Consider the following 71130-nt stretch of genomic DNA (forward strand, 5'->3'; position numbering starts at 1 on the left):
GGTTGGACTACAGATGGGTTGGGGATAGAGATCTATTTGTAAGGGCTGTCGATTTGGTGCAATTGATTTCACTTCACTTTTCCCCCTTATGATTAAAAAGTGTCATTTTTGCTCAGTGGTACCTATTATTTTCCCCGAAAGGGGAAAAAAAGATTTACGAAAATACTAAGCCAAATGGGCTCCAGGTGTGAGGGAGAGAAAGTGAGAGTAATACATTGAAAGCACAAGATCACCAACATTCAGGTATCAAGCAATTTAAAGGGGTGTTGCCCAAAGGGAAAAGGGCCAGTCGACTATTCCGTAGCAAAATATCCTGAACACAAAGCCCATGAGCTCAGAAATGCTCGAACAGAATTTTCCGTGTGGGCTGCGGCATGAAGCGTTCAGCAAAAGGCACCACAATAGTTTTAATGATTTGCAAGTAGTCAAACATCGGCCCGTCTCTCTTTTTTAATTTTTTATTTTGTCGATTTCCTCTTTTCTCAGAAGCTGTAAATCAAGGTGTTACATATAAATAGATTCCTTATAAAAAGGTCTTTGCCATTAGCTATTAGAAGACATCATTGCGAAAATGAAAATAAAACATTTCATTTGTTATATTTCCCCTTTTTATAGAAAATAAAAATTTGTCTGTTCAGTGGCTGCGGCGCGTTCCCGGAGGGGCGCAAGGAAGAGCCCACCGGGCCCTAGGGCGGCGCGGAGTCCTGGCTGGAGCTGCTGCACCCCAGCCGCCCGCCACCGCCCGCGCCACGCCGGCTGAAGGAACAGCACGTCCTGCTCTCGGCCGGGCGACGCAGGAGGGGCGGATCCGTGTGCAGGGCCTCGGCGTCCCGGAGGCCGAGGAAGGGGGTGCTCTCGGCCACCAGCTCCTCGTCCGACTCGCTGTGTGAGGCGCTGCTCATGGAAAAGGAGTCCCGGAGCATCTTGCCCCTGCGCGCCAGCTGCCCGTTCAGCTTCGACTTCCTCCACCGCCGGCTGCCGCCTCCCGTCCGCCGCGGCGGGTCCAGCACGCCGGAGTACTCGTGCGTGGTCTCGTAGTCGTCGTCCTCGGCGATGCGGAAGGGGCTGGAGGGCAGGCTGCCCGTGCTCTCGTCCAGGTAGCTGCGCCTCTGGTAGCAGCCGCCGTACCTCTGCGCCTCCGGGAGGGGCCTGCGGGGCAGAGTCGGGGGCTGCTCCTCCACACGGAAGCCGCTGCAGGCGGCCGGGGGCAGTGAGGCCGCGTGCGCCGCGTTGGGAGAGGTGATCTCGAAGGTGGGCGTGTGGGCCGCGGCCGGGCCGTGGAAGTCGACGGGGGACAGGCGGGCTGGCGTGGTCAAGGCGGACACGTACCTGGAGAAGCGGGGCACGGGTGTCAAGGCGCGCTCGGAGGCGGGAGGGTAGGGCCAGCGCCCGCTCCCCGGGGTGCACGGGGGTCCCGGGCCCACCCCCACACCTGGGCACGGCAGTGGCAGACCCACGATCGCAGGCATCGGCCCCACGGAGCCCCCAGCGCTTGTGGATGGGGCCACAGGTGTGCGTGACAACGGGGGACCCTGCCCCCCAAGCCACCCCAAGGGGCCGCCCCGCAGCGTGTGGGCTGCTCAGCCTGCCGCAGCCCCTTCACGGCAGTCACGGCATTCTTTTTGGCACCAGGTGAAAACATCATATTTCCCCAATGTTTTAGGTCTGACTGTTTTTGTTGATTGAGACTAGGATGCTGTGCTTTGTTTTGTTTTGTCTTATTGTTAAACCGTCCCGAAGCCACGGTAAGCCTAAAAAAGTCTTAGATAGTAATAATAAATGACACCACCCCCCCGCATGGGGGCAGCTCTCGCCCCTGCCAGTTATGGCGGCAGCCCTCCAAGTCATATGATGGGGCTTTTTAAAGGGGATGCGACAGCCCTGAAGGCATGACGGGGGTCACAGAAACAGGCACATGCAAGTGGTGGGCGGGGAGGCTCAGACCGAAGGCGAACCAGAATAATACTTAGGAGAGGTCAGAGCCCTCGGCGTCCTCCGGCGTGGGATCTCGCCACAGCCACGGGGCGCATGCGGAACGATTCAGGGCTGCCGCCCCCACGCGGCAGACAGGGGAGCCGAGGCGGGTTAGCCGGGCCAGCTTGAAGCAGGGGCTAGCTCAGGCCATCCGCCTTCTGCTCATCACTCGCTTCATGTATCCCCCTTGGAGAATCGCCCAGGATCCCTCTCTCAGCTTTTTTTAAAAATCCCGGTCCCCATCTTGTCTCTCTCTGTCTCACTCTGTATTAGACGACTGACTTTGTGTGTGCATAAACAGAGAGACAGGGAGGTGAGTTCCCCATCCGTAGGACGGAGGGTGGGCGGGAATAAGGAGAGAAATGAGACCTCTCGCTGTGGGGCGAATCTCGGAGGGAGTCCACAGAGTCTCTGTACTGAACCGTCGGCCTCCTCTGCTCCTCGGCGGAGTAAGCCGCTTCCCGGCGGGCGCGAGCTTCCACGCAGGCGGGGCTGTTGCATTTGCTGGTTCCCACCGAAGACAGGAGGATCCCGGACTGACAATCGGACGTCAGGCTTTCTGTCCGCTCCAAGCTCCACGTGTGGCTTTCATGTCTGTGGACCGAGCCAAGCAAGAAACAGGAGTTGGCCCCTGCCAGCTCTTCCACAGGACTCCAATGCACATCACTCACGCGCTGACTGGCGACCTGGCAAAGGCAGTGCCACCTCCGCGGGCCTTGAAAAGCGACCTGGGGTGAGCGGGATTTTGTTTCGCAACCCCAGAAGCACGAGCTCGCGTTCTGCCCACAGGGGACCGAACACCCACTTGTGTGCAAAAAGCACACGCACTCTAAGAGCCACAGCTGCACAGCTTTGCCATGTGCCACTTCATGCTTCAGCTTTAGCTCGATCGCATTCGTTTTGCCATTCGGACAAAACCGAGAAATAGTCCCGATTCAGGCAAAACAAACGAGCTGAAAGTAAAAATGGAGACGCCTGGTGCCACAAGCCAGAATCTGGAGAACGTGGCTGAAAACAAACAATGCACATTTGCGCATCGCTGCTGAGCGGAACCTTAATACATGTAGACAGGCGGTTAAGTTACAACGAACGGCACGTTTCTGGAGAATCCTGGCTTACTGTGATGCAGCAAACACTGGTCCTCCACCACTGGGCATAATTCGCTGTGGGCTTAACGTTCGGACTTCTTGGGGCAAGTACGAGACAGAATCCTTGGTCTGGGCAGCGCAATCAATACATGACCCACAGGAGGAGGGCCTGCGGCTTGCTTAGCTGCTCCTGCTGGAGGGAGAGCCATGCCGAAGCCACTGAGGAGAGGGGGCCAGTGGGGTCCCGGGCCCAGCAGGTCAGGGCTCTGGGGGATGCAACAGGTTAGCCAGGTCTAAACCCGAAGCCCCTTCAGTGAGGGTGTCCAAGGATAGGCTGGACAGGCACATGGTGGGCACGTCATGAGCGGAGCCGGCTGGACAGACTAGATGGCCCAGGAGGCCCTTCTGACTCGCCCTGTTTCTATGTTTCTGTGGCTGACAAATCCCAGATGATGCCACGAAGGCCCGGAAGCGGTCCTCTATTTCCAGACGTGTTCAGCTTGGGAGCCCCCCATTAGGCTTTTATAAAAAGGGGCAAAAACGGGACTTCCTCCCGGCCCCCTCACGCTCAAGACCTGCTTAAGGCCAAGCAGCATATGAGGCGGCTGCACACCATCGCTCATGGCGCGGATATTTGCTTTCTAAGAGTTAGCAGCACCCACAGAGCCCTCAGCCGGGGCCGGGGCGGTGCCAGCAGGGGGCACTTGAACCCTCCGTGGGATGCAGGGAATGGCTATTTGCAGTGGGAGGGAAGCTTCAAGCGTTCTGATGGTTCAATGGAAGGTTTGGGAGGGGAAAGCCGGGCTGCCTGCCCTTCTCAAATGGCCCCTAAGACTCTCGCTAGCATGAGAAAGGTGGGACCTGAGGACCAAGAAACCCCGGGATGGGAGTGAAAGGACGTCTTTGTGTAAACATGGCCCTACACCTTAACCCACCGCAAGGACCGCAGGCCTGCGAGGGCCAAATGATGCCGGAAGCCCCCAGTGCTGTCGCTCACGGTGCTTGCCCAGGAGAACAGGTGCGGCAAAGGAACGTGGGTGCTCGGTACCTTTGGCTCGAAGCAGGTGTTCCCGTGGAGGAGGGATGTGACGGCGAGCAGGAACGGCTCCCCGAAAAGGTGGTCCCCGTTTCTCTGCGTATCACATGCTCAGTGGCAGGGCCGTTTTTGGACATGTACTGGGAAAGAGTCAGAAATTGCTGGCCATGAATCTCAAGGTTGCAATATTGATTTAATATTTAAATCAATTTAATTTATATCATATATTAAATATAAGAACTATCTTCTCCTCCTCCTCCTTATTTAATACTTTAAAATATCACTTCATGTGGGACTTCCATTCTTCGCCTACAGCTGATAAATGCTGCTTATACAATGCTCAATGCAGGGCCCGATCCACCCCGTTCGGGGGCTGGCAGCAAAATGCTCAGCGCCGAACGCGCGTTCCCAGGAAGCTCCTCAGAGGAGGCAGCAGGCAGAGAGGTCTGGGTGGGGCTGCCCAGGCTCGGACGTGGCCCCTAAGGCTTGCCAAAGGTGAAGGGTGCCGTGGGGGGGGGGGTGGCCTCCTTTCAACGGACCAGGGAGATCACCTGCATGAAGTTAGAAGCAGGTGCCTGTCAGATAATGGGGGTTCCAGTTCCCATGGGTGCCACCATGGCCAACAGTCCGGGATAATGGTCACTGGAGTCCAACAACACTGAAGGTACCAATTAAGCTCGTGCTGACCAAGATATTCAATTTCTTGTTCTGGCCGAGCTCCCAAAACAGTTTATGGATGAAGGAGCATTCTGTAGACCCTCTGAGGTAGAAGACCCTCTAAAAATACACTTAGCTCTCCAATCAAAGCGGAAGGTGAGAAGCAGGACGGTTCTGTGCCTTCATCCTTCCATGGCGGGAGGGCAGCAAATTCCTTAACAAGCCCTTTTGAGGGAACACCATCCAGGAGAACGGCCCTGCTCCCCTGAGCCATTCCAGGAAACCCATCCAGCGACTATCAAAGGTGTGCCTTCTAGCCAGCGTGTGCCTTCTGAGGTCTTCCATACGGAAGAATTCCCAGACCCTTCTCCATGCCAAGGCACAGGCTCACTCGACAAGCAGGAGGCTTTGGGGAAGGTGGGCGAGACCTCCGTGGCCACAGTGGTGCCCTGTCTGGGGTCTTGGCAAGTGGACCCCAAGGGAGCAGCACTGGGGAACAGAAGGCCTTCAGCCATGGGAGACAAGGACTGCATGGCCCGGGATGCCTCGGCCGTCCAGCACATGGCCTGGGCCCACCAGAAGCGGCTGGTTCCGGGTTGACTCCAGAAGCGTTTCCAGGAGAACTGCAGTCCCAGGCGAGGTTCTGGTTGGGCAGCGCTGAGCCCCATCCCAACCAAAGCGGTTGTGAGGGAAAGGAGGGGCCAATGAAGGGAAAGGGGACCGACAGGGTGCGCAACGGCCCACAGAGGGTGACCAGCCTCTGCCGTTCCTGGGAATGGCCTTACAGAAGGCGCTGGAGGGCAACGGACATGGCGGGGACCACGGCGCAGCACTGGGATTGCAGGCTGTGGCCCGAGCGGGCAGGAGGGCTTCAGCTTCCCAGGTGTGGCTTGCCCTCTCAGCAGCTGCACTTGCGGGGTGCTGCAGCTGCACCCCAGGGGGGCACTCGGTCTCCTCCCCAACACAGTGGCACGGGGCACGCCCTGGAGACCACTGCATGGGCCACAGCTGGCCAAGGGGAGGAAGGGGCTCAGAAAAGGAGAGGGAAGGAGGGAGTGGAGAGCCGGGGGGGGTCCCTTCCCCGCCTCACCTGCCCCAGCCTCCCGGCCCCCTGCCACTCGGGGGCCCTGCAGGGGGAAGGGGGAAGGGTACTCACGTCGGCCATCTGGAGCTCCTCCGGGTCCAGGCGGGGATGGCTTGGGCCATTTGCGAGGCTCCTGTTCTGATGCGCTGCACACATATTTTGCCGCAAATGATTGTGCATTTGATTTCTCTGTTTTCTAAAGAACAAGCACATCAACACAGTTCACTCACAAGCGGCTGCATTTGGAAAAGACATCCAGACAGGAGCAGGAAACAGTTTCAGTGCGATGGGTCTTTCTGCTGCCGCCTCCTACCGAGGCAAACAGGGTGCCTACATCCCCTCGGGCTGGGAAGTCGCCTCGTCATGGAGTTGGTTCGCTCCGGACTCCCGTCTCGGCAATTTATGTCTTTTTCTCCTCTGGCTTTGCAGCTCAGCCCAAGTGGGCATGACACTTGTGAAGTGTGATCAAAACACTTCCACAGTGACAGCAGGTTAAAGGCAGTGATGGGGCAAAGTACCTGAAAGGCAAGGCTGCAAAGAGGTTTTCGGCTGGGGAGCTTCTTGTCTAAACACCTCACTTGGCACTCCTGCGCTTTTATAATTCAGCATGTTTCAATTTATAGTGAATCGCCTTTCCATCTATATAAATATGTATGTATGTATTTTAAAGTATGATCAACGTATTTGTGGCAGGGTTAAGTTTTTAAAAAATGCTAATATATTTCTGGTTGATGCCATTTTGGAAGTGCAATTTGCCCACTCCCACCTGTGGTTTAAACTGATGCTAAAGCCCTCTTTCGAAAATGCTGAAATCTTTGTGTACCCGCACATACATAAAGAAGAGATTTGGCGCAGGGTTTGAGAAGCGAATGAAGAACTGGTTTAAAAGCGGGGGGTCGGTTGTCTCTTCCATCCTCGCTTGGCCATGTCCCACCCATCAGGGTGCCCCAAATGCAACCTGCGTGCACAGAAAAGGCTACCTTTACCTGTGCGTGTTTGGAAAGTCAATTGGGCGGTACTAGGAATTATCTGTCTGGAAGCAGCCTGGAACAGGCTCCCAAAACTGCAGCTTGCCCTCTCTGTTCCCTCATGTCCTCTTCTCCTCTCTGATATTCGATCAGGTAAAATTAGAAAAGGGCCAGCCTTTGAAAGCCTCGGAGGTAGAAGGAAGGAAAACTCTCAAAGCAGATTTGGCACTGAGGGGCAGAGGAGAGGAAGGGACCTGGCAGAACTGGCCACTGGGCAACCGGACGATGCCACGGCAGCTTCAGCCCTCCGGGTCCAGAAGGCTCGGCCTCCTCTGCCCCTCTTCTCCTTGACCGCCTTGCTTTTGGGGTGGAGGAGAGCTGGGTCTTGTGGTGCAGAGGCCTCGGAGCCTAAACCCCATCAGAAAGGTGAGAATGACACAATTGTTCAACAAGGTACGGCTTTCGTTAGTCCAGAAAAGATCACTCACTTGGTTTTACAGTACGCTACCACACACACTATTCCCACAACAAGCAATGCCACACAAATCCCCGTAATGGTTAGAACTCTCTTCTGATACAGCTCCTCGGCTTCTGCAAGGGACACAAAAACAAGGAGCGGTTAAAATACATCTCGCAAAAGAGCGGCGGACTCTGAAAGTGCAGCTCCCAAGCGCATGGCTGGAACGGAACCTCGCAGGGGCCTTCCTGGACGGTCCTTGTACCTGCCTCAACGTTAGCTGGGCTCTCTTCCCTTCTTCTCGCTAAAGCTTTCCTTTTACCACTTCCTGCACCTGTGAACGCGGAACAAAAACTAATGATTTGGGCTGCTTCTTCTGGCTGAGATCCCCGGAGAGCTTTCCTGTGCAGCTTTTCTTTTTAATTCAGTGCACCTTGCACTGCTCCTTAGATAGAACAGGACCTCTTCCAAGGGAACTTGTCTCATGTTACAGGCACTTTTCACATATTTGGCTCACAAACGTCCTGCGGATATTAGGGGGACGCAACCGAGGAATTCACTGCTTCGAGTCCGGGATCCTAGTCTGAAATTTCCTAACTTTCTGGCTGCATCCAGGAGCAGCGGAATCAGCCAGAACGCCAGGGCAAACGCCAAGGTTCCCCATTGCCCTGTTCCATGTCTGTTTGCTGCCACTGCCTCGAGGAAAGACAGTGGGGTGTGAGAGGGGAACTGGGGGCCACTGTAAGCAAAGAGGGGCAGACAGTGATGAGACACGCGCGCTTGCGCCTCTGTTGTGACTGTGATGATGGGGGAGGGGGAATCACACTGGCCACTCCGCCAAGACTGAGGAGCTGGGCCCACTGGTGCAAACAGTCTGCTCCCGAGGCCCGGTTGTTTGGAAGGCTCCATCCAAGGGTGCTGGTTTGGGGCTCTGTCCAGAGGAGGGGCTCCCCTGCCAAGCAACGGCTAGTGATGCTTTAGATCTCTGCACCTCGCACTTTTCATGTGGTGCTTGCTGAGCAGGTCCCTTCGGAAGAGTTGCATTCAGACGCTTGGTGAACTGCTTGAACTTGACTGCTCTTCCCTTCCACAGACCGGAAGTCTGATGGCACCTTTGCCCTCGCACAACTTCCCCCTCCCCACACAGCCACGTTGCTGCTCTCCCACCCACCCTGCTAACCTTTATCTCCGGCCTTTTGCTGCAATGTTTTGCAATTTTGCTCCTGCTGCATCTCCGTTCTCGTTATGAAGCCATGCTGGGGAAGTCTTTTGAAGGGCAGGGCGTAAGGAACTTCAATGAATGTTTCATTAAATACACTTAATGGCTGCTTAATATGATCCTTAAGTTTAGGAACACGTGTTAAGAACTCGTTCCGTCTGGATGGCTCAAGGTAGAGGTGTGAGAAGAGGGGGATAGTTAAGAGTCTGGAAAGCCAATTAAATAAGTGGATCTGTAAAGGCAGCTTTTAAAAAGCCACTTAGACTAATCAGGACTACCTGGGTTGGTTTTCTTTTATTTCATTTCCTTGGCAATCTACTTTAAAGACTATGCAAGGGGCATGGAAATCGGAGTGCTCCGCTCAGCTGTGTGAACGGGTGGGCGTGTACCGTGTTTGTAAAACTGTACAATAAAGCTAAGTGTAGGGGCGATGCGCAGGGGGATCGACCAGAAATGGCTTGTTTGTGAACAGGCTGAGTAGGCTGTGAAAATACTCAAGAGCTACGGGAAAATATTTGGCATTTAAAATTAATGGAGCCATGGAGATGCAAATAATCCTCAATTCTCTCGTTAGGTACACACCTGCAATATAAAGGTCCTATTGAACTTAAGGGAAAAGAATTGTGTTGCTGCATATGCCCAAGGACTAAGATCCCTTCCAGAAGAGACATTTTATTCAAAGTGTATCAGCTGTTCTATGCTACTCACTCTATGACGCACTAGTGCATGTGAGGTTATTGGAACATTGTCGACTCCAAGGGTTTAGGGGTCTTGAAAACACTTGTAAGCACTGCAGTTCTTTAGATACATAAACAGAGTGGCATATACCTCTCTCTTTCTCTCTCCTTCATTCTGCAAATGCTTATATAATTCCTCATTTAAGAAAGATACAACAGGACATTTGGTAATAATTTCACAGGGCCTACTGAAATGTGAAATTCATACTGGCAGCCCAGATCCTCTCAGAGGAATCTTCTGTTCTTTGACATCTGTTATTTGAAAGAACTTGTGGCAGAAAAATTGCACTAATGGGGTGGTCAGTTTTGGAGTGCCACTTTCACACTCGTGAATATTCTCCAGTAAGACTCCAAGCACCTTCCTGTGGCCAGCGTTACACAAATAAAGCAATAATGCCGTTAAGAGTCCGAAAGGGATCTGCTTCAGAACTTCACCTGAGAAAAACAACCATAAAAAGAAACAGCATTCTCTGAAGCAATTTCATTGCATTTGTCCTAAAACTGAGAATCTAGATTACATCTAACGGAGAACCCAGGCAGTTTCAAAGCCAGACTTCTTCCTTTTAGCTTGGACATTGGCACAAGTTATGCACAATATTCCGCACAAAGAAGTCAAGCTTCCCCCGACTGAACTCGGTGGCACTGCTTCAGAAAAGGCGCGTGTGTGAAAGACAAGCCAATGGCTCTCCTTCCGTGGTCCGTGAGGGAATGACGATGAAAAACAACCCCGCTGGGGAGCTTTGTGTAAGCTTCCTTCAAGGATTCATGCACAGGCAGTGCTGCACAGTGGAAAGAACCAGAGGGTCAGGCCCACAAGTCCAAAAGGTTTGTGCTGCTTTGAATGCCTGTGCACGTGTGTGCTTCTGCATGCACAACCAGCCCTGCCTCTTAAGGACATCCCTCTGTGTAAAACGGGAGAGGAGAGGTCTTGGTTTCAAAAAGAGTAACATAAAAGCAAAATACTCGGGCAGAAAGACTCACAGGGCATGGCCACAGGCCAGCTCGTCCGGGGGCAGATCGAAATTCATCATCTGGGCCCTTGCACCTTTTTCTGGCAGGTGCCCACGGAGCTCAGGGGGCAGGGAGAGATGCCCCTCCAGTGTCAGGGCTCCAGGTGACAGATCGAGAGCTGTGGCTGGAGGGTGCCCACAACACACTCCTGGAAGCATCCTTCTGCAAGAGTTTTAGTGGGGGCAAAATCATCGGTTACAGAGAGCAAACAAGAGGCGAAGGGCAGCGGGGCAGCTGTGGTTTCTACCCTGTGCAGCAGAAGCCGCGCCTTCGGAGTTTTATGACAGACAAGCATCTCTTGGCCGCTGTTTCAAATGCTGGGGTTGTTTTTGAGCCATCCAACTGAGTCGAGGGGGGAAAGGATCAGGCCTGGCCTTCAGGTAGGTAGGAAAGACTCAGGCTCAGCCTGATTGTCACCACTGACATCCTCTGGCACAAGAGATCCTTCTGCACTACACTGCCCTGGGATTTCTATAGGGACAGCAATGACTGAGAAGACAGCCCCAGACAGTTTACAGCTGAAATTGCATTCCGAAAGAGAGCACTGACTCCAGCTTTAGGGGATTTTCATGTACCAGGCTTAACTCTCCTCTGAGCCTCTCTCTTGCAATTCATATTAATATCATAACTTCGCAGAAAAGAGGAAGCAAAGATGAGGCCTTCGTTATGTCCTTAAACATTCCCGACAACGTAGGTCTCACATTCTCATTAGAAACTTTAGTCAAGCAGAAGCTGCTCTGAAACTCCAGTGTGAAAACACCTGGTGACCTGCAGCTCCACTCCTGTGCTACCTTCCAAGCAGACGGACCCTAAAAAGGTTTATTCTTTGCCAGCCAGAAAACCTAGCCCTGGGCGATCCAAGCAGGGAGGCTCCTGATGAGAGGAAGCAGACCGATTGCATAACGGAGAGCCATTTTCGTGTTGGGATTCCCCTGTGTGGCTCACCAGCTCCCTGTTTCACGTGCTGCTAAAGCCCTGGGGCCCCAGCTGTCCCGGAACGCTTTTCTCGCCCCCTGCCCAGTGCACTAATGGAGCCATGGACGGAAGCAACTTTCCCCGGACGTCTGCACCCGTCCCGTCTGCGCTGCACTCTGAATCCCGCACAACGGTTCCGCCCATCCGTCTCATCTAGACGTTGGCTGTGGAGAGAGATACACAGGCCGTACTCACATTCTCCAAACTTCTTGGGATTACACAAACCCGGTGCGTGTCATGATTGGACGGTGATGAAAGCACTCCCATGAAAACTATTCCCATTTGCATTTGCCCGGTTACAGCAAGCTGTCTCAAAAACTTCCTTTCCATGAAAAGCAAAGTGAGCCCTTCCTTTTTGAGCACTCTCAAAAATAAATGGATTTGAGATAGTACCAAGCATTTTTCAGTCTATCGATTGTTCCTCTTTTTTTACAGATCGAACACAAAAAGCTCTTCATTCAGTGTCTGCATTAAAAGTTATTCTCCTAGGGAGTTTTTTCTTTTTTTTTAAGCACAGACACTAGCTAGTGCATTAGTAATCAGTTTACAGTATTTGAGATAATTTCTAAATGGTGAATGAACTATTTCTCACATCTGGGAATGCTGCATCTCAGCAAGTAGCAAACCTTGTTATGGGTTATTGTTGTCATGGAATGCTATACATATGAAGTTGAATTCTATGCAAAAGTAGCCAAATCTAATACAATTCTTTAATGTGTCCAAACACTGATTCTCCAATTGGTGTTCTCAAATTCGTAATGATGAAAAAAGTTAAATCCACCCCAGGAAGGAGACTGTCATGAATTTACTTTTGCATTATGTAGAAAGATAACCAGCCAAAGAAAACGGTAAGTGGAAATTGTACTGCACGCAACTTCTTTTTAAGGGGGCGATGACAATGGGAAAATATAGGTAAAGGGGGAGGACATAATTTTTCAGAAAATTGCTTGAGATTAGAAGAATCTGCAATTAATTTAATCAACTGCAAAAAAAATATGCCTGATTAGAAAGGATAGTGATGGTTGATTTGCAGCAATTTAAAAAAAAAATACTTGGCATTCGATGTAGCATTTGTCTAAGAACCCTTGGAGTATCTTTGCCATTTTTATTTGCATTCTTACTTTTTCCTTTATTTCTCTAAATGTTAGTTATTAAAATAAATTTTAAATATGAATGTACTGTTACTTTCTTTGGGGGAACAAAAACTCTTAAAGTAATATTTTCCCCCATTATTTTATTTCTCCCATGTTAAATCCTAATCTGGAAAAAGCATGGGAATCCAGGTACGGACTGCTAAATCATCCATCTGAGAAAGCCATAAAAATCCAAACTTTGAACCATTTTTGATAACAAAAACCTCCTGCCTGGATGTTCTTTGTTGTTGCATCTATTTCTGTGCAAAGATGTTACTCTGAAACAGCAAAGTACTGTTTGCTATTAGAGACAGAAATGTTTAGAAAAAATTGTATTGGTTGGCTCCGGAACAATTTATAACATGTACATTTACATGAATTTGGATAATGATGGTAACAACAAAAGGCAATGCAGAAAAACCAGCCAAAAGTAATTCTAAAATTAATTTAGGCTGGAAGAAATTTGGATAACATTCTGGTAACACTTCCATTCATGTAAGAAATTTGTCTGTGATGTTGTTATATACGTATAACAAACCAATTAAGAAAAGATGGGAACCCACGGGCATTGCAAGGAACACCGTGGCTGCGGAGAAGGGGGGAAGAAGAGACAAGATGGCAGGTGGGCTTTTTGCGCATAACAGTGAGCCTAGAAAGAAACACGTTCCTTAAAAGCAGCTCAAGTATAAGCCGAGAAGGGAAGTCAAAACTCCTCAGTTCCAAATGGCATTTCAGCGTGTGTCTGAAGCCGCGGCACTGGCTGGTTTCTACGGTCAGTCCAAGGCCACCTTCCGCATTAAGCTTTTCTTTCACAGAAGGACGCCTCCTGTGAAAGGACTCACAATTCACGGTGCGAACCTACACACGTCTACCCAGAAATAAGTCCCACCGATTGATCAGGGGTTCTTTCCAAGCACACGTGCACAGGGTTGCAACCCGAGCCCCCTTCTGGTCAGCAGGGATGGGGTGGGGTGGCCAGCGGCCATTTCCACGCACACAAGGAATTAAGTGTGGGAAGAAGCCCTCCATTCCTGCCACAAAGAAGGGACTGGTGAGGAGGCACCGGGGAGTTCCCGTTCTCGTGGGGGTCAGCTTGAAACCGCCATGACCAAAGACCCACTGACTTAGTGGCAACTTGGGACCATGGGCAAACGCTTAATGGCAGCCTATCGACGGAGGAGATCACGCCGTGTGGAGGCTGGACTCCACCATCTCAGCTGGCCACCTCACTGGCGGCGTCCCTCCCTCTTGGATGCGGTACGGCCACGATCCAAGTCCTATTGTGCCATAAGCGCAACGTACCAAACTATCCTGACTTTGGCAGTTAATTCTTCAATCAATCTTTTGTACTTAATTCCTTCCAAACCAGACCAATGGGAAACTAAAAGAGGTGAGGCAGAAGGGAAGAGAAAATTTGACTTTGACGTGTTGATGGCCTGAGAGCCAGACTGGCTCTGCGGAATTGCCGCAGCTTCCTAATTCCTCGGGAGATCTCTGTCTGCTCCTGGAGTGTTTGGTGGCCTTCCAAACTGACCCGGACAAATCTTGGTTCCCAAAGGGAATGAAAAGTGGCTTGGAACGGTCTGAGCGACAGCCTCGCGGCGACCCGGGAAAGCGCTGCTATTCCACATGCAGACCCTTCATTTCGAGGTCATGCACATACTTTAAAGGCAATATAAAAAGTATAAATAAACCAAATTTAGGAATATCCTTTTTCCAAATGGTGCCAGAATAATATCCTTTTTCCAAATGGTACCAGCTGATTTTTTAGCCATCCCATTAAAGCTATCAAAATACAATGTGAACAACTGTGGGCAATTCTTAATGGTATCTGATTAACAAATGAACAGTTCATTCCATACCCTTTAATTCTAATCCAAGATGCTCTGCCAATGCAGAAAAAAAGAAGAAAGAAGAAAAAGAGAGAAGAGAAACAGGTTTGTAAGAAAGAGAGTTCCAAGGGTGTGAAAAAAACAAAAACCACAAAACATGTTTTGTAGATAACTGGCTTTGCTTTCTCTTTTTACAGTACAGCAGCTGTGATAAAGAACTCAGTACCATTGCCGCAAGTCTAAAAACATCAGCACAATCACGTGTAAGGGAACTTCCAGACAGACGTTCAGTGGTGGCTAATCAGGAGGTGCACTTCAGAGTCCCTGGGTGATGGGAATGGGGGGCGGGCGGCTGAACACATGGGCCTATTTATCACGTCACTAGACAGATCTTTCCTGCTTGCAAATCTGAGGCCTTAGGATTTATCCATCCATCCAATTAAAGTTTTTCTATGCCGCCCAATACCAGAGTCTCCGGATGGCATACAAAAACCAAAAACAACAACATACCAGCAAACAACACACTGCATCCGACCATTACTGATAAAATCAAAAATAAAACCAATTAAATGTTGGGAAAATAGAAAGGTTTTCTCCCGACACTGAAAAGAATAAAGCAACGGAGCCAGGTAAACCTCCCTGGGGAGCATGTCCCAATGTGGGGGTGCTAAAACCAAAAAGGCCCTTCCCTGGGTAGCCGCCCTCCCGATCGCCTTCGAGGAGGGCTCCCAGGGAAGCCCCCTGCCCCAGGTCTCAAGGGGCGGGCAGGCAAACGGGGAAGAAGCCTGTTCCTGCAGTCCAGGGTGTGGCTGTGTGCACACACAGGAGGCTGGCCACGTCACGTGGAAATATTTAAGTGCAACTGATGAAACGACCAATTTCTGGAGGCGCCTGAGCTCGACACAGAGCTGAACAAAACGAAACTTCAGAGAAGCTTTCAAAGAACGGGGCTGTCTCCTGCAAATCACTGGGGTTTGCTTGGGACAGTTTTCTGCATTAACCACAGCACAGAAGAACGATCAGTTACGCTCCAAAATATGATTGCTGCCCAGATAAAAGACTATTTAAAAACCCTTATGTAGCACGTCTGAACAAAGGAAGGATGCCAGAGGAATCTTCACCACTCCCAGCTTGCGGGCGGGCTTATTTTTCGCTGAAATGCTCTCGCTGGCCAAAAGGACTCCCCGTGCATCTTCCGTACACCGAGGAGGTGAGAAAGAGCGCAGCAGTGACGCCTGTCGTTCAGCAGAGCCTAAATCCATCCCATCTTTATCAGGACCAATTAAATCGCCACAAAGATGCGAGCGGTCTTCCACTGCTTCGGAAATCTTTTAGCAAAGCCCAGCTGGAGAGTGAAGCTGGGCCCCATCTTAAAGCCCCCAAATCACAGGGTGGGAAGCAGGCTGCGGGAGCTGGGCTCGGCCAACCGAAAGCTATTCAGTTTCCCTTTGGTCCCAGCAGACAGCAACGCCTTGCAGAAACTGAAGTCTAGGCAGTTTCCCTCCTGCGACGGCGACCAAGACAGGCAAGGCCCGTCCTGAGCTGAGCTGAAGGACCGGCAGCACCCTGCAGGTACGCCTCTTGGCTTGCAACAAAGTCCCTGCACACATGACCCCCTTTCTTTGGCTTTCCCGGCCGTCACACGAGCCGGAGGTTTAGAATGTGGCCGGCCACAAATTGCTTTAAAATGGCAGAGCTCTTGGGTCACGCTGGACATTGACCAAATCGTGGAGTGCCATGCTTGGCCTTCTCCACCCATGGCAGCCGTGGGATGGGGGGCACCCCGATCAGTCCGCAGCAGGGGGAAGGCCCTAAGCTCTTTAGTTCAGCCCTGCCTTCCTACGGACTCCGCTGCCAGGCTGCCCTTTGCCCCCCAAACTGCTAAATGCTACCACAGCATTTGGGGGCAGGCATTTTCTGCAGGGAACAGCAAAGGCCGAAGACCCTTCCCCCAAGAACTCTCCTTCCCAGGCACTCTCTGTCTCCACCCCAATGGCTGCTGAGAGCGAAAAAGGAAAAAGTGGCAGATCCGGGAGTGGAATCCACAGGTGCGTTTGGTCCTAACCTCACGCACTCGAAATTTGGAAAACCTGCTCTCAGGGTCCATTTGGGCATCCTCTGAAGAAGCAAAGAACCAAGCACCATCCCAAGCCTCTTCCGTTTTCTTTGAACTCTTCATACAGGGTTTTAGCACGCGTGTGTGTGTGTGAGGGGGTCCACTACCTTTTAACATATTCCTACTGGGTGCTGCTGGGCAGAACCACAACGTCACACAAAGCTCCCGCAGCGAATAGCAGCACTGCTGGGGGAAACACCCAGTGCTCCAAAAATGACGGGACGTTTCCCCGAATGCAGCGAGGCTTCCTGGCACCTCCCGCATGGCAACAGAGACGACAAGCGGTTCCAAGCCATTCACAAGGAAGGCTGGACTTCCTGTGCCTTTGGTGCGGCTGACGGCACTTTTAGCGCTACATCTGCTGACTAATGTCGCAGCGATGCGGGGAGCCATTCCTGATTCACATTTCCGAATGCACTTTTCCGTCCTGCAAAATTCATATGGATGCGGGAGACGGCGAGAAGCTGGGTCACACACAAGACACGTAACGGCTATTTCAGTTATGCTATGGAACCTGAAATTCCAATTACCTCTCAGTATATACCAATGGAGATATGCGAGCTAGAAAGGTCGTAGTAAGGGAAAACAGAAATGTGGCACTTTTTGCTTTTCAGGTTTCTCTGCATAAGATTTTTTCCCCATTTCACTTCTATTCATGGTACATGACGTTTCCTTTTACCGGGCATCCTGCTCACTTCTATCTAACTTACTTCTGGAATACCTGCTGGTTCAGTGGTGCTGTTATTTTATCTGCTTACTCCATATATTAAATTCTGATTATCTTCTCTTTTCTAGTCCCTTCAGACCTAGTTTGATTTCGTAACTTTCAGTTACAAAGTCTTTTTAAAAACTGCAATAAACAACTGAGGAAGAATTTAGCTCTAGATTGCCTCCACAAAATATTTTGATACAACCATCTGTTAACTAATTTTTCCCCTTGAGCTGCAGTTTAGTAAATATAAAATTCATGCTCAGATTAAAGAAGCAGAGAGAGAGATGAAAAACACTGCTAACAAAAGATGACTTGGTTGTTTTCTCTGTATTGCACCTTTCTGAAATGCCTTCTTGAGCTCAGCATTTTGAAAGCTACAAAGCTAAGGGACTCAAGCTATATTTTCTGAACTGGTCCTGGAGGCATTGCTTGGCAAAACCTGACAATTTGGGGTGGGGGGCGACGTCCCTTCTGGACACACGAATACCATGACGAAGCCGGAGAGGTGGAGGCACGGTGCCGCCGAGTCTCCAGAGAGACGTCAAGGGGACCGTGGGATGGGAAGGGATTCCACACGTGAGCGCCCAGGCCTTGGCCTTCGGCTTTGCCCCAAAATGCCGTCGTGTGGCCCTGGCCAATTCAGTGCCTCTCCGTGGCAGGAGGCAAGGAAGAGCCCTGGTTTTCCCAAAGACTTTGCAACGCTTCTCCATCGCCACCTCTGCGGGCCCTCGGGGGATCCCCGAACAGCTGAAAGCAGCGTGCCCTACTGCGCAAAATGTTCCTGCCCCAAAAGGACCGAAGACCACCCCCTTGCACTGAGCTACGAATAGGTCTGGGGGCCTTCGGGGGTATTAAGCTGACTCAGGCCTGGCTAGGTGCAGAGAGTTCCCAGGCTGTGCAGCGACCGCAAGCTCCGTTCCGATGGCAAGGGGGAGCGGTAGCTCTTCGAACGCTTAGCAGGAGAGTGAGCCTTCCGGGTCGGAAAAGAGGAGCCACAGTGTGAGCTACGATACATCAGAGAAGAGAGAAGTGGAAAGGACATACTGGAAAAGCTGGCCATTGCGAAGTTCTGACACTGGTCCCCTGTGAATTCGTTCGGACACCTAACGAAAGAAAGAAAACCAGAGAGAGAGAAAAAAGATAGCATGACATCCAAGCAGGCTGAAATGAGGCCCCATCTCTTGCCAACGCAGCTCTTTCACGGTTCCTCCTGGTGGGTCCCTGACCTGCCTTCCCTAAACCTTAACCCCAGATATTAGCTCCAAAGAACACCCTCACTACGCCACCTAAGTCCAGCGCTGTACCCGGGAGATTTTAAGTAGTAGTGTGCAATTATTGTCTTCAAACATACTTTGCTTAGGATCTGGCATGTACAATCGCAAAGGCAGTTTCTCCAAACATCTCTGTCCGAAGAATCCATTGGGACATCTGGAGGAGGAAAAGGGGACAAGTCACAGAACAAGGCTGGGGGAATCCTTGAGGGTACGGTTGGAAATAAAAGTGCACAGTGACGGACGAATTCAAGGGAAAATAAAAAGCGGCGCCTCATGCAAGCGGCCCCCAAGCACTTCTCCTGCGAGGCTGCTCCGCTCCTTCCCCAGGCTCCCTTCTCCGTGCGCGATCTCCCTCCTCACCAGCTGGCTTTGCACCCAGGGCCCAGGCATCGCTGGAGGCATCAGGGCAGCTAGTGGCCCGGGGAAGTGTCGAGGTGGGAAAAGAAGCTGCGCGGTGCCTGCCCTCGGTCCCTCCCCAGCAGAGAAAGAGCGTGCGATGGAGGGCCGTGAGGGCAACGGGAAACTCCTTCCGCCAACCGTGAATGAATGGAGAGCCACGTGGGATGATCTGCATGTGCGCTCGCTCGGCCAGGAAGGCTCTGGCTTTACAAGGCAGCTCTTTGAAACACAAGACTGCAACCCTCTCACCGCTCCACGGTGTCTCGCTGAAACTGGGGTTTACTTCTGAATAACCATGCGTACAACTGCATCGCATGGCTCTGATGCGTTTGGAAAGGCTTTCCTTAGCCAAGCAGAAAACCCAAGGGCAGCATGCTTGATAAGCGAGGGCCAGCAGGCCCAGTGGCTGGGGCATGCCTGCGGGATCTTCTAAGCACAGGTCTAACTGCAGCGCTGTGCTGAATAGAAAGCTAAGGCGCTTTCCGAACTCTTCCTGTTCTGCACATCTGAATGTGAACATGCACAGCAAAACCGACTATTCCTCCATGTATTCTGCCTTCCTCTCTGACTGCGTATATACCGTTCCAAGCTCTCTCGTATGCCTTTCCAGGTTCGTATGCGTCCAACAACACCAGCCATGACGAAGACGGGTGCACGCATATTTATCTATCTAAAAAATTTGTATCCTGCCCTTTACAGGGGGCGATAACATAAATAAATAAGACACGGCATCTTAGACTCAACTAGACTGCAATGCCCCAGTAAACCTGCCCACACTGGGCATTAGAAGCAGGACTTTGTACCACATTAGAAGTAGGTTTTGTACCACATTTCAGACAAAACCTTTGAAAACTTTTCTTTCATAAAGTGAGGCACCATGTGCTATTAACTGTCCACCTTAATTTCTCCTCTCGTTCATCAATTTGTGAAATATGAATCACTAGCTGCAGACTTACTGGTTTCTTGAACAATTATATTTCTAATACAGCAGTTCTCCCATATCCATGGAGAACAGGTTCCAAGACAGCCAGAAAATGCCTGAAACTGTAGATAGTAGTGAACACTACCTTCATGGGCGTTAGGGGTGCAGAAATCCCACAAAAGTGGAAAAAAATGACTATCTCCAGGGAAAACCGGTGAGAATCTCTAAAGTCTTCACGTTTCCTGAGAAGCAAAACACATGAGTGAGGCTGGATAGAACTGAGAAAAAGAGCTTGGCTTCCCCAAACAGAGTGCATAGTTCTCTAGAGATATCCGTGGGTTTTCCCTAGAGATATTCACAGGTTCTCTACTTTCATGGGGGCCTTGTACCCCTACCCCTGCACACGTGGAGCACTGACGATCAACCTCAGCTAGATAAAATTGTGGTAACTGAGACAGCGGATAAGGGGATGCGACTGATTTCTATTTGCTTTCCTAATTTGTCTAAGTTTTTTCTTTGTTAAGTTTATTGTTCAGATTGTATAGGAACACAAACTCCCCCTCCAATTTGTGCAGCCAAAGAAAAAAAATGGAAGGAGCCAAATGTTCTTGCCGTATTTCTTCTTCAACTGCTTACAACATTTATTTTGCTTTTAAGTTGCAGTTGCAAAACCTAACTTGCAGAGAAGCCTTCCAGGAAGCAACAGAGTCCGGCTTCTTTGCAAACTGTGTTTGTGATCACTGTTGTGTTACGACTAGAGAAATATGAGTGGAAAGTAAAGGAGGGGAATTTCCAAACTGTGGAAACTATGCAATCTCAATATATTTTGAAGAAGTGTTCTTGGGCTTTGAAAAGAAATTTAAATAGATCAGCAGCTTCCTAGCTGTAATGATATGAAGTTAATCTTGCATGTATGTTTTGTCTTGTGTCCCTAAAGAAAGCAAACGGCGGCAGCACAAGGGAGGAATGGGGCAGAAGCACCCGTCATTCAGAACCGAGAGGAGGGCAATCCTGCAAAAGAAACGAACACGCACACCCCATCGGCAAGCCAGACCTGCGCAGGGTTGCATTTAGCCTGGCCAGACATGCCCGGCCTGGTGCATGCATCCTCTAGTTGCCATTTCTGAGGATGTCTGCAATGTTTTGGATGGCCAGGAGAATTTATAAATATATCTGCGTGCCAAGCATGCCATCCAAGAATATTAAAATAGAAGAAGCTCTCAAGCATTTGCTGTACATGCTGCCCTGAAAAGCTGTGAAAAGTAGATGTCAGAATCTACTTGCATGTATCAACTGACAACATATGCCATTCTCTGGATGTTATTTGCAATAAAATGATCCTTAAATATGTTTAAATCAGGGTGCCTCCCTCCATGTATCCTCACAGCATCTTGCTGAGGTTGGAAACAGTGAATGGACCTTCATAGCTGAGCAGGGGTTTAAACGCAGCTCTTCCTAGTCTGATCTTCTACACATAACACTGTATCAATTTGCCAGTCTTGACTTTAAAACTATGTTTTGCCCTCCAAGTTCTCTTCCCCCTGCATGAGGTGCCACGTATGTGCAGTGACTTGTCAGATGTTCTAGAAAACTGCAGCTACGGGAGCCGTGTTTCAGAACGGGCACCCAGCCTCGGCCCCAGGTAAATGTCCTTCTGGATGGGCCCGGAACACAGAATAATCCTGAATGTTGGAGACCGATTAGAACGCCTCGATGTGAAGGAGAAAATCCGGGAGCTGGAAGAGAATGATTTAATCTGGAACTCATGCCGACTTCGCACAAGTGATGGGGAAGCGAGAGGCCAGGGGGCGTCGCCAGCGAGCACTTCAGATCCTGCCCCCTCTGAGCTCCTCCGCACGTCTTTTTGAAGCACTTGCCTCGGCCTCTGATCTTCATCCCCAACCGAAAGGCGGACTCCTGCATGACCCTTCTGCTCGTGTCCCCTCTATTCTTCCCCTTCGCCTCTTTCCTCTTTTGCTTTGCTGTGCCATCCTCAGTTCCTGCCCTCCCACTGCCCCTATAATACTTTGACTGTACAAACCTTGGGGTGTAACCTGCCCCTTTTTTTCCCTTGGTCTGTAAAGCACCTGTTCCAATATCACATTAACGCCACTTCTTCCCCCTAGAAAGTTCTGGGGTCAGTTTATGAATAACACTAAGTTTGAATTGCTGCATTAATAAATCTGCACTGAGAAACAGAATTGTGAAGCAATGGGGGTTGTACCAAATTTAAAAAAAAAAAAACCTGCATTTCCTCTGAGAAATTAGCCAAAAAAAACCCCCAAACAAAACAAAATCCCATTCCATGTGCACAAGATCAGCTTGGGTTTTTATTCAGAGAGAGAGACAGAGAGAGAGAGAGAGAGAGACATTCCAGTGAAATAGGGAGAGCCTGACCGGCCAGAAAGGGGAAGTGGCACCGAGGCCGAAAACGGCGTCTTCTTGGTGAGGCAGAAGTAGGCGGTGCAAAGCCCGGAGGTGGAGCGTGGCCAGTGAGCAGAGCGTGAGGCGAAGCGCAGGCCGGGCTGCAGCGACTCTGGGAAGCCACGAGCCTGACAGATCCCTGGCAGGTTTTCATACAAAGCAGAAGCAGCCGAGGGGAGATTTGGGGGGTTTTGGTTAGGCAGAAATCCTGGGTGTACTACATCAGTTCGCACCTTCCAGATGTGCAGTGCCTTCGGGAAACATTGCCAGTCTCAAAACATTTTTCATTTCCTTTGAAATCCTCCAGATCCCCCATCCCGGATCTCAAATCCAGTGGCAGGAAGGATCCGGACCCACCCAGACATAAATTTTGTCTGGAGAACATGGAGAGTCGCCGTGAGTTTTGCTTCTGATTAAAACCCACTCTCAGCTCCACCTGAATCGGCATCCCACTGTCCCTTGCAAAGCCGACACGCCGACCCGCTCCCTCGAGACCTCCCCCCACAAAGCTGGCTGCATAACAGAAGACCCTCGGGGTATCTTGCGGCGTACGGGGAAAAGAACGCTGCACCAAAAGGTCCTTCGTGCCCTCACACTTATTCCTTCCCCAGAGCTGTGGAGAGCCGTGAATTTGGAGGACCCTTTGGGAAACAGTGCTCAGTGGAGCTGCAGCAGAACGGTTCCTTCTTCCCGCGTATTTGCAACTTGAGGATGAGACAGCGAGTAAAAGGCACCCAGTTCTGTTCCCAGACCATCTCAGCCCCAAAGCTGCAGCCCCGAGAGATCTCCCACCAAGCAGCTCCAGCATCTTCTAGCCGGTTTTATATATTTCTCCAACATCCGCAGCACAAGAAGTGCTGTCCAGCCAACCGGTGTTTTCCGTATCTTATTCAAAGCCTTGCAGCAGCAGAAGTGGGGAGAGGAAATGGGGGAGGGAATGATGGAGCAGGGAAGTAGGATGGGGGCCCACACAACGTTCTTGCAAGGTAGCTGAACGCCATGCATGAAAAATAAATGGGGGTTCCTGCAAAGGTGTAAGAGATCAAACCGGTCAGTCCTGAAGGAGATCAACCCCAACTGCTTTTTAAAAGGCCAGGGACTGAAGCTGAAGCACAAATACTTGGGCCACCTAATGAGAAGGAAGGACTCCCTGGAGAAGACTCTGATGCTGGGAACAATTAAGGGCAAAAGAAGAAGGGGACGCAGAGGATGAGGTGGCTGGATGGAGTCACTGAAGCCGTCGGTGGGAGCTTGGGTGGACTCCAGGGGATGGAGGAGGACAGGAAGGCCTGGAGGAGTGTTGTCCACGGGGTCACAAAGAGTGGGGCACAACTTTGTGACTGAACAACAACAACAAGGGCATAAGCATCCACAAAAGTTGGGCAGGTGGCAGAATCCACATTCTCATAAAACTCTCATCTTCCTCACCTGGGCCATCGCACAGGTGACTGGAAAGGGACCAGGAGGCATCACCGACCTGTGCCAATGTTCAAGCTACACTGAATGCGGAGTCCTACTTTAGGAAGGCTGCATAAAATTGAGGGTGACCCTGTACGGTTCTTAGCGAAGGTCTGGCAATGTGGACGGGCCTTGAGATGCCCCAGTCGGAGGCAAAAAAGGCTCAAGAGAAGCAGAAAAAAGAAGCAAGAGAAAACATATTCAAGAAAGTTGAAGATGGGGATAAAGGAGAGCCCCGAGGAATCCACCATGGAAGAGAACTGGGGAAAAGGGTGGGAACCCCTCCTAAATATACCAAGGAGCAGGAAGAGAGCGGTTTCCACTAGAGCCAGTCCAGCAAGAACCCTTCCCACCATGAGTCCCTCCCCCATTTGTGTGACCCCAGAGGCCACGGAGAAGGGCTGCTTTACATGGACAGCCTTCCGGGGCTGCGAAGCAGTCAAGGTGCGCAGGCCCCCCTCCTCTCCAGCCCCCTAGCCCCCCAAAGTCTTCAACTGTGCAGATTTTCTCTAAATTAGACCCTTTTCTAGTGAGCAGCTGGGCGTTGACTGGGGCTTCAGCACCCTCAGAGGGGGAGGCAGGACACCACAACAGGCTGAGCACACCCGGCCCTGCTGGGCACTTCTAATACTCGCACCACTGCCTGACGCAATCCTGGGCTTGGAAGCGTTCTGACACCGAGCAGGAAGACGCTTGAACTGAGCCCTGGAAAAGGAGGCAGGGTGTGGCGGAAGCTCCACAAGCCAAAGGAGCGCAGCCCATGCTGGCCGAAACGGAGGGCCATGAGCACCAAGACGCGTCCGCGGATGGATGGCATCCGAGCGCGCCCCAGCTTCAAGGGACAGGCGTGCAGCCTTGGTTTCTGCCAGAGGTGAGGCAGAAAAGGAGGGGATGAGTCGGGGGGACAGACAGTTGGAAGCTGCCTGGCCTAGTGGAAGAACCAGGCGAGGCAAGAAGGAACGGCCAGGATCCTGACATCTTCCAGCTGCAGCGACTGTGCTAGAGCCCTGAGGTTTGGGGAGTCTTATTCCCACCTCTTTCATCAGCACTAAAATCAATGTGCAAACTGCAGTCTGTCATGGAATGGGAGCACAAACTGTTCTGCAACAAGGTGGTCCCAGGGCAGGGCCAAAGAGGCAGAGCCGGGTGGGCAAGGCACGGAAATACTTCTGATTTCCACCCCCTCCCTCTGGGTCCCACACATCTCTCTATGGGACCTAAAAGAGATGCGCCCATGCTTCAGCAGCATGTGGAGACATAAGAGCGAGCATGGCTCTCCAGGCAGAGCAGGCACGTGCCCAGGATCGCCTTGCCTGCTGTGGCAAGGAAACGTGGTCACCCGCAGCGGGGGGTGGGGGCAAGCCTAGTGAATGAGGAACTGCTGCCCAGCACGGCTTACCAATATGGCGCAGCAAGACCCAGTAGTGAGACGTCCTGATTCGTGTCCTGCCAAAGGGACGTGATCCGCCCATTTCACAGGTTCTTCTTGTACAATCCTAGGCAAGGGGATCAGAAGCACCTGCCTCTGGGTGCCATGGGATTTATTCCCAGGGGGGTCTAGGCAGGGTTGCAGCCTCCGCCTCTGAACAGCATTGGAGGGAAGCTTTCTGCCCGACATACCAATGGCCTCAGGTGCACCGACTCCTCGCCAGCAAAATGTGCCATCTGAGGCACCCTGTCCCCAGTGGTGTTTGGCTGTCTGTCAGAGGCCATCATCTTCAGTGTTTCGTCAGAAGCCCACGCTGCCCCCACTCACAAGGCAACCTGAGCTGCCCCCAGGGCTCAAGACAGACAAGCAGTGCTGCAAGCATAAGCTACTCCTCCCTTTTCCTGATGACTTTTTCGTGGCGACACCAGACTTCTATCACTAGCCAGATTCTTCCCCCAGGAGAGGTGACTCTAGCGATTCTAAATCTGAAGCAAGGCTGCAGGAGAAATTGGAATAATCCATTAATCCTTGCAACTGGAAGAGAAAAAGGGAAACAGAAGAGGAAAGGGGTTGCGGGGCAGGAATGGCTTTCCGGATTCCAGCATGAACGGATTGTCAAAAAGGTGGACCTTGGACGGAAAGAAGCCCTGCTGCCATCCTTGGCCTCCAGCTGCGCCCACTCCTCTTCACGGACACCACCACTTTTGAGGGACACCAGGCCCTCCTGCACGGAGCGCTTGCCCTGCTAGAAAAGAACCTGCCTTACTTGCTTACCTGCATGACAGCTGGTTTATGCCCTCGATGTAGTAGCATACTCCTCCGTTGACGCAGTAGGACCTGACGGTTTCATTGCACTGTCGAGTATGTCCCGGCCCAGAGGTCAGACTCGTGGTGACTGCGGAGAAAGGACAGGGTGAACGCTTAATTCCTTAGGCTGCATGGTGGAACACTCCTGAGAAAGCCAAGGTAGGACTTTACAGCCTGAGGTTTCTCGCTTTATTGTATTTTCGCTCTGCCCGCCAGCAACTTACCAGGGCTATGTGCAAGTAAAAACAATGAAGACAGACGAAGAGCAGTGAACTAAAAGCTGAATTCGAAAGACTAGCAAGATGAAACCAGCTAGAAAAAAATGAGGAGGGCTTTCCGTGGTCCTGGAATGACATCAGTGTAGCTCCCAGGTGGGCTTCCAGGGGTGGGGACACCCAGGCCAAGGTGTGGTGGGACCTTACAGGATGCTGTCCCAGGAAGACCCAACTGGAGACCATCAAGTAGTGCTATACCGGCTGAGTTGCCCAGATAAGCAATCAGAGTGTTCCTCACTTCTGGGGAACATAGAGGAAGGCTGGGATTTCTTCTCAATCCTTCTAAGAGTGACGGACTGGAGTAACGAGCTCAATTTAACAAGAAGTCAAATTCCAGCTGAACATCAGGAAGAGCTTCCTGACTCTTAGAGCTGGAGAATATGCATTTTTCCCTGATGAGCAAGCAGCAAGGGTCAGTTACCATCAGAGAGGCACAAGCGGTTTAAAAATATAAAATAAACCCCTCTCAAGAAGGTCAGAGTCGTAAGGATAAGCCTGGAGGCAGATGTTCGACCCCAAATGTCCTAAAAGGAAGTAAGGGTCAAGATAACCATGCACAAAATGTAAGCAAATGTTTCCTGCTGTTATGTTTCCTCTTTCTATGGACGTGTCCTGCTTTTATTGAGTAATGTTTCCTGCTCATAAGGCATTTTTTGTTACTGATCACTGCAAAAAGCTAAACCAATAAATTGGCCCTGCTCGATGGCTGTGGCAGCTGGTCCTGACAGGAGACGGGATCGCCCGATTGCTCATGAGCACCTACAGTAAAGGGTCTTCTTTACTATGAAATGGCTTGCTGGTGTTTCTGGTCTCTATCATGACCAGGCAACGAATGAAGGGGATTTATTTTCTCCTCCGCAGAGCAGCACGGCAGCGCAACTAACGACGTACGGAAGTTGCACATCTCCCACGCTAGAGGCATTCCAAATATGACCGAGAGGGATGCCTGAACCTAGCGTCCTGCTCCTCTGAACCTGACGGTCTTCTTGGCCCCTTCCAGCTCTACTATTCCGTGATCCTACGGATGTTTTGCTCAAGCAAGGCCCACTGGTTTTAGTTTCCCTCATCACACATCCCTTGATGTGCAGCTGCTACGCTTGGGGGTACCCAGGATAAAAGAGAGAAATGATCCAAGCTTAATCCCCTGTGGCGGAAAAGGGGGCATGAGATAATTTGGGCAATTTGCTGAATTCCTGCCAAGGCCTCTGCTGGGCCTCCCAAGACTTTGAACTGACGGAACCACTGCAGCCGGTGCCAGGACCCGCATCCAAAAGTCGCCTCCATTCAACTTTGGATCCCTTGGAGGGGAGGGGAGAGTTCCGCTGGTGTCCTTTTCCCCTGGAATAGCGTGGCGAGGCCTTGCCTTCCAAGGGCCTTTCCACATGTGCTTTTCTATGCAGCCACTGCACAATTATTGCCTAAAGAAATTGCATTTCCTTTCCTCTCCAAGAGAATGCCGTTTCTATGATCGGAAGTGCTGCACACGACCTGGGTTGCTTTGCAGCTGACATCCATTCTAACCCTGATTCCTATTCCAGAGCAACTTCATAAACTTTTAAACAATATCTTTTCCTGGTTTCCGTAGAATTATAATGCGGAATATTCGCCAGAACTGTGGAGCCCTCACCGATCATTGGGTTTGACCATAAATATTATCAGATGGTCAGCAAACTTTTTATAGAATTCTCTGGTAAATCCATCAGTTCCAGGTAGTTTGTGATTTTAACACTCTGCATCTCACCCTGCCTTATTTAACTGAGATCCGTGTTCACACACACACACACACACACACACACATGAATTTGGGAGAACTGCATAAAATGATACAGCACTGTTAGTCACCCTTTGATTTTTCACCATGGTGCTAATTTTCTTGCCTGATTTTTTTTTAAATCTATTAACCAATAACTTGACATTCTAACTCCCAAAATCATAGAATCGTCACATTTTATTTTATTTATTTCTAACAATCTTAACTTTGTTCTTTCTCGTGTCAGTTCTGCCTTCTCCTGTACCTTTATGTAGCATTTCCAATTTTTAATTTCCCTAAGGAAGTACAGCTGTAGTTGCAGTTCATTTTTCCTAATATAACTAAGTAGATTAATACACTTTCCATGGACCACTGCTTTCATAGTATCCCATAGAGTGTGAATCATTTCACCTGATGTATTATTATTATTAAGCATTTTTTTTTATTATTTCCAGGTCTACAGACTCCCTCATTTCCTGCACTCTCCAATTTGCAAAGATGGGTATTATGTTGTTTTGGCTCCATTAGATAGGTTCTCTTAAAGAGAGTGTTGTTCGAAGCAGTAATAAGTCCAGTGTTCACAAATTTAAATGTAATAAAAAGTCATTTGAATATCGAATATAATCAAGCCTGGAATAATCATTATGTCTGCCTGAGTAAAAGGAGAAAGATCTTTCCGCTAGGTGCTTGCTCCTCCAGGCATCAGCTAGGTTGCCTTGTTTTGGGGTTTCTCATAGTTATGGTTCCATCTGTGTGTCTGAGAATAATACCGTCCTTCTCTCTGTACTATTTTGGGGTCAGCTGTAAGATTTTGGTCACCTCTATAGAATCATTGTCTCATCTCTGACTTTAAAATTTCCTAATTTTTCCAACAGTTTTAAGTGGAAAGTTAGTGTGATCTGTGTTTGGACCATGTAACATGTAGGGCATGATATTTTCCTTGCCAATACATCCCTTTACGGGCTCTCATTTTTTACATCTACAACTTTGAAAGCAACACCCCCTGCTCTTATTACTGCAGCTCCTCTTGCTTTGCTGGTCTCCTTAGCGACAAAGTTTAAGACAGATGTAACATTTAAGAAAGATGCAGAAAGACTAGAAAGGGTCCAGAGGGAGGCAACCAAAATGATCCAGGATTTGGAAACACCGCCCCATGAAGAGAGACGGAGGGAGCTGGGCCTTGAGAAGAGAAGGCGAGTAGGGACTTGAGATCGCACTAGAAGAACCCCAAAGGCTGTCACAAAGAGGAAGGTCGAGACCTTCCAGAGCGTAGGACAAATCCCCTTCCCCTCAGCTTCTTTTGTCTTAAACAGGTTCTGGTTACAGTTTAATTTAAAAATAAAGATAATCTTTTATCGTAATAACTTAACATTTCTATTTAAAATAATCATTTATGCTGAAGCAATGCTTCCCTCTAGAACAATGATTAAAAGTACAAGATAAAACTATAAAACTGCCAATGCACTGACAAACTCAAGAAGAAGAAATGCTAAGCTTAGCACTGAGCAAGGCTTATCATGCAAAAGGAGAAGTTGGGCACCACCCTGACCATCATTCTGCAACTGCAAGAATTCCTCCCTAATGCTGCCAAGTGCCACTGTTAAGCTCACCACAGAGAGAGGAAGGAAAGAAGGAAGGAATGGCCCCTCTATCAAGCTTGGATCCAACTCTATGACCTGCTTGTTGCACGGAGACAGAGCTTTGAAGAACAGAAAGGCGAGACCGTTCCCCGCTCGAGGAACAACGGACCAGGGCCATGAACTGCAAGCACGGCAAGTGCGTCAAACTCCGAATCGGTCAGAATCACCCCGCGGTGCTCTGTATATGAAGCTAAATAAGCGTGTCCTGTGCACGTATTTATTTATAGTATTTATATACCATTTGGTTAGCATCAAACTCTTCAGAGAGTTTACACGAAGCTAATGATCTTTCTGCAAGCTGCCTTGGGAGCGTTCGGCCTGAACGGTCCTGTAAAAGTACCATAAATGGTTTTGCAAATCGAAAGACAACCTGCCTATTCGAGGAGGAGGAACATCTTGGGGGAAGAAACGACATAAACATCAAAAAGCCTCAAAGAACATGCAGCTGATCCTTGCAATCGGTGGCGGGGGAAGCGGCTGTCACACAGCGAGTCCAGTGTTTAATACTTAGCAATGGGATAAAAACCAGATGAAATTTCATCCCTGGCTGAGCCTCCAAGGCAATGCGGGAGCGCACAGTGCAATCCTGCACAGCAGGCGAGTCCTGCGACGCTCCGTGGGACCTTCTCCCGGAAAGGTTCGTGCAGGCGCAGCGGAAGGGGCCCCGCGTCTCCCTTACCACTTCGCACACTGAGGCGGCCTCTCACGGTGTCTGTGCCCAGGACGTTCTCTGCCTCACAGCTGTATTCCCCAGCGTCTTCCACTCTCACTTTATTGAACTGCAATCTGGAATTTTTCCTGCAAAAGAGAAATGAGCGCATCAGAGATACAGAAAAGCACTGTGGCTGCAACCGATGTGGCAGGACAAACGTGGAGAGGCGTTCCCGATTCTGGGATCGTGAGACGCATCTTAACTGGGTCGCCTCCGTGTTCTGGACTTCCAACCGACTGCTGGACTCCCAGTTGCAGTCAATGGCCTGCCGGGTCCTGACTGCTTCCAGCTCCAAACCCTTGGAACTCCATCGCGTCTTTCCCACTATTAAGCACACAGTCAGTTTACCCCCACCTGTGGCTTCCTGGTTTTTCACTTAACAACCCTGGATCTTCGCCGGTAGCAAGAGGAGGGGCCTTCCCAGTGCCTCCCCACATCACGCACAATTGTGGAATAAGCTCCCTACCAGGGCCTGCCTGGCACAAACTCATGGAGACTTTCCCTTCTGATGGGGCACTTGGTTTTATATTATATCGGGGCATTATGTCAGCTGCCCAGCCAATCGCGCACTTTACTTCATCTACACCATTATAGTTTTAAATTTTGCATTGCAATTTTTGTTTTTATTGTTAGCTGCATTTTATATCGTACTTTATCGTATCTGCTTTGCTGCTGAAAATGGCCCGGTGAGCTTCCACTATTGGGTGGTATAGAAACATCATTAAGAGAAAAACAACTGCTCCTGCTACTTCTGATGCAAACTTGTAAAACTTGCCATTTTCTCGGAGCCAAACTGTGAAGAGAAACTTGCACAGGTCACAATGAAGCGCACCTGCAGAATAAGCACTCTGATCAAGAAAAGCTTTATCCATCCCCAGCCTGCCAGCCAAAGGCTTTTTTTGCACACAGGTGTGCTTCCTTCACCATCGCAGAGAAAATCATCTAAGCATAGGCTCTCCAGCTCGGATGGGCTGGTGCTACAAAGGCACCTGGCTTGCTGTTGCTAGTCTTCTTTCATCCTTCAAGGGGCTGGGCTTGGAATATGCGTGAATAAAAGACTAGGCAGTCTCAGTTAATGAAGCCAGTCTTCAACACCCAGGTAGCAGCATGTAGGGATTGGGTCCACTTCTCTCAGAGCATAGCATTTCAAGCTAGGACACTCAGGCTCTGGTGCAGAGCTAGATGAGAAAGAGGTGAGGTTGGAACAAGACGAGCCCAGTTGGAAAGGTGCACAAGATGAGCCAAGCTTCTGGGGACCCCCACCTCTGGTGGAGGGGGAGGTACTACAGAACAAGGAGCATTGGAGGGGGAAGGTTCATTGTCGGGCAAACAAGCAGCCAATCAAAGCAATGTCGGGCGTTCCTGCCCTCTGTCCTACGAGCAGCACCAACCTCCCTGAGGACAGACCTACTCCTTTTTGGCTAAAAGCAAGGAGGGGGATTCAGGTTGGAATCGGCTCCTGACGTGGAAAAGAGCTAACTCCCCCAGCCAGAACGACCACTATGCTGATAGATGCTACTTGCTCACAGTGTCAGGATTACCCACCCCTGCCAAGCTGATCCCGCTCAATAATGTGCTTTAAAGGCCTCTTGCCTTGCTCTGCGAGAAGGGGGAGGGATGTGCTGACGGCTATGCTGTGGGGACAGACTGCTCCCAGCGGTCCATCTGGAGGTGCCTTGGGGCTGGCCAGGCCTGGGCTACCAAGCGGGCAAGCTAACAAAGCAGTGCAGCACCTGTAGACAGCAGTCAGTCTGGCTAAAAGTGAGTTCGGCTTCAACTGCCAATAGCTGAGCAACACGGGGGGCAGAGTGAAGTCGGGTTACCAGCTGTGGCAAGTTCCGATGGTAAAGACCCCTCTGTCAGCGCATGCTCTCCAATTAAAAGCATGCCCATCCTCAATGGCAGAGCTATGTTATCTTACGATATTATTGCTAAAACCTTTTGCCATCTCATCCACAATTTACGTGGTTGCAGGTGAACTGAGCAGAAGGAAACTGCCAAGAGGCACGGACCTGCCCTTGACTGTTGCTAATTAATGTTGGTTTTCTCCCCACCAGCAAATATTCATGGAAAGAAAGCCGTTTCGGAGGAAAAGGGGATAAACAGACAGGAGACTGGATGATTTCACATACAGATAATTGTTACTTTCTGCTGCAAAGCCTTCTCTCTTTCATTATGGATAATCATCCTTTTTTGGGAGTGGCCGGAGGGGCATGGAAATGTCACATTTATTTGGTTTGGGAAATCAGAAACAGAGACTTAATACGGACAGCACCGCAGCCTCAACCAACATGCAAAATTCACAAGAATTGCCTGGCAGTAAAAGGTAACACCACCATTTCCAGTGAGAGAAATCGGGCCGTCTTCTGTGACAGGCAGCGGCCTCGATGGTGGCGGCAAGTATCATTACGATTATTCCTGCTCACCTGGCATATAATTCTTGCTAAAAACTATGTTGAATGTTGAGAAACTGGCATTTTCCATTGCTAGTCTAATATAGGAGCCACTCATTCAATGAATTTGCTCTAAGCAGGGCTAACCCTGTTTATCTCCCAAGGACTGTTTCCAGAACTAGTAAGAACATAGCAAAATTTAGCAAGGACGACAGAAACGGTAACCCAGAAGCATATGTCACTGAGCACTTAATGGGAGCATCCCACTAACACAGGTAACCCGAATGACTTCTAAACACGACGCAGCCCGGTGCGTCCACCAGCCCAGCTCCTGGATGGCAGCGCTATATGCCTGTCGCATGCATCCCAAGAGTACGTAGCTGTGGTGGACTTCACAAGAAAGAATTCTGCCCACCCTTCTTTGGGCCTCTTCTTGTGGCGCTGAGGGTTTTGCTTCTCGGTCACAGCAGGTTTAGCCCAAAGATGGGTCTTTTTCCTTTGAGCCCAAGCCAGGCCTTGGAACAATGATGCACCTGAGCATGTTAAGAAGGCACCTGACCCACATGAGTAACCAGAGCCATCTAGCATGGTGCAGTGTGGGAAAGGATTTAAGCCTGCAGCGTTCTTTATTCAGAAATCAATCACACTTTAATTAAATTAGTGTCCTACAACAGCAGGGGGCTGGATGCGAAGGCCTTCACGGTCCCTTCCGACTCTACTCTTCTAGGATTCCAAATATTTCTTTCAGAGAAAGCATGCGGACGGTGACAATTATATGAACCGTATGTCTTGCAAAAAGGGAGACTGCAGACTTTTACCGGCTGAAGAAAGCTGCTCTTTTATACTCACTTTCCATTGCCATATTTTATTCTGATATCTTTGCTCTTTTTCAGTTCTTTGCCATTTTTGAACCATTTGTACGATGGCTGGGGATTTCCAGCACTCACTTCACATTTCAAAGAAACCTTTGCTCCCACTTCCGCTGTCAGGCTCTTCAGTTTTTTGAGTTTTGGAGGAACAGCTGAAACGAGAGGAAAGGAAGGGTCAGGCGAATAGAGTCGCTGGTCCTCCAGCAGCATCCGGGGGAGGAAACGATAACAGAAGCATGTTGCTCCGTGGCAGACCTAACGCTCCCGTGCCTTTGTCCGCCCTGCAGTGAGCAGCGGGTTCTGCATCTCACCATCACCACGGACTGCTCGTTTCAAAACGCCAGCGCCGAGAAGAACAGGTGCTTCTCCTGCCCTGCTCAGTCGGCTTCGGCACCGAGAGGGGATCGAGCCCCCGGCCTGCAGCTTCTCCCATGGGTATCCCTGCTGCACTGTTTGATCCCAACACCTCCCACTTGCCATGGCCAAAGCGCCAACACCGCTCACTCGCTGGCCGGCCCTGGGGGTGTGAATGCACGTTTGCCGGCAAGCTCCAAGCAGGCAGGGCTTTCTCTCTGCGCTGCTGCCCTCGCCTGGGTTCCGCTGCCCTGCTTACCTTTGCTCTGGGGCGCAGACATTCCGCTATTGCACAGCCTGAGCTGATCCGAACGGAGCACGGGAAGGGAATTTGGTGCCCGAGGAGGGAAAGGGGCTGTTCAGGCTTATTTTTCAGCGCTCCTCTGCCTGCCCGGGAATGCACCGTGCACCAGCTTTCTGCTGCTGCCGGAAAGGAGAATGCTGGATGCATCTCCACGGCTGAGAATTCGGGAGGTCATCCGGCTTCTCAAAATGAGAGCCTTTCCTCCCAAGCAGCAGTGGTGGCAGCGGCAGCAGCGAGAGCCACAGGAAGAAAATCTGCCTGCAGAAGAGGACTGCCAGGGCAGAGAAGCCAAAGCGAAAGCAGATCAGCCGGACTCTCCGCACAACTCCGACCGTCAGGTGCCTTGAGCTCCCTCCACGGCCGAGGCCTGCCCTGGATGTTTCCGTGTGGGGGGGGGGAGGATTTAACCCATTCTGCACCAGGACAGGACGATGAACACCTCACTGTATGGGCAACATTCCCCTTAAACAACATTCACTCCACCCTGCTCGGTGCTACTTTCCACCAACGTATTTCCTATTAACCTCATTTTCATCAGCCTCAGTAACATGAATGCCCCGGAGGAGATGGAAACTGACCTGAATAAATATCATAATCCGGCTCTGCAGCGTCATTGTCCTAGCATTGCCTTCCACTAGTTTATTCTACACCGCATAAGATACATTCCTGTGACGTCCATCACGTTCCTATGCAAAGATACACACAGATCCATTCACGGTGCTCAGTTTGCTTGCCTTGCAGAGCCAGATTCCTCCGTAGGAATTTTTTGTTTGTTTGTGGTTTAGAAAATGTATTGAGATACCTGTTTCTTTCTGCCAAAAGGACCAAACTTGAGGATTGTATCTATATTGTTTTATTTTTACGCAACTCTTGGGAAAAGAGAAAGAAGTAGCACCACGCGCTGGGAATGGGAAGTCCTACTATCGAGGTAACTGCAAGGATCTCCTCCCCCAATGAGATTCAGTGAAACGTTCCCCTAATTTCTCTGCCCACAAACAGCAGGAGAATTTTGAAAGGCCGTTTACACACAGCTGTTTACTACACATATGAACCTAAACCAACTTCATTCGCACTAGAAACATCAGTCTTGAGAGGAGCTGCAAAGCTCGGCCAGCAATCCAGTCATCTTGGCCAATATTGGTATGTCAGTAAAGAAAAACATGGCTGCGGGGAGAATCATAGGTCAGCTCTTCAAGCAAATGAAACTGGAGTTGTTAGATGGCAAAGAAGACCCTGGAGTGTTACAAGCTCGGTCCAAATCGCACGACCATTTCTAAGTTGGACAATTGACTACAAATTGGTTCTCCCCTGGAAGTTTTGCATCGTGTGATTTTTCCTCAAAGGGTGAAATAATATTTGCCAGTCCTTATAAAAAGGTTCTGGGAGAGCATTTAAACAAACCAATAACATTGCCACCACAGACTGCAGAACTGGAATGGAGCTGTTTTGGATATGGTACAGAGCGGGTACCTCTAGAGACCTCAGCACACGCTTACACAATGAACACTGCTTAGAATAATCCCCAGAGTCTGGCAACAGCTAGCATTCACTATGAAATAATTTCACTCTGAGAAAAAGCAAAGCTTTGTGGAAGCAAAGAAAAAAAGAAGACATTCCTGTTCGTACAAGTGGCAGTGCCTCATTGTACAGAAATCCTGGGAAGATACCTTGAGAATGATAAAATCAACTGATCTGTAAAATTGCTCAATAAGTACTTCTGCAAGACATCTCTGCATTCGAGAACATTGCAAATTTGCAAATCTTTCACACTTGAGCCTCGGGAAAGGTGTTGATTGCTAAGTTCTGGAAGGGGAGCTGGTCCATGGTATCTAAAACAGGGGAGGTTATAGAATTATTCAAAGAAGGAGATACTGAGCAACATTCCTTAGCCCAGAACCTTTCCTTTTTGTGCTCTGTAACAAAGGAAGTGACTATGTATCCCATCCGGGCCATATCAACGCTGCGGAGAAGACGCAGCAGCATCCATTCTGAGAAGGAGGCATGATGCTGATGACAAAACTCCCTTGCATACAGAAGCACAAAGCCAACTATTTCTCTGCCCCAGGACATACTTACTGTATACTGGAGGGACCGGATGTGGGCTTTAGTACCTCCCCTTCAAAACTCTTTCCCCCTTGAGTAACACCTGCTGGTTTGTGCCTCTTCTTCATTCGAGATCATCACAAGGATCGAGGCAAAGCTCTGTCTACTGCAACACTAAATGCACGATAGCAGATCCCTCTGGGAAACTTCCACGGAGGCCACCAATGGCACCAGCTCTCCACCACCCCCAGGTCCTGTGTGCATATCGTGACTCATACACACCAAGAATCTTCTGAAACATAGACATACACACACACACGTGCGCGGCACTCCGAGCTGCTCATCCTCCTTGCAGCTTGTGGATGTGAATTCTGCAATTTAATGAAATGCTTTACGAAGAAAAACTGGCTTTGATCAATACCAAGCACACTGCCAATCAAATTTACCAAGTGACGTAGTCTAGAATTATGGGACGGCCATTTTAACAACCACTGTCTATACGTGGTTGTTGCCCTCCCCTTGGTAGCTATTGTCTTCCTAAATTAAAAAGCACCAAAGGCATCAAAGGCAATTTATTCTGACTTCACCCCCACATCGCTTCACATGCCCATTCCACTAAAGTGATGTTGCCAAAAATTACATTTCTGAAAGCTCATGCTGTTGTTTTAGAATAAGTTAATTGTTTTTTGTAATTAGCAAAGGTCCTAACTCGCTGATGATCAAGGTATTCCATTTTTAACACTTTTGGAATGCTCTGCTTTCAAACCTTACCTAGAGGTGCTAGAAGCACAGTGCTTTCTTTCCATGCCTCTCAGTTACATTCAGAGTCATGACTTGTGCATCTCACAGAAAGCCGTAAGAACTTGATGCACATTGAAAAAAGTGCGCCAAGTGTGATTTCCCTTAGAATTACAGGCAGTCCCCAAGTTACAAACATGTTCCATTCCTGAGAACACCTTTAAATTGAATTGGTATGTCAGCTAGATCAAGTACAGCCTGCCGGCCACATTCATGAGGAGTTAGGGGCACAGGAACCCCACAAAAGTGGGAAAAGCTCAAGTATCTCTAGCTCTCCCCCTGCTCCCCAATTCACCAGCACTTCCTCTTTGCACCAAGGAAATGCCGGAAAGATTTCCCTCTCCGGATGGGAGCAGCAGGAAAGCATGCTCCCACCCCACCCCACCCCACCCCACCCCTGCTTTTGCTCCACTCTCTCTATGGTGATGACTATTTTCCACAGTAAGGTTCCTGCTTGTTACTGCCAACTGTTTGAATGTAACTCAAATTTTTAAATTAATAGGTTGCATGACAGTTTGTTCATAAGTACGGGCTGTTTATAAGTCAGATGTTTGTAACCTGGGAACCACCTGTGCTTCCCTCCACTGGATTTATACCGCTAATAACCCACTTCTAAAAGCAGCAGGTTGTGAAACTTGGCCTGGACCTGTGGCATCAAGTGCTCCTGAGCAAAATAAAATACAGCACTCTCATGGGGGAAATCAGCCCTGGTAAGTGGAGTCAAGACACAGAACTGAAGGATTTCCGGGGATGTGCGTGCTCCTTCCGCCTTGCAGGCACCTCTTGCCCCCCTGGGGGGCTTTTCCCACCGCTGCTGCCCCACCCTCCAAGTGCAGGTTGCCTGCTCCTGGAGGCACAGCCTGTCCTTTTGTTTATGCGAAGCAAAGCGGCCTCTCTCTGCACAAACAGACTGAAATGAAGCCATTCCCAGACGGCTGCATAAAAGTAACACAAAAACGGTCTCACCTGGTGGTCTACTGAGGAAGAAGCAAGGGTCACCGCCGTAGCCATTATATGGAACTGAGGAAAGGAAGCCAAGCCTCCCATGTGTCCTTGTCAACGCCCAAGCCCCCCGCCCCCCGTTCCTGCACCTCTTCGTCTGGCGAGCTCAACGGGGCTTACTTCCAAACGAGTGTACCGGGAATTGTGGTATCGAGAGGGAATATAACTGAGACTACAGCAGAGGAACTCAAGTGTAATTCGCCTTTTAAAATTATAATTTATCTATACCTATCTATAATATGTGTTTCTTAATGGTAAAATAACTAATAGCTGGATTTTTCTAGCTGCAATGAGACTTGCTCTTTTCTTCGACCTACAGCATATACTGGAAAGGAGTCCCAGCTAATTTCTCATTGCAAAGATGCTCACAAATACTGAACGGGGCCAAGTTTTAAGCATTTTTAATTATGCTATAATGACATGCCAGCAGATCCAAAACTCCAGGTTCATCCCCATTAGCCACAAGCTCCAAATCTGCTATATTTGAACAACAAACCAGCAATGTTTCCAACTAGCATATGAATCGGAAGGTTTTTAAATTTTAAGGAATACTATCTGTGCTTAGGGCTAGGATTCTGCACCTTTGGCCTTCTCGTGGCTGCGTTCAGCCAGTTTCCACATTATGAAAACCTCTCAGTTTTTGACTGCTCAACTTCTCCTGATGAGAAGAGACGTACCACAGTCACAAAGCCCATCATCCAGGTTCAGGGTTTTTTAATGGTGTCACCAGACCCTGCAGCCCCCAGACTCCAGGCAGCATCTCCAGCAGCTGCTTCTATTTGGTAAACATGATGGAGCACAAGATACACCCCTGGGCAACCCCACAGGCTGGGGGGTCCCCCAGGACCACCTTCTGAAATTGCTCCTTACAGAAGGTGCAGACTCACCATAAAATCCCAAGCACAGAACCCTGCAACTGGCAAAAGTCATTGAGATGCCCAGCAGAACCACGAGGCAGGCGTCCCTTGCTCAGCTCCTGATGTCAACACCAAGGTAGCCAATGCAGCCAGCCAGATTAACGGCCCTCAGCGATCTGCCTCATCCAGAAGCTCCCGGGGTGCAGACCCCAGCCTGCTTTGGCATCTTGCGCCAGAACGGAATATGGAACAGACAGAATGGACGGCAATTATCCAGGAAAGCGATGAACGAATGAGCAGTGCTCATAATTCCATCTCGAAGCTCATTCCAACTTCAGGCAGGAGCGGATTGCAAAAGTTGCTTCTTCCATGTGGATCTTTCCAAACTTGCACACCTGCACACGTTTTTCTCCATTGATTAACATGCATTTCTGTGCATTTTTTACAAGTATTCTTTCTTACCCAATTCTTTCTAACGCACCTGCAACGCTGAACACATTGTTCTGGGTGCATGAAACACACTGAAGGCTTGGAGATCTGCAGGGTTGGACGTCTGATTGTGTCGAAGCCCATGTTTGGGCCAGAAGGTGAAAGCTGGATAAATCCATACCAAAATGAACTGAATAAGGTATCGTTTACCTCTCTCACTGATAAAATATGGATGTGAGCCGCCCCGGGGCTTCGGCGAATGGGGCGGCATAGAAGTCTCCTAAATAAATAAATAAAATGAATAAAACGACCTCAGAGCCTAGTTGGCCAAACCTTGAAAGCGTTAGATGCGTCCCAGCCTCCACCATGGACCATGGAGCTCAAAGGTTTTACTTTAGCTTTCACCAGCTATTTCTGCGGTGGTTTCTGTAGCGCTTTCAGCAGCTCAGTCATGTCCTGTTTTTGGCATGGCATTTCCCCTTTTTCCATAATTATCTTCAGGTGAGAGAAAGGTCTACATCTCCTAAAGACAACATCTGATGACTGACAAATTCTCGATTTCTTTTCACTAGCGCTCCAAATTTACATACATTGAACTTTTGCTAAACTTTTGCCAAGTATCGTAAAGCTCATGATTCCTCACTTGGAGGCAGCTCCCTAACATAAGAAGCAATCTGGATAAATAAACTGCTGAAAATGAGCAATCTCCAAAGAGATTAAGAATTCAATTGTACCTCCGCAGGCTCAAACACAGGCATCATACAATGCAAAAAGAAAAAGGTGAGAGATCACCTGGAAAGGAAGAAAAAGGGACAAATTCCAGAAGTGATAGGAAAGCCAGGTGACCAAGGAAGAGTGGGGATGGCCTCAGGAGAGCTAAAGGTGAGCACGAGCTGAGCTGAGCGAGGGAAGCCAAGCGGGGCCAGAACGCCCCTTTCTTCAGGTATGTGCACAGAAAGAATTGGGATGGAACCACCCAGTGAGGATGGCAAGTTGGCAACAGGTGCCAAAAAGAAAAAAGGCAGCGGTGCCCTTGCCTGTTTTGGCGCAGCCCCCTCCCAAAAGAGGGCCCACAACCTTCCTGGCCGAGGGGATGTGCCAGCTGGAGGGTCAGGATTGCAGCCGGAGGTCAAAGATGGTGCCTGGTGGGCGAGAAGACCTCTTGCCACCAGACAAGTTCAGGTTTCCTGGGTCTGATGAAGTGCACCCATCCAAGGCCCCCTGGCTGTGCACGAGGCCCCAGGAGCCTCCTCACCAGGGTGCTGCTACCATGGAAGGACAAACATGCTTCACGGCATCCGTGTCGATCGCCAAGAGCTCTTCAGACAGGCTTCCTTTACGGCGGCAGCTCTTTAAAATTGCAGGCATTCCTTGAAAGGACGGGATGAACAGATGGGCCACAAAACTTGGCTCCAACCATTCGCATGCTTCAAGCCTAGAAGGACGAGCCACCCACCAGCCAGCATTCAGGGGTCGGGAGGTCTGCCTGCGCTTGCCAGACTGGTACCACATCGCTTCACTGGGATGCTTCCTGAGATGCGATAGGCCGCTTAGATTAGTGCGTGTGAGAGGGAAATCTATGAAATACAAGTGTCTGACCCTTCTTTTATTCATGCCTCCATGAACGATTAGTGTGAATGAAAATGCTTTTATGCCAAGTTCCAAATTTTTATTCCCCCCTCCTTGATTGTTGTTATTATATCGCAAGTAACAATAATTGCTCACTGCGAGGCTTTTAAAGGTTGGCATGCAAGCTGCCTGGTTGCCTAAGAACTGAAGCTTTTCCAAAGCTTTTGTTTATGGCGTTCCTCCAAATGGATGCTCCTCCTGCAGGAAGCAGGCAGGAGAGCTTTGGGCTTGGCAGCTGTCTGGCTGCATAATCCAGAGGAACCATCATTCTGACAAGAAGAACAAAGAGGCCCAAAATGTCCACGGAGGAAGCCGTTCTCCAGACGCAGTCTGCATTTTTTTGGCCCATGGCTCCTGTCAGCCCAGGATCTGGCTCTCCTTTTCTCAAATGTTCTGCTCAAGTACAGACAAGTACGGAAGGCAAAGCGCTGCTAGTTCGCAATGACACACTACACACCAAGAGCCCAGCCTGAAGCCCTGATTTCCTTCTTTATTAATAAATGCCCGGGCCGGAGCTGTGCAGTTCCTCTCTCCTTGCTCCCAGGTTGGCTGCAAGACTCCTGGCTTATCTACTGCGCACGAAGGGCTGGCCACGTTCTTGAGATATCTGCCCAGTGTGAAGCGAAGGTTGAATCCATCGCTGCAGAACCCGAGGGTTTGCTTTGGCAAATGCATCCGCTGTTGTGGTTCTGTGCCGCCAAGGCATCTCTGCCATACGGCAACCCCAGGAACGAAAGCCCCCCAAAAGGTCGTGTCCATGGCAAATGCGCTTCCTGGGCAGAAACAATGTATGCAGTTCTTCCAGATGTGACTTTCTTAAATGCACAGTTACACAGTTCAAGTATTTTGAAAACTGAAACTTCATGGGAAAAATTTACTTCCAAATCCAAGATGCTTCCAAAGCTGTTCACACTTTGTGGCCAGGGAAGCCACCAGCAGCCGGCTTTACTCTCACGGGTTAATTATCTCTGACACCCAAATGAAGTACTCAGTCTTATTTAAGAAATGCCCATTTTCCTAGCTGACAACTGTTTGTCCATCTGCTTGCTTAAGATAACACTAAAAGAGGTAGGTGGTATGATACTTAAACCTCCTCAACCAGACTTTTTGGTCCATCATTTTTGATATTAAAAATAGGCATAGGGAGTACAAACTTGTTCTTGTATCACCTGCTACATCACCCCAGACAATCAGCAGGAATCATGGCAAATATGATGATGTGATGTTATTAGATAGCCAATTTAGGTATATTATGATCTTATGAAGCCAGTTTGGAGAGATGGGTGGGGGCGGTTTTGCCTTTGCTCTGAATGGGCTTCATGCCAATATTATGTAACCAATATATGACTAAATAGCAAAGTCATAAATTCAATTTAGAAAGAAGGTGGAAGTATTTTAAACCCTTGTTAGGCATTACTAAGTCCCTTTCCAAGGCTTTCAGTAGAATTTGCTAACCGCCCCTTGTTTTCAAGTTTTCATTATGTTATCGCTATTGTTGAGGGACCTAAATGTTTTGATTCTTCTGGTCACCTACCTGGTCCAAGGAGCAAATGATGCCCATAAGCACAATACTTGCTATTCTGCTACAGCATTGCATTCACTATTGCTGAAACTGACACGAGTTGGGTAACACCCACAAATATTATATTATTCCTTTTAAGTATGTTAATAGTTTTTCTACATTAAAATATTTTGGACAGTTAACACAAAAACAATTAAAACACTTGAAAAATGGATTGCATATACATCGATATACAACCCTATGAAGAAAAGCCATCCAAAATGACCCGTCTCTGCTGGCCCAGGTCAGATCCTGTAAACTCAACATTGCCATTTCCTTTATGGCACTGATCTGTCTCATATTTAGTCTTCATCTTTTTCCTCTGACTTTCCCTAGCATGATGGTCTCCTCCAGGAAGCCTGGACTTCTCATAGAAATGGAGTGAGTCAGAAGGGCCCTCATGGGCCATCTAGTCTGGCCCCCGGCTCCAGCCAGCTCCACTCATTACATGCCCACCATGTGCACGTCCAGCCTGTCCTTGAACACGCGCACTGATGGGGCCTCATCCACCTCCCGTGGAAGCCCATCCCACACCCTCGGGGTCCTGACCGACAGGAAGTGCTTCCTGGCACCTAAATGGAACCTGGGTTCCCTGAGCTTTGCTCCATTGGAACGCCTCCACCACAAGGGAAGAAAGGCCACAACCCACCTCTGTGTGACACCCTCTCACATACCTGTTTGCCACTAACGGGTCCCCTCTGAGTCTCCTCCTCTCGAGGCTGCAAAGACCCAGCTCCCTCAGTCTCTCCTCACATGGCTCACCCTGCAAACCAGCCACCCTCCTAGTGGCCCTTCACTCCACCAATTCCAACCATGCTATATCCCTCTTGTTATGAAGGGCCCAGAACTGAACCCGATGCTCCAGCTGCAGGCGCACCAGAGTCATATAGAGGCAGTAACACTTCTCTTGATCTACAGCAGCCTCTGTTTTGTCATTTTTGCTTTCGGGGAACATTCTGCCTTGGTCTGATCAAGGGCCCACTTTCTTTCAGTCCAGATGTTTGCAAAGCTCCCATCCAGAACCCTGTTCCAAATCTTTGATTTTCCTCCTGTTGGCTCTCTTCAATGTCCAGGTCTCACCGTCATGGATAGCAATCCAAAATACAATAGCGAGGACCATCTTGGCCTTGGACTCCAGCGAAACATCCTGCCACTTGACTATTCTTCCTAGGTCCTTCCCTGCTGTCTTTCCAATTCTCCTAATTCCTTGGCTGCAGTCTCCATTTGAGTTGACAACTGAGCCAAGATATGCAAAATCTTTCACAATTTCAATTTCTTCATTGTCGACAGAAAAGTTGTGTAAATCGTCTGCAGACAAATGCTTTGTTCTCTTAATGTTCAGCTTTGCATGTTCTTCTTTTGCTTTCATCAGGAGTTGTTTCAATTCATGGCTGCCTTCTGCCAGTAATACAGCATCACCTCACATCTTAAATCATCGAGGTATCTTCTTCCTCTGATCCTAATCCAGCTTTCTTATGCTATGCTCTGCGTACAGATTGAACAGATAATATCCCTCTGCCCTGAGGAAGCGGCACTGCTCGTCCATGTTCTGTCCCAACAGTAGCTTCGTGTCCACGATGCAGGTTCATCAAGAGCTGAGGCGCACCCAGTGCTTGCAAGACCAGCCAAAGCTTCTTGGGAACAGTCAGAGGTTTCCTGCAACCCACCAGGCACGGCCAGTTCTTCCGAAATTCCTTGGTGTGCTCCAGTAGCCAATGCAGATTTGCAATATGATCTCAAGTGCCTCTTGCTTTCTGGAGCCGAGCTTGAATGTCAGGCATTTCCTACTCTACACAGAGTGAAATTCTTTGCTGCAAAACTTGGAGCATTGCTTTGCTTGCACGGGGAATGAGTGCAAGAGTATCCTACGGCTTCTGCACCTCCTTTCTTGGGGACTAGAACGCATCGCAGACATTTCCACGGGGAATTGTTCTGTTGGTATATTCTTGTTAGGATCTGAACCAATTCAATCTCAGCAGCTTGGAATAGTTGCATTGTCTCGCTATGCATTTCAGGAACTTTGTTCTTTCTAAGTGCTTTCAGAGCAGTTTTCACTTCAAGCTATAATTTTTCCCTTTGATTACTGGATCTTCTGGAAGAACGCTCCTGCTTTTCCTTTCCTCTTTAGTTGCTCTCTTCTATTTCCTTGCATTGGCCATTGTAATACTTCTTTTTGCCTTTCCATGATAATCACTGAAAAGCTGCTTTCTGAATTCTTACCCTCTTGTTAGCTTAGCTTTTGCTTTTTGCCTGTCCTTCTATTCTTCCATGACAATGTCTCTGGTTTCAGTCCACAGCTCTTCTGGTTTGCAGCCACTTGAGTTCAGTAACACAAATCAGTTCTATACATGAACTTTAAATGCATCAGGCATGTTATTTGGTTGTACTTTCACTCTACGCTTCTATTAGTGATCTTTTTCAGCTTTACTCTGATTTGTGATATTAACAGTTCCTGTTACTACCACAATCTGCTCCTGGTCTTATTTTGAAAGTGAGAGCACAGCTTCTTCATCTCCTGCTTCCAATTACATAGTATATCTAATTTATTTCCATGTGTGCAGTTGTCAGACTGGATGCATGAAGTCTGAATTTACAATAAGACCGCTGGCTGCATGGAATTGTATGGGTTGTTATCTTGCTTTGCTTTTGATCCTAGATCAAATTCTTCCAGGAGATTTCATTCTTCTTTGCTTCCTATTTTTGCATTCTTGTCACCTACGATCAAGCAGTCTTATATACTGGAGAGCCAGTGTGGCGTAGTGGTGAAGAGCACGGGACTGGGACTCAGACGATCCGGGTTCGAGTCCCCACTCAGCCACGGAGCCAACTGGGTGACTTTGGGCCAGTCACGGACTCTCAGCCCAGCCTACCTCACAGGGTTGTTGTTGTGGGGATAAGATGGAGGAGGAGATATAAGCTGTCTTGAGCCCTTTGTAGGAAAAAGGCAGGATATAAATCGAAATTAAATTAATTAATTATATCTTATTTTGGTGCACTATCAATCTCCTCTTGAATGCCTACATAAAAGTTTTTGATTTCTTCTTGAATGATGGTTATGTTGATAGGTTTTCCAATAATCCTGAATGAGATGCATTAGAGGCACTCCATTTCTTCTGAGTTTGTCATTTACAGAGTGAATCACCTTGACTGACTGAAAACGTCCCACTCTGGCCCAATTTGCAATGCTTAGCAGTTCCGCTTCTTGCATTCTGGTCCTCCGTTTGCCTTGATTCAAACTCCTCAAGGTCAGTGTTCCAACCTGTGTGTGTTGTGCAGCATCGGCCTTTCCTTTCGCCTCTGCACCTGTCGGCTGCTAGACTTCCTTCGGGCTGTGATCGGGCTGCGTGGACAGCCGCAGCTCCCTCTGTGCTGGTCCTCTGCTCTCCCCTGGCAGCCAGTTCAGTGCCTTCCAACTGGGGCATCTCCCCTTCTGGCACTTTCTCTTGTTCCACTTTGGACTGTTCCTCGTAGGATTCTTGAGGTAGCAGATATCCAGAAGTGGCTTAACCACTGCCCTCTTCAGCATAGCAAGATCCAGAGCTAGCCTTTATCTGTGGAAATGCTCTGCCAGTGTTGCCTGAGGCCACTGCTGCTGCCCAGTCGCTGCCCTTCTGAGATTCCTCTGTCCGCATCACCGTCAGAGAGATCCACTTTCTTCTGCCGATGGGACTTTTACCGCAGAAGGGGGTGGGTGCGTCCACGTTTGCCTCCACTTCGACAGTTCCACCTTGCAGCAGCCCAAAGCCAAAGCTCCTGGTGGGTGCACCCAGTTTTCATGGGACACCGGCCAAGAATGGGGTCCCAGTGCCATTTCTCCATAGCCATTGCTGCCACCAGCAATAGCAGCAAGTGAGGAAGCAGGCTGGTTGCTAGGAATGGCGGTTGGTGGACTTTTCCCCCGCTCTTCCTTTTCAGCTCCTGCAGCTGCTACTGGTGGGGAAGGTTGCTGCTTGTGCAGCCAGGAGACTGTGGGCATGTGTGGACTTCCTCTTGGCCCAGCTCATTTTGTAGGACAAGAAGAAGTCCACAGATTCGGGAGGGATGGATTCCGGAGGAATAGAGGAATTCTCGACTCTCTGATATCCACCCATCTTAAGCTCCCATAAATGAGAAACTGTAGCTTGGTTGTACGGCATGTTCTTCATACACAGAAGGCCTTTGGTTCCACCCCCATCATACCCAGCTACAAGGTTCTCAGGCTGTAGGGTTGGGAAAGATCCTCCCAGAGATTCTGGGCATGCAATCCTGGTCAGAATTTGGGGCAAGGCAGACGACCCAGCAGTCTGGTTTAGCAGAATCAGCTCCTGGTGTTCAGTAACATGCTTTCGAGACCATCGGCCAGTTTTCCTTTAACCACCTGAAACTCCCTAAAGACCCTCCTTGGGAGTTTCCAGAAAATTGTGTTCCAGGGAAAGGAGCACCATGATCAGTCTGGGTACTCCTGCCCCAAATCTCAGTGGAGAATAATCCAGAGTCAGACCCTTCTGGTGATCTCAGGAGGCCCACAGGAGAGGTATGCCAAAGGCTGCCCTTCCCAAGCTGGGTAGGAACCAGTCCTCCTTTAGGACACCCTAAAGCACCTTCCCCAACCTTGTGCCTTCCAGACACATTTGGATCGCAACACCCAGAATTCCTAGTCAATTGCCCTGCTGAATGGGAATTCTGGGAGTTGTGGTCCAAAAGCCTCTTGGGGAAGGCAACCCTAAATAGCAGCACAAGCCAGGGGAAAAGTCTGGCTTTGTTTTGCTCCTTAAAAAGTACCTTTTCTGATATTTTATTTATTTATTTATTTATTTATTTAGAAGGCTTCTATGCCACCCCATTCGCCGAAGCCTCGGGGCGGCTCACAATAATAAATAAATAAGGACAGAATAAAACAATGTAATATGAGTCGACCTGGCCCGATAGAATGCGGTGCTCCCCAACTTGACAATCAAAGCCCCAAAGGACCCCCAAGACCAGAAGAATGCCTGGCGCACTTGGCTTTCGAGCAAGCTTCCTATGTTTGTTTGAATCAAACGCATGCGGCTCTCAGTGCACAACCACTTCCAAGGTAAGCTGCCCCCCACAGCCAGGACGGGCCTGCACTGCCTTTCCTTCGGCAGTAGCTGCTCCTCTGCTTCACTCACCCCACTCCCCTTCCTGAAGGGCTCCCAGGATCACGGCCTGATGCTGGGCAGATCCGCTGGCAAACGGACACCAGTGTTCCAAGCAGAGGCGCATGGACATGTGGAGGTGGAAGAGGAGGAGGGCTCTCATGCAGGATTCACTCGCGCGTCCCACGCACAGCCGAAACGGGAATGCTCCTTCCCCACCCCGCTTATAGGGCACCTGTTGTCCCAGCGCTCCATCGCCCTAGTAAAACATCAACAACCTGAGACGGAGAGTCTTTCTGCGTTGGACAATGGGGAACACAGAGGGGAGAGGGCACACCGATCCTCGTGAAGACGTGCCCCGGCTGAAATTGTTTCTTGCAACACAAGGGGAGCACGGAGCAGCAGGGACAGGCGGCGGACCAACGTCACCGTGCCAGTTCAGCCACGTAGCTTGCGAAGCTGCCATGGAGCAGCCCTTCCTCTCTCCGGCTGGCCTGCCTTGTAGACATGGGACCAACAACCAAGGCAGAAGGGCTGCTCGGAGAGGTAACAGCCAGGTAAGCAAGCTCCGTCACCTTCCAAACACAGCTCTGTATTACAAAGAGCAACATTCCCAAAGCACGGCCACTCCAGGGATGCATGGAGAACCCTCTCGGGAAGAGCAACTGTTGCATCAACACCCTCCCCCGGCCCAAAAAGTCCACTTAAATAGCGCTGGCATTCCTTAGCCAGGCAGCGTCTTGCTGCGCTCTTATTGGAAAACTGGAAGCACTCAGGAGCATGAACACTCTCCTGAGCATCGCTCGCTACGGCTGCAGTTCCTAATTGGCAAGCACAGCATTAAAAACGTTACAGAGAAAAGTAACTTTGGAGGGCCGTCGCTGATGCCGACAGTGGCATCCTGAGACATGCGGCGGCAGCCTCTTCCACACCGGGGGACCTGCCTGTCTTTTGCCACCGTCCCTCTCTGCCTCTCGGCCTCAGCTTTCCTAGCCTCTGAGTGCGCCACAGACTTGCGGGGTGCTGCACAGACAAGAACCGGCTTCCATGAAACCTTCTAATCACGGGGCCAGAAAAGCCCTGCCTTGATTACGATGGAGATTAACTTCTGCTGCTGTTTTTAAATAATCCAGAAACAGATTAGGATTTCGCAAAGCGTGTGCACTTTCGAAGCAGACAGAAACCATCTCAGGCAGCTCAAAAAGGCGACCCTGGTCAGAACCTTTTGCAAATGCGGTAAAATATGCTGAAAATTGAAAGTACCTTCTGTTGCCTTCTCCCTCCCTTCTTTGTTCTTCCTTCCCCTTCCTTTGCCCTTCCTCTTATTCTCAGACATCCTGCACAGACAAGAATATTTACAGTCCCAAGGAAAAAACAACTCCTGCCAGACGTTAAACACCCCACCAGTGTTGCTTCGAGGCTTGCTTGCTAGCCGAAACTTCCGACTGTTCTTATACAGTTTCTGACAGAGGCTACACCCATTTCTGGGTGGGTAACTCTGGTCTTTAACTATTTCCATACATAACTCTCAGCCACAATAAAACATGCCTGAATGGAAGCAGGATCCAAGGAAGGTGGGGACTGGGCCCCAAGCACCCTCCAAGACCTGACATTTCTGGGAAACGTACGCCAGCATGAGGCGCCCGGGGAGATCGAGTGCCTGTGCGTCGTGCCTGGGATTATTCCACAGCCAGGTTGTGCCTGCCAGTGTGTCCTTGTACACCAGCAGAGATGATTTGGGAGTGCACAGTTCACTAATCCTCACAACGCCCTGAAAAGCAAAGCAATGTTATCTCACACGGGGGCTTGTGCAAAACATTTAACAATCAGGCCCACGCTGACATTCCCAAAGTTACCCAAGGAATATTTTAGTGTTGCCACAGCAGAGAAGGAAACACGGGGCACTTACATGCCCCATAACATCTGGCTCTCTATACAAGGTCAAGGGAAGTGTAATCATGGGCTCTGAAGTAGCAATTCAGATACGAGCGCTTAGAAGCTGTGACTTACTCCAAAAGTTTGCAAATGACACTCAGATGTTTCTACAGGCCTTCTTCCAGACGTCCACTGCTTCCCCTATCAAGCTTGTCCAAACTACACAACTACTAATGGTTGCATTGCAGAAGTGGATGAATTTTCACGAATGGCAGAAGGGCACAGCACCCAAGCTGTAACAGCAGAGGTGCCCTGAAGGTCCAAACCCCCTAAAATAAGCTCTGGGTATTTTCCAGGCTCTTCCGTTGTGCGTGTGTTCACAGTTTGTGTCACACACACTGGCCCTATGCTGCATTTATACAGCGTGTGGATGAGATCATTATCAAATTGCAGTCACCCTGCATTTTCCCGGCCTTTCTTTAATCTCTTCTCAGACTGTGGAAAATGTGACTGATCAGAAAAGAAGATGGAAGGGGAGCGTCATCGCTGCAGGTCCAAACGGCCTCCTGGCACAGCTCTCCTTTTCCCTAAGGAATCCTGGCTCAAGGCACAGCGCGCGCGCACCGTCCCTGGCTTAATCCCGGGGACCCCCAGGGAGGGCAGGAAGAGCTGCCGCCCATCAGCAGAGCAAGGAGAGCGCAGATGGACCTGCGTCCTGGCTCAGCTTCCCGTGCCCCCATGTGGCTTTGCTGAGGAGCCATTAAACGCATGGCTTCAGAACAGTGCTTTGAAGTCCTCAGAGGTGCCTCGGGCGAGCTGGAGCAGCCTCTGCCACCGCAGGAGAGCAGGGATGCGCCTTTCCCTGAGCGAGGCTGCACTCCAGCAGCCCTGCAAGAGAACTTTCCACTCCCTGCCCGCTGGTGGGCCCTCACTCGCTCTCCTTTGGCATCCCGTGAAATGGCAAGCCAAGAGGAAAGGGCCCGTCGTCGCAAACTTTCTATTTTCGGTCCATAGTTGCTCACTGTAGGTTGGTTGAGCTGTTCCTTGCAGTTTCAGAATCCCAAACTGAAGTCTTGGTGGGGCTGGTGCAGTGTAGGGGCCTCGCTGGATTGCTTGTTTTCAGTAGGAATATTTTTTAAAATGCAAACCGCAGTCTGGAATCACACAGTTCTCTTTCACACCCAATCCACCTATTTTGCGAGAGGTATGTGCAGAGCCGATTTACCAAAGGGGAGAGAGAAGAAGTCACATGCGACATGTAGAATGATACAGAAAATATGTGCATGATATTCCAGTGAAACCCGCAGATAATTCCTCCCTGGATTAGGCTATTCTCTGACGGAGAAAAGAGGGGCCTGGATCTTTCCAAGGGGCCACCTACGGTTAGGCTCCTATCCTAGGGCAGAACTTTCTAGGGGAAGTTTCCAGAGGATCGGTTTACCAGGACTAGGACTTTCTGCAAGTGAATTACCATTCGCAAATATCCCGAGATGTAATTCTGGGACACAGTCGCTCTACTGCCGACTCTCCGACACCAGCGACATGGCACCACAGCGCACGTTTCCCTTCTATGACAAATTCCCAGCCAACATCTCCATGGATTTCCCCACTCAGCGAGCACATGATAACCCTGTTCCTGAGCTGCTGGTATTCTGCATGCGGGGGTTTGGGGGTGGGGATCATTCACTTCCTGCAAGGATAAACTGCATCATCACCATCATCATCATCATGGAATTAAGCGTTTGGAAGCTATTCTAAAAGGCAGCTGGTATCCCTGTTCCACTGCCCTGTTGGTCCATCGTACTTCTGCACATCCAAAGAAGAGCCTTCCTGAAGCTCTCGTGTGAAGTGGCTGCGAATCTTGCCCTCATTTCATTTCATTACGTGATAAAAGCCTGAGACCACGGCGTGGCTAGTGCTGGCCCAAGTGCCGTGGCCACCCGAAGAGCACTCCGGGGCCATTCCCACGGCCCGCAGGTTAACGGCCCGGAGGCAACACACAGATCCTAATTCGGGTTCTCTAGTCCCACCTGACGGGGGCTGCCGATTCCTCCAGCCGCGCAGCAGGGCTTGAGCCGAAGGCTGCACGCTCTTCTCTCGCCCGCTCTTTTCCCTCGGCCACCACATGGGGCAAGCAGCTCGGCGGGCGGGGGGGCGAGGCACAGCCCAGGCAGGCCCAGCTGCCAGACCCCAGGCCGGCTCGCTGCGGCCAGGCAGGGCAGCCTTCACAAGGGGCTGCCTGCACGAAGCTGGGTTCTAGGGGCTCGGCGCCTGTCGCACCCGAGGCAGCCGCTCCAGCCCGCCTCACGGAAGGGCCAGCTCTGTCCTGCCTCGCCGGTCCTGCTCTGTGTTGCCGGGAGAACATCCTCACGGGAAGGATGCTCTGCGCAGCTCCAGGAGGGCGGCCAAGAGCGCTCCTGGGAAACGGGCCATGACATCGCTGCGTTGTTCCCAGGTCATTCCGGGCCGGGATCGGGGCTGGGCAGACGTGAGCAGCTGCAGGGAGCGCTGGCTCTCCAAGAGAGGTGCATACAAGCCCCCTCCATCCCCACCGATGCCACTGCACCCCAGTCAAGGGCAGCTTCCCGGACCCTCAGAGGCTTCCTGGCACGTGTGTTGAGCTGCTCCATGAAATGGGAACAGAGGAGAGCGGGAATTAAGGCTTGCTGGTTACTGCACAGCTTCTTACTGTAGTGGCACAGAGCTGTGCCGGAAGACACTGGGCCTCGTCCCACCCAGGTTACAAGCATCTCCACAGCTCGATGGACCCTTGCCATAGGGCCCTGACATCCGGGGGGCCGAGCTCCACAGCCTGGGTGCCGATGCTGAAAAGGCCCTGCTCCAGGCCTTGGTTAACCAACTCCGCAGGCATGAGATTTTTATCCTGCAGTGAAAAAAACTCCCAACAGGGGTTCCTTCAGAGGGGGCTCAAGAACCCTAGCAGAAAGTGCCTGCAGCTGCAGAAATGCGACACCCCCTTTTCTGGCTGGAATTTTCCCTCAAGGGCTCTCAGTCACAGTAGGATTTAGTTCTTTCCCGAGGCTATGAAAATCTGCATAACAATACTGGGCTTGTTGACATTTCTCTGCATAACAATGGTTTCAGCCTGCAGACTTTAAAAAAAATCATCACAGGGCTTTCCCTCAAATCATCTGCTGGAAGTTTTAGCTTAGAATCTTAGCATTCAAATGAGACCAAGACAATCTAAATTGAACCTTGTTTCAGGCCGTTTTTTTTCTGGGCCTCTTGCCCAGCTACCCCTATGGAGCTTCTGGGGGGTCTTTGCCACCCCAGGCACTTCAAAAAAACAACAGCAGCATAAAAGGCAGGACACTGAAATCTGGAGATCATCGAGACAAGATGTTCTGTGACCATGTGGGAAAAGCCAGAGGGACCACGCACAGCTCAGTCGCAGCGCAGAATATGCCGGTGGGTAGTGAAGCCGCCCCTTTTTCCAGGCTGAGATCCAGTCCATTTCAGATATATTTTGGAGGGTGCATTCCTTTCACAGGAGGAGCCGTGGGCGAGTGGGGCAGGGCCAGACAACCCAAGGTACCAGCATATTTTGGCTAACAGCTCGAACTGCCTTGGGAGAGTCACTGAAACCTTTCGGAATGGCGAAAAGGCCGCGCACGGGCCGGCAATGTGCACAGGGACTGGGCTCCGGAAGGGCCTGGGCAAAGCCAAGGGCGAGCTGTCCTGGGGGGCCGCGGGGCCAGGCGCGGCCCCGGGGACTGTGGTGCCGCCATGTACCTGCTTTCCACAGACTTTCCGGAATGTAAAAGGAAAAGCGCCACCCGTTCCTACTGCCCCCAAACTGGCACGACCAGATGTTTTGAACTGCAAATCTCACCAGTCCCAGCCAGCCAGCTGGGAAAGACAGGAATGGTAATTCAGCTTGAAGCCACCAAGTTGGGAAAGGCAAATGTATTCCATGCTTTTGTTTAGAACCAAAACAGGAGTTTTCCTTCTAGGCCTCTGACTCAATATCCATGGCAACACTTGCTAATTGTGTTAATAAAGCAACCCGCCCATCCCTCCCTGACCCCCCTCCGGGTTCAACCTGCAAATTAAGTTGATTCATTGTTAGAACTAGCATTTCAAAAGTCTGATCCTTCCCTAAGATACAGTCTGCTCCAGAGAATTCTTTCCCCCAGATAAGGGGTGGGTTCTCTCCTCGAGCCATAAGGCACCCGGGCTGCAATTCTGGCAGGCGGGATTACGCCTAAGCATAAACTAGAAAACTTTATGGACATTTTGGGATGTGTTTGACTTGTTCCCAGTCGAGAAATGGTAGCCACGCCTCTTGTCCCATCCTGACACTGCCCGGTCACGTTTCGTGACCTCTGCCTTCCAGCCAGCACCTGAATGTGGACTGTGGACCCGCGGAAATCCCAGGAAGACATGGCACCTATCTGGGCTCTCATGGCCGTGACGTGAGCAGGCATCACCGCTGGCCTTGGCCAGGAGGGCAGCATCATCTCTAAGCATATCGCCAGGCCAAACTTCTCCAGGTGGGATCCCAGACGGTTTGCTCTCTGCACTTGTGCGCGTGGGAATGTATTTTGCTCACACTACAGAGAGGTCATGATCCAGCCAACCCAAGGCATGCAGGCACTGCGGTTGGCGAGATCCAATTGTGTGCAACCTCCCTTTGGAAACAACAACTCTTCAAAAGGGCCCCCAGGTTGCAACCTTCCCTGAAGAAGCCCTCCACAGCCTCCACCCAGCATGGACGGGCCGGGCGCCTCTCCTTACAGCCAGAGACCCTCAGCCAGGGGTTCAAGGCGCTGCTCCGCCTCTGTGCCCACCAGTGCGGGGCCGCTTACTGGGACAAGGACCCGAGCACTCTTGCAGTCCGAGACCCAATTCCTTGTAAAGAATATGCCCAGCCGCGGAGCAAGACCAGCTCAGCGGTGGGCCTGGGGAAACCCACCAGCAAGACGGGGATGGAAGAGCCTCCCTTGCCAGACCGCCCCACCCCCTCCAGGCTAGCCGTCAGCACCGAAACACTCCCGCCTCGTCTCTTCCCCTCCCTGGTCGCAAGGACGGGCCCTGCCAAGGAAGGCCCGCTCCTGCGTCTGGCTTTGCATGGGAGACGGCAGCCCTCGAAGCACCAGGGCTCCCACTGCTCAGCTCCGAAGGCGACCCTCAGCCCTGGGGACCAAGGAACTGAAGAGGCAGCCAGTCCGCTTGTTTCAGGACCAGTCAGTTCCTGTCGGCCACAGCCTGGAAGCTGCAACTGGGAGCACAGCAGAGCCCCCAGCATCTTTCTAAGGCAGCTCTGTACACTCCGGTTCCGCACAGGAGGTCCGTTCCAAAGTCACAACAGGGACAGTTCAAGGGAGAGCAAAACTGGGAGCTGCTGTTAGGCCTGCAAATGACGAGTTACGGCAGCAGCGGAAGCCACAGCCCACTTTTCTCTCACATCCGTATTTTGCTTGTCCAGTGCAACTTTTGAAAGGCACTTCGGCCCCCTTTTCTTCCCTGCACCATCCAGGGCCTGCAACCTAGAAGCGGCCTTGCACTTCCCTTGGACGCTGAAGTTCTTTCCCATCCTCCCCAGATCCAGCGAAACCACAGTCTGCTTGGGGAGCATCCGGCCGGCTTCACAGCCCCCGTTCCAGACCAGGCTGGCAGCTTCGCTTTCAAACGGCTCCTCCCAAGAGGCCCATCACACATGTGCCGGGCACCCGGCACATCCCTGGCCCCACAGCAGCGCTGATGTGCCAGATTTCAACCAGGGCACGTACATGCTTTCAATTATTTCCTCCTCGTTTCACATCACGGGAGCTCCGGGCAGGAGCATAGCTGCCCCCTTCCCCTCACCAGCATGCTCCTCACGACCAGTGGCCTGCACAGTGGGCAGCTGGCAGGGCGTGGATCGAACGTGCAAGCTGTTCTGCAGCAGGAGAAACAAAGTTGATTTTCATCCCTCGTTGCCTAATTTCCTCTTGCAAATTCTTCTGCGTGTTCCGACATGAGAACTGGCCTTTGAAAACTTGGTGGTTATGTGACCAAATGCTCCTTCCAGCTATTTTTGTGTGGGCGGCATGAGAAATTCACAGGTAGGCCCATTAGGTGCAAAGCATGCTTCATTTGGCCCGGAAAATGCTTCTCAGGCCCAGTTTTTCCAAATTCCGAGTTCTTTGGGCACGGCAAAAGGGCACGGCAGAGAATCAGGCTGGCTCTCTGGGCCCTTGGAACTGTGATTTCACAACCCAAACTCAGCGCTCAGCAAAGCTGCGCCAGAAAAATGCCACCTGTCTGCACAGGAGGAAGTGGGCAAGAGGAGAGCAAAACAGATTCCCAATTTCCCAGTAACGTTATGTGGTTGCAAAGTTTCTTAGCTAATTGCATGCAGTTCTAAAGTGCAGAGTAATGTAACAAACATTACAATTATGGGGGCAGATAATGAAGGCCTGAATATATCCCCCCCCCCCCGATAATCTTCTCCGATTCTCATGGGAATGAGCAAATAAACTTGTGCTGGCAAGAAGGGGAGGAACGGCAACGAGAGCCACTGTGGGGCAGTGGTTGAGAGCGCTGGGCAGGGACTCGGGCGCCCTGGGTTCAAGTCCCTGGTCGGTCGTGGAGCAACTGGGTGACTCTGGGTTGGTCCCAGACTCTCAGCCCAGTCTACCTCACAGGGTTGTTGTTGTGGGGAACAGATGGAGAGGAGGAGAACGATGTAAGCTGCTTTGTGTTTGTTGTAAGATGAAAGCAGGATACTAATCTAATAAATAAATAAGGAAAAGACGGACCCGAAATGGCATGCCAGGGGTGCATGCGCACACTCACACACGGAGCCATGAGCTGCCCTGCACGCATGTCCATGCCAATTTCCCAAAACCTGACCCTACACTTGACCTGCCCGCTTGGTGTTTCACCACTTTGGGTCGTCATTTCACACCGCAGCCCTGCTGCCACCCTGAGTGCAGAGTCCTGGAAGCCACCCGGAAAGCCGTGTGCTCCTTTAATGGGCCCCGTTGCTTCTACAGAGATGCCACCGGACTCCGGATGTGTGCCGTGCCCTTCACAGCTGACGCTAGGAGGGAACAGCCTGGGGTGCCCCTGCTGCGTCCAGATGCACGCGGGCTCGCTCACGGCACAGGCGAGGCGGAACGGCTTGGGCGAGTGTTGGCGCTCTTTCACTGCTCGCTCAGCCTCTGAATGGAAGCGCAGTAAAACACGCACAAGCGCAATCACTGACCGAGGTGACAATGCACAGCTCTGCTTTGCTGTTCTATCCCTGTCCTTGAAGCGGGAGTTGAAAGCTGCGAAAGGCTCCGCGAGGGTGAAAAATGCAGCCTTAACGAGAAGGGAGGCTGGTTGGTGGGGGCCCAGGTGTTCGCCTGCTCTAGACAAAGCCCAGTTCCCTTGGAGGATGAGGCCTGGGACCCACCTCCTTGCACTGCCGCTGGAAGATGGGGTCACAAGTCAGTTGTGGAAAGCGGGGGCACAGGGATCAGCTGAAGAAGCCAAAAGACAGCCAACGGAGATGTTGCCCCTAGACCCCGATCCCGTTGACACTGCTCCAACCAACAGGGACCTTCTCAGCCCGAGGTGGCCCTGCCAGGACCCCCAACGGATGCATCTCCAGCGCTGGACCTGACAGGGGCCAACAGCCCTGCCCCGCAGGCCTTAGCACCACGGATCCGGTGAAGAGCAGGACCAGAGGCAGCATGCCTGGGAATTCCAGAAAGGCTGGAGGGAAGGTCAGGCTGAGGGACTCTGGAAATGCCCGGGCAGCACCCAGCACTGTTGCAACAAGTCCTCTCCGCCTTAGGACCTGTCCAGGGTCCTGAAAGACCTGTCTGGCCATCCCTGCTCCCTGGCTCTAATTCTTGACCTATTAACGTGCTCCTCGGGAACAGCCGATTTGGCCCCGGCCACACCCGCAGGTCCACTGCCTTCGCCGTTTCCTCTGGACTGCGGTGGGCGACCTCAGAGGCCCGAGGGCCATTTCTGGATGGCAGAACCCGCTGGGTGTGTGCCTGGACCTGTGGATGAATTTGGCAGCAGGAAAGAGGACACGTTCTCAGTTCAGCTTCCACCCCACGTCCACTCCTGGAAGTCCCAGAAAGAAGCACATTTGCAGCAAGACACAGTGCATGTCTCCTTCCTTCCACGCACCCTTTGAAATGAAAATGCCCTTCCTTGGCCACTGCCACCCTGGACTGCCAAAATCTGCCTGCAATTCGGCACTCTAAAAAGAGGCCCGAAGCATGTTCCACACCAGGTTACCAGGGAAGTTAATCTGGAAAATTCCACCTGCCCCAGATCCTTCTGCTCACTTCCTCACCAAAACTGCAAACAGGCCAACTCTTGCTTGCCTGCTCTGGCTGCCAACCTAAAGTTTTGGTTATTCCCATTCAAATCCTAAGCACTAGAGCCACTGAGTCATATACAAATCTCTCCAGCCCTTGGACCACTGGAAAACCATGTTGCTGCAGGACCTGGAGCAAGAGGAGATGGCTGCTAAAAGGTGAACTCTCGTCCTGTTGCCCAGGGAAGGGCTTTCTGCATTGCCTTTTTGCTAACAGGGCGGGATATAAATCTAATAAACAAACAAATACATAAATTGTTGCTGGACTAGGACTTCATGTATTGATAAAATGTTATATTTTGCTTTTCTGGACCAGATACAAATCTGGACCAGATACCAAATCTGGTAATGGATGAAAACATTAGTGAAACTAACTGGCATCTGCATCCAGACACACCATTATTATATTATTATTATTGTTATTGTTATTATATTTGGCTTGGATGCCTCCCCATCAGCCATGGACATGCTAGGCAGCTCCCAACACAAGTAAAACAACACAATCGGTCCTAACATAAAACTAAACCATTAATAAATGCTAAAACGATCTTGGTAAGGCAGGTAAACATTGCATGTCACAAAATCGGCCGTCAACTCCAAAGTCAGAATATGGCTGCAGAAGACAGAGCGCTTCATCAAAGCTATTAAAGCAGCCATTGCTCTGATGCACATTCCATTCACCCCACGGGGCAACGCTGTTTGCCTGGTTGGGATAAAACTCTCATGGAGAGTCCGAGGACACAAAATGATGCGTGGTGTTTGCACAAGCACTCTCCCTCTTGTGTGCATATGGGGTGGGGAGGGGGAGAGGGAGAGGGAGAGGGAGAGGGAGAGAGAGAGAGAGAGAGAGAGAGAGAGAGAGAGATTCTACTGCCTAGAAATACCCCGGGCAATGCAGATGTAAACAGCGCCAGCATATACACTTGCCCACGCAACACAAACCGCCTGGCACGGAGGATAAGCTTCTGTGTTTATTTACTTAGAGCTGGGCTTTCTCATGAAACGGCAGGAGAAACAAAAAAAAATCCCTCTTTCGTAATGTGGGTCGTGCCTTAACTTGCTGCTCCACAACCCATTTTTACAAAAGAAGAAGGGAGTTGTTAGCGGAGGCCTGTCAGCGGCTGAAAACACAAGTCACGCTACTTGGGGAGCCGCAGACACGACGCAGCTGCTCCAATCCGGTTGCTCCGAAAGAGCCTGGCCTGTTCAGCCCAGCCGTTCCCAGAACATGCTTTGGGACACACGGAAAAGGATGTTTAAAATATTTACGAGAAAAAGGCACACGAGCTGCCCAAACACAACACTGCCATCAGCTAGCTCTTTCTTCCTGGAGCAAGTGAGATCGCTCCAAGCCAGGTCACCTTAGCGCCCCGCACTATCCCAAGAAAAGCGGCCTTGATCCAGGGCTCTCCGACCTCCGTTAGGCCAACGCTTCCCAGATCAGGAGAACGGAGTCTACAAACGCTTCCCCGGAAAGCCGGTTCCCCTCCCATCAGCCCCTGAGAGCTTACGCAAGGTCCATAAAAACAGAAACAAATAGCTGGGGCACCAAACGGTCTGCTAATAGTCTATTTATTTTAAAGAGGTGGTGATAATGGCGGGTGTTCTTTCCCTCAGAAAACTGCAAAATTCGGATGGGGTCATTCAGCGTGGTGATTTTTCACTTCATTGTGAGTCTGCCTGCTGTGAGCACCCCCCTCCCTGGGCACAGTCGCTGCTTTTCTTGCTTCTGCCCCGCAGGGCATCGGGGTGCAGAGGCCAGGAAGAGGCAACGGCCAGGCCCGGACTGCTCCCCAGAACTTCCCACTTGTGTGGACTGGAGAGGGGGCGGGGGAAAGAGGCCCTCAGACCAAGTCGCCCCTTTCACCCAAGGCCACACGCCTTAACTGGGCGAGCTGCGCCGTCCGGGGCCCGCCTTGCTTTTAGGACCACGGTGCCTATTTCACAGAAGTGTGGCTTTGCGGGCACTGCCAGGGTCTCTGCTCAGGGCCTCCCAGCACCTCCGGGATCAGAGTCATTACAAGAGGGATGAAGCGGGGTTGGAATCGGTGCAGCGAAGGGCCACTAGGAGGGGGAGCCAGATGAGGACGGACCGAAGGAGTGGGGTCTTTTCAGCCCGGAGGGGACCTGTTGGCGACATACAGGTAATGTGAGGAGCCATGCAGAGGTGGGTCACGAAGGCGCAGCGGAGGGCAGGATGCACTCGAACGGAGCAAAGCTCAGAGAACCAAGATTCAAGGTGGATGCCAGGAAGTGCTTCCTGACGGTCAGGACCCCCAGGGCAAGGAATGGGCTTCCACCAGAGGGGGTTGAGGCCCCATCGGTGAGGGTGTTCAAGGGTAGGCTGGAAAGGCACATGGCGGGCACGTCTGGAGATGGGGGTCAGACTAGATGGCCCAGGAGGTCCCTTCTGACTCACTCTGTTTCTCTGTTTCTACTCCTAACCTTCCTTCTGGTATCCTTTGGGGAAAGTGAGAGTGTGGGAGCGGGAAGAGAATAAATCCTTTGCTCTGTTGGAGTCACGGAGCTGACGCTGAACTGAAAGCTCCCATTTGCAAGGGTAACATGCCAGGGTGGCATGAAAGGCAGTGAGCGACAAGAAATGCCTCTCGCCCTTCCCCTCCCTCTCTGGGTGCAGCGTTTGTGTAAAAGGCGGGCTCCACATACAAGGTGACAGTACGAAACCTAAAACAAAGAGGGGAGAAGCATCCCGTGTGGATGCAGCCGCCGCAAAGGCTGGACTGGGGAGTCAGTCCGGCCCTCCAAAGCCAGGCTTCCTGCTCTTAGCTCCTCCATTAGCATGGAAAAGGCTGTTCACCTCTTGAGGAGGAGACGATAGGAAGCAGGACCGTGCAAGTCACATTTCAGGTTGCATTAAATGTGTGGAAATGGAGAAGGAAGAAATTAAGTGCATTCCTTCGCTCATTCGGGGAAGGTGGTTAAATGTCCCAAAGGAATTCTTCCTGCGAACAGGAAGGACCCCGATTCTTTGGACGCCACCAAAAGGGAGGAAGCACTCTTTGTAACACAGAGCTCCTACTCCGCGTGTGCACGGATTCGGCCTGAAGGCTTGCCAGCCAGGGATGCCAGGCAGGCAGAAAGCTGGGCAGAAAAAGCACCCAGAAGCGCTTGCCCACCCACTCCTGTTCACGTCTCCCCTTCCTCCCTCCTCGAGCATCGAAAAGCGCCTCTCCCGAAAGGCGAGTCCGCCTCCCCAGAGAGCGCTGCAGGCAGGTCCCTTGGGCACTGCAGGTTGCTCCGTGTCTCCTAAGCTGGGCTCCCGGAGCAGCTGGCTGAGCCTCGTGGAACAGGGACAGCCAGGCGCCAGAGAAAGTACAGCAACACAGATTACACAGGAAATGTGAGGCTTGGCTCATCTACCGGTGCAATTAGAATTTCAAGCAAAAAGTTGGAGCGGCTCCCAAAAGCTGATCTGTCGGTGGCAGCTGATGCCGGGAGGTGGCCGAGGTCCGTGTGCCTCCAGCCGAATCCAGGCCCGGCCGCGTTCGTTCGCTGAGCGAGTTGGCCTGAAGTCCTGCCTCAGCCTCGGGTCCTTCGCTGAGCTCCGTGCAGCATCCTGCAGCGATGCCTCGGGGAGGCTGCAGATGCGGCCACCAGAGCTGCGCAGCTGGCAAACGCTCTCCAGGTTTTCATGTCCCAAGCGTGGCAGGTACCACAGCCAGGAGGAGCAGGCACCGCAGCTGCCAAAGAAACCAAATGCCACTGTGGAGGCGGGGATATTGGAATGACTTCGGATGGGATCCTCCCTCCCCCCTGCTCTCCACGAAGCCTCACAGACCTCCAAATGTGTTTGGGGGGAAAAATGAGATAAACTATGAATTCGGATTTTATTGAAGGATGAAACGGGCAACATTATGTGAAAGGGCAAAACATCTTGTGCACACTGCACCTGTCAAGAGAAACAGTGAGGAACCAGTTTCCACAAAGGCAAGCCAAATTTCTGTATACTTATCCAGAGGTAAAGGTAAAGGTTTCCCCTTGACATTAAGTCCAGTCATGCCTGACTCCAGGGGGCATTGCTCATCTCCGTTTCCTGGCCGAGGGAGCCTAAACACCGAAATGCACGGAACGCTGTTACCTGCCCACCGAAGTGGCACCTTTTTATCTACCAGGCTTTCGAACTGCAAGGCTGGCAGGAGCTGGGACGGAGCAACGGGAACTCACCCCGTTGTGCAGATTCGAACCGGCGACCGTTCGATCTACCAGCCCAACAGCACAGCGGTTTAAACCACTGCGCCACCTGCAGTCCCTATGCAGAGGTAGGTAGTCATCCTCTAAGCACCACCTGTGTAAAGGTTGCAGGAGTTAGATCATCTATGCGGCACCACCTGTCCCTCAGGTGCTACAATACGGATTGCTCCAGGCATGGTAAATCCATTTTCATTCCCCTTGCATGAGATTCCAAGCAGCAGGATAAGAATTAAGTAAAACACGGGCGACCATAAGAATTAAAGAATGTTTCCATACTAAATGCATCCATTTTATAACTTCTTCCCACCAAGAGGCTGCTATTGGGCATTGCCAAAACATCTGGGGAAATTCTAATTCCTAACCTAGCTAGCAGCAGTCCTGTCAAACAAAGCCCACTGAAATCTGAGGTATCCTGCCCACTGTTACGGAAGGTCTCCATACAAAGTGAGAACTGCCCGTCCCAAAATAAAAATAAATGCAAAGGCACCCTGGAGGAGCTCGTCCCATCATGTTTGGCACCCTGATCGTGTCCACATTAGTTGCTTTGTTCTTGAGTCCATGGATTAAGAACTGATCACGGTGGCACCCCTTCTCTGCGGTGGCGCCCCACTTATGGAATGCGCTCCCCAGAGAGGTCCGCCTGGCACCGTCGTTATTTGTTTTTCGGCGCCAGGCCAAGACCTTTTTATTTAAATGTTATTTTAAGTAATTGCTAATTTATTTATTGGTTTTATTTATTGCCTGGATGTGCCCAATTTTATATTTTTGTATTGTTATTTATGTGTTGGAAGCCGCCCCGAGGCTTATGTGAATGGGGCGGCATACAAGTTTCCCAAATAAATAAATAATGAATCACCTTAAAACTCCAACGGCTGCTCCCAGTTTCTAGTGATTAATTACATCTTGCTTTACTGCCAAATCTAAGTGCCTGCTAGGAATATGGAGGAGAGGGGAAATTACAAGGAAGTTTGGCAGTATGCCAAGGATTCACGACTGCCATTCTCATTCGAGCGAAAGCTCCTGCTCCTTCCCATGACAACAGCGGTTGAGACACCCACAGAACATCATCCAACGGACACGCTCGCTCCTGGTGTCTCACCAAGGAAAAGATCCGCTGCCCTGGGCTCCGGAAAGCTTCGTGACACATCAAACGGAGAGAAGGCCCAGCTGCTCCCTCCGCCGGTCCATCAGCTGCTCATCCAAGCCATTCGCAAGAACTAGACGTCCAAACCAAGCTGGTGGGACAGTTCCAGAAGGACTTCTGAAGCCGTGTCCTCTCACAAGAGGCGCAAGTCTGGAAGCCGAGTCCGACGGGCCCCTGAAGGGCCTTTTCCTCCTCCTTCAGGCGCATCTCAAAGGATTCATCTACTTCCTGAAGCTCCCACAAACAAGCGGGAGCAGGCCCAAGTGGCCTCTAAGGTCGCATCTGCATGGAACACCCCTCGGTGGAGCAGGGTCCCCAAACAGGGAAGAACTTCCAGCACAGCCCAGTGAAGACAGAGCAGAACCAGCGGTGACAGTTCCCGCCATTTTTCATTCCAGGAATGGCACAAGGGGCTGTTTGGGGAGCAAGCATGTGGGTGGGGGCCTTCAACTGCCCCAGCGCTGTGGCCCCCACCCAAAAGAGCCCCTCCCACCCACAGCAGACATTTCCCGTCGCAATGCCACTGTCCGCTAAGCAACTGGGTCACTGGTTTGCGATCGACATTGCAAATGGGGACCCCATCGGGATTGTGCCCAACGCGGGGGGGGGGGTGGAGGGAGAGGTTTAAGCCCCCGCTGCCCTCCACACCAGGGCCTTGATCAAGACTGAACAGAATTCCCTTGGCAACCGTGTCTATTTTAGCTGCTCTGTTCATTGTCGTTGTTTTGTGTTATGCTCTTTTGTATTCGTTCCTCTTAAGAAAATAAAAATTAACAGAAGAAAAAAAATAAAAAGCAAGCAAGCAAGCGAGAAGGGAGGAGAGGAGAGGAGAGGAGAGGAGAGGAGAGAAAAAAGAAAGAAAAGACTCTGTCTCCTGCACATACCTTAGAATAATACAGAGCAGCCGTGAAGCATGACTAATCCAGAGGAGAAAGGTGACTACTAGGTGGGAGGGAACTGCATCAGGGCAGGTGGCCGGCAGAGAGGGAGGAGGAGACACCACGGGGCAAGGGGGCACCGTCCCCCTGGCCGGAGCCCTGGCTTCTTGCTTCACTTTGCAAGAGGTCCCGGGTCAGCGGTAAGAGCTGCTGTAGAAATCAACAGAGAAATCCAGGATATGGCTTTCGTAAACTGGGTTTAGTGCCCGCTGGGGAGCAGCAGAGAAAAAGTTCCTGCTTTTGCTAATTCTGTCCTTCTTTTGCATGAAGCATTTAAAACACTGGGAGCAGAAATCCCAAAGCAAATGCACTCCATGACTCCCATTTTGCCAGTTGTCTGCTGATTTGGTTTGTGAGGGCCAGGCTGGGCTGGGCCGGGCCAGGCCAGGGGCAGCAGCAAAGAGGGGCAGAACGCTGGGTCCAGGGGCGAGCTCGAGCTGAGTCCAGAGCTCCCTGCGGGCCAGAGGCTTGGGGCAAGTCCGGGTCGAAGACTCAGACGAAGGCAGTCCGAGTTTGGCACGCAGAGAGAGAGAGAGAGTCGGAGCGCAGTTCCAAAGTCCGTTCACCGGAGAGACCGGGATGCGAGGGTTGCAGGAGGCTGGAGTGAGGAAGGGTCTACTCAGAGGAAAGATGGGAAGAGCGGGAAGGGTGCTGGCTGGAGCAGGGCTGGAGCAGGGCTGGAGCAAGGCGGGAACGGCCTGGATCGAGCCGGTGGGCAGCGGGGCCGGAGGAGCCCCCAGGAGCAGCAGGGCAGGGCAGCCTTTCAGGGTGGTCTGCAGGATCTCCGGTGGCACAGCATGACTGCTCCACAGGAGCTCTTGCAAGGGCCCGCAAAGGGGCTCCTGGCTCTGCGACCATGTGCAGCTACTCAGGCCTGGATCCTGACATCGCTCCCTTCGGCCCAGCAGGTTCCTGCCCTTCCTTGGCCATCCTAAGGACCCGAGGACAGCTGCCCCGGACAGCCTTGCTTTGCAGAGGTCCAAATGTGGCTAACGGCGGGTTTCCCAGCCGTGCCGCCAGGCCGTTCCCAGCAACTTGGCTGAGGCTGTGGAGCACTTTGCACGCTGCTCCTCCCGCCACCAAACAGGCCAGCTGCCAGCGCAACTACCGGCAGCTGCATTTCTGTCTTCCTGCTTCAGCTTGCCAAGTCGTGTGCCTTTACTCCAGTTATCAGTTGTGAAAGGAGAAGGGCGGCATATACAGAATTCTTTAAGCGTGTGATTGCAGGCACAGCCATTGATGCCACTGTGGGCAAAGCAAGCTGGAAGCTGTGGAGCTTTTCTCTGACTAATTCTGCACTGGACTGCACCTTTAGTGGGGCGATGCCTCTGAGCCTTTTCCTTCCAGCATCACATGCCAAAGACCTCACACTTGGGGCAAAGTTGAACTTGCTGACATACTCACAGGACACAGAGGGAAAATACGTGCCTGCCCACCCCTGAAGCTCTGGGGCAGAGGCCCTTCTCAGGGTGGCCTCCCTGAAGGAGATCAGGAGGATGACTACCCAGAGCAGGGCCTTCTCTGCAGTGGCACGATTGTGGAACCCGCTTCCCGGAGAGGTTTGCCTGGCACCATCACTTCATTCTTTTCGGCGCCAGACCAAAACTTTTTTGTTTTCCCAATGTTTTAAGACCTGACTGTTTTAATTGGGATTTATTGTTCGATGAGTTTTTAGGAAGCTGTGTTTTATTTTTACATTTTGTATTGTTAAACTGTCCCGAGACTTCGGTAATGGGGCGGTCTAGAAAAAATTAAATAAATAGATAAATAAAATACCCCAAGCTGGCCAGGAAGCAGGGCCAAGAGAAACAGCTTCCCAATAAACATTAGCGGGACTAGTTATTGGGCCACCAGTGACTTTAATGCAGCCACGAGGGTCGGCCCAAGAGAAGCCTCTTGCAGGCGGCAGCCACAGAGAGGGTGTCCTTGGGACTGTTCTGGTGCAGGACAGCAGAAGTCAGGACGGCAAAGTCAGAACCTGCAGATGGCCACCTCTTGCATGCCGGTCGGTGTGCGCTTTCCTCAGCTGGATGTCTGAATAATGCTCTTCCATGGGAAAAGGAGGGCAAACAGGCGAAGGGAAGAACAGAAAGGACAGGTTGTTCTTTTGCTCCATCAACAAAAGAGGTCTTAACCATCTAAAATTCTTCTCATCAGTTTCCGGCTTTCTGCAGCTGTATTACGTGAGATGGTCCCAACACCAGCTTTATGGAAACCAGTTGCAAGCAGCCTGCCAAATATTCTTGCCTGACAATCAATCAACTGCTTCCTCCATCACAGTCCACCCGACCCCAGTTCTTATTTTTAATTTTTGTTTCCACCAGCTTATATGCAAGAATGAGATACTTGATGGAGTCCTTCAGTTGAATTATACTGAAATACTGTGACAAATTTTAGTATGTTTTGCCAGGAGAGCAGCTAAGTAATTCCAGAAACTGGACTGGATTTTCTTATGGGGAAGTCCTTTTTTACAGACGATGTTATCTTCCTTCCGCTAGGAGTGCACAGCCGAAATTTCTCTTCCCCGCAAGCCCCTCGCAGCCATTCCATGCCGTACGACAGGAAATGAGTCTACATTTTGGGGAGCTTCCATCCATGGGGTCTCCATGATTCAAGGCAACATTGGATGTATTATATATAAAGAACCACCGACACGCTAACACATGTGCTCCTCTTAAGATGGCAAGGACCAGCATCCACAGTAGCAACAAATATTCATCATCCACAGCCGAATACATGTGACCTTCCTTCTGCAGAAGAGGGAAACCCATCAGGACTGGTCTAATAATAAGGGCAAGATTCACCGCCCATGTTCCCCAGCCCACGATGGGCCAAGCAGAGGCCTGCAAGGGAAAATACTGAGCCTCTTTCCTGCAGGGGCAATTAGAGAGATGCCGAAGCCTCACACCGCGAGGAGGCGCAGCCTCAAGGAGAGAACGCCACAGCCGGCTCCCACTGGGGATGCGGCTGTCCGGTCACACGGCGGAGCCAGTGAAGGCAGCAGCTGGCTGGGAGGGGATGAAAAAGCCCCTCGCAGCTCTGGACAGAGCCGCAGAGGGCAGGCGTAGCGTCCGAGGCAGAGAAGGTAAGCAGGCTTTGTAGTGTTTATTAAACTCTTTTTAATTATGAGCCCGAGCTAACCAAAGGACAGAAGACTGTTTAATTAAAGTCATGGCCGACTGATTACATCTTCCAGCGTGAACAGGAGCACTTCAAAGAGGAGGAAAGGGCCGTGATGCCTCTAATGTGGGAAAGTGGCTCTTACGGATTTATTTTGGGAAGAACGGATGAGAGAGCGGACCTGCCCGGATGGCGTCCGAGGGAGAACACCTGCTCTGCTGGGACTCACAAGGCTGCCACCTGGTGGCGTTGTGTAAATGCATCCCTTTCTTGCCAGGCTGCGTAAAGGCAAAATACTTCCCAATTTTATTGGACCGATGGTCGTTTTAGGGGCTCATATCCCAGCCTTCAAAATGCATTCTCAAGGCAGCTCAACCATGTAAACAAAACAAAGCAACAGTAACATATGTTAACCTATACGATGCATCCTTCGCCCGCAGCATTTCCGGAGCAGTTCTATTTCTCTGCCATTCTATAAATGCCGCTGACCCACCACAAGGTCGAGCTGCTCTGCAACCACACAGCAGCTGGTTTTCACCTTTTCGCGGGGCTTTTATTCCAACTGAACATTTAATACCAGATTTTCTGCTTTGTAAAAGAAAAGGCTGGGAACTTGGAAGACACCCTAGAGGGTGCGAAAGGGCCCCACAAACCTCTCTGGACGATGGGATCGGGAGTGCCCAAGAAACACATTCTGTAGAGAAGTCCAAATCAAACGTCTGGGGATAAAAAACATAGAACGACACCAAAACTGCGATGCCATGGGCACCTGGCTGCCCTTCTGGTGAGGGGTCCCCTCAAGGCAGGGCAAAGGAGGCAGCAACCCAGGAGGAGGAGACGTGGGTGCAGCCACAGGACGGGGAACATGAAGCATTGAGATGCATTTTCAAGCAAGTGAGATGCATTTTCACCCCAGACACAAATAAAGAAATAAACATAGTAGCCACAGATTGACGATTTAAGAACCCACACAGGAAGAACATTGTAGGAATAATGTTTAAATAGGTTAATTGGCCAATATAAATAAAACTTGGCTTATTTTTTCAAATCTGATCAAAGAAAAGGTGGCCCAGTTAACCAGACTGTAGATTTTTAAAATAAGATGCTTCTCCTAAGATGAGACCTGTGACATCAGGTGAACCCATAACCCAAAAACAGATTTTGTTTTTCCTTCCGAATCACTATATGTAAAGGCATGTAAATTTTAATCCACTAATGTTGTTAACTGACTAAAAAGCACCGTCAGTGGACTAAAATGTCCCCAGTCTGGCGATGCTCCTAAAAAGGCCAAGTTTTACGGACTCACACAGGGCTGTTTAGGAGCCGTAAAGAGGCATTTTCTGAAATCGGTTGCACTTAAGCCCGTTAATATACAGAACTAATTGAAAAATGCTTCCATTCTTTGCTAAGTTTCAAGATGCATTTAGAGGTAGAGAGGCCGTGTGGGACTTGAATGAGGTGAGCCAGGCAGAAACTGACTCTGAGCTTAACCTACCCTGCAGGGGTGTTGTGAGGATAAAACGGAGAAGAGGCCCAAGTAAATCGCTTTGCCCTCCCTGCAAGAGGAAAAAGGCAGGGCATAAATGCACACATGGAGAAACACGGGTCAGCCGAAATACAGGAATTACATAACAATGAGTAGACAACTATCTGACAACCACGTTTCCAAAACTCTGCATAATGCTATAGCATTGCAAGATCGTCTCCCGGCACGCAGTTCCTTTACTCTTGCCCTCAGTGTAGGCTTGCTTAATATTTTGTTTTAGTCAGAAAAGTATTTTAGCCAAATCATTCTTTTCTTTAAGGGTTTCGTGGGTGCACTTTTTTCCAAGGCATGTGCTTTTCCATTCCCAGAACGCGTGTTCGCTTGTTGGTTTGTTGTTCTACAAAGCGGTATTGGCACTTGCAGCGGAAGTGGCCATCTCTGAAGTTCATTCATTTCCACAAAGTACGAGAAGGGAAGTTTGCCAAATTTGCCCTGTTCTTTGGAGACTGGGGGGGCGGGAGGGCAGGAGGCAGAACCACGAGCGCTGTGCCGGCCTTGAGGCCGCAGCACGAGGCTGGTTGCGAAGGTGGCCGGCAGAAAAACAGGCCAGGAAATGGGCGCTGCAGCCAGCCTGCTGCCTGATGCTTGAGCCCCGGCAGCAAACGCTGCAGAGGGAGCCAGACCCCCCTCTGGATTTCCAGACTGCTGGAAACAGTTCTCTGGGGAAAGGACAAGACAAACCCTGGCAAACACAAGCAATACTGAGGGACAAAAGGTTCCATCACACCCCCCAGCGCCCTCCGATCTGGCCTCTCCTATGGCAGAAAAGCTGCCGCAGTCCAAACTCTTCTCATGCCGAACGAGCACGCCCTGTACTCCCAAGGTGCCGGCAACACGCTTTGCCCCGGTTACACAACAGACACGGGCACCTTGGCCACTCGCAAGGCTTGGTGCGACGGTAGGCCCACCTCAGAACCGTGGAGCCCACCTGGCTTAAGGGAGAGTCAGGTGGAAGACCCAAAGGTGGCATTCGCACCTGCAATGCCCGTGTGGGCCCAGGAGGCCCACCTGACACCTGTTCACAAGACACCGGGTGATGCCACATTTCCCCCCATATTCCTTGAGGTACCCACACAGGTAAGCGAGCAAGAGAGCGACTAGACATCTCTGGCAGCCAGCCAACCTGGTTGGAATACGCCTTTAATCTGATTTTAATTTCTATCAGTGCTGTTTAAATGTACCAGAAGAAACAGCAGCCCTTGAAACTGGGAGGCCTAGCCATGCACACAGAAATGGGACCACACCCATGCAAAATGGACGGTGAAAATGCGAGAGGGTGTGATATTCCCTGACCAAGAGGCCCAGAAGGTCGCCCAGATATCGAATTGCCCAAAACTGGTGGCGATACTGGGAGAAGCGGAAAAGATGCACTGGCATATTGCCTGACACCTATCAAATGCCATTTCCCACTTTAAAGCTGCAGATTTATGGTGGACAGGTAGGGGGTTGCCTGCAGGGGGAGGCTGTGGGCTTCCTGAGGACTGGAAGGGCTGCGGAAGAGTCTCCTGCCTGTGGCCTGATCCAGCCCAAGTACAGTTTAAAAATGAACCATGAGGAGACAGCACTGGGCTCCGAAGCAGCCCGGACACCGTCTTCTCGCCTGTGGTGAGATGCATGGTATTTCTACCGGATTGTAACAATCCTTTCTACACTTCCAAATCTGCATATGGAAATGTTATGCAAATAGGCATCTCTTATTGTTTTTGAGTGATTTAGAGTGGCCACCCTAAACTGGAGGAAAGTCCCACTGGGCACTTAGAGAGAGAACGGCAGGCTGGAGAGGGCTCTGCACAAAACTGCATGCAGCCACCTGCCGCAAACTTCCCAGTACAGGTTTGAAATGTTGGAACAGTACAGTGGTACCTCGGCTCACGAACTTAATCCGTTCCAGGACTCTGGTCGATTGTGAGCCAAGTCAAATTTCCCCATAAGGTTCAATGTAAATAAGGTTAATCCATTCTGTAACTATTTTTTTAATCACAAAAAATTGAAGGGGCATGCTTGGCGGGGGGAGACGGGCGCGATCGCAATCGTCACCCGATGAGGAGTTGGCAACCCAAGGCAAAATTTTTCAGAAATCTCTGTTCGCAACCCAATTTGGTCATGAGCTGAGGCGTTGGTAACCCACGGTACCACTGTATAATGCCACCCAAAACATGGCATGCTTTCTTGCTTTCACACCAAAGCACACAGTCTGGGTTTTGAAGTATGGGGTGAAATATTTATGAAGGATGCAGGGGGAAAGCACGGAGTGGGAAAGAGATGGGTACACCTCAAGCACATTTCAAAATCAACCAGAGAGAACCCAGGAAGAGAGCGTCATGCTTTTGCCAAGCCAGCAGGTGAGGGGCACATCCTCTCGGGAGCAAAGGCAGGTGAAGTGCTCTGCGGGGGCTCGAGGACAGCTCAGACGCCGCAGCTTGCGCAAAGTTTTTAACTTATTTTTTTTATTTAAAGCTTGTACAGACTGTCCCTCTACTGGCATCTCGGGATGGTTTAAAAACACAGTAGGCAAAATAGGAATTAAAATAGCACAGGGTGC

General features: G+C 50.7%; 1 protein-coding gene across 1 annotated transcript; it reads right to left on the reverse strand.

Moving 5' to 3' along the window:
• Positions 1-686: 686 nt before the first annotated feature.
• On the reverse strand, positions 687-33986 carry NRG2 (neuregulin 2). The gene is made up of 11 exons (XM_044442837.1): positions 33965-33986; positions 33332-33503; positions 30057-30175; positions 25680-25800; positions 18044-18102; positions 14202-14225; positions 7296-7398; positions 5912-6035; positions 4111-4238; positions 2344-2568; positions 687-1329 (listed from the first exon to the last, which is right to left on the reverse strand). Exons 1-11 carry the CDS (start codon positions 33984-33986, stop codon positions 687-689), a joined length of 1740 nt encoding a protein of 579 aa, XP_044298772.1.
• Positions 33987-71130: the final 37144 nt, after the last annotated feature.

This window comes from Varanus komodoensis, unplaced genomic scaffold, assembly GCF_004798865.1.
Source record: "Varanus komodoensis strain SLA01 unplaced genomic scaffold, ASM479886v1 scaffold40, whole genome shotgun sequence".
Taxonomy (NCBI): Eukaryota; Metazoa; Chordata; class Lepidosauria; order Squamata; family Varanidae; genus Varanus; species Varanus komodoensis.

What these genes read in the sequence shown, in the direction of transcription:
- NRG2 (XM_044442837.1), bottom strand. Translation starts at nt 33,986, where the DNA reads ATGTCTGCGCCCCAGAGCAAAG. An exon ending in CCGCCTCAGTGTGCGAAGTG is followed by an intron (nt 25,801 to 30,056) that starts GTAAGGGAGACG and finishes CTTTCTCCGCAG; the next exon opens with TCACCACGAGTCTGACCTCT. An exon ending in GTAGCGTACTGTAAAACCAA is followed by an intron (nt 6,036 to 7,295) that starts GTGAGTGATCTT and finishes CTTGTTCTTTAG; the next exon opens with AAAACAGAGAAATCAAATGC.